At 40.1% G+C, this 72,089-nt stretch overlaps 1 protein-coding gene and 1 pseudogene across 1 annotated transcript; both read right to left on the bottom strand.

Annotated features, from left to right (window-relative positions):
• Positions 1-21,973: 21,973 nt before the first annotated feature.
• LOC125688124 (hyaluronidase-4-like) lies at positions 21,974-26,463 on the bottom strand (annotated as a pseudogene).
• Positions 26,464-35,192: 8,729 nt separating this feature from the next.
• On the bottom strand, positions 35,193-55,701 carry LOC125691565 (hyaluronidase-1-like). The gene is made up of 4 exons (XM_048941054.1): positions 55,550-55,701; positions 44,544-45,494; positions 38,478-38,567; positions 35,193-37,713 (listed from the first exon to the last, which is right to left on the bottom strand). The coding sequence occupies exons 2-4, from the start codon at positions 45,456-45,458 to the stop codon at positions 37,285-37,287; spliced, it is 1,434 nt and encodes a 477-aa protein (XP_048797011.1). The 5' UTR covers positions 45,459-45,494; positions 55,550-55,701; the 3' UTR covers positions 35,193-37,284.
• Positions 55,702-72,089: the final 16,388 nt, after the last annotated feature.

Raw genomic sequence — 72,089 nt, forward strand, 5'->3', positions numbered from 1 at the left:
TCTCCATTGGCTGCAGATGAGGCCTAATGAGAATGGGCCTCTAATTAGTGCAGGAGAGGTTAAATATGTAGATAAATTCAAACCAAAACAGTCAATTATTCATAGAGAAAATGAAATTTAGAGAAAATGTAATTTCTCTCCCTTAGAGATGGAAGCACTTTCTGCACTACATTACAGTGCTCTGGATGTAATAAAGGACGCTGTGAATATCATCATAAAAAAGTTACTCAATTTGAGAATTAGTGCATGGTCTGAAGGTGTTCTAGGGACCCACTGTGGCAGAACTGTGAATTTTAAAAGCTCACCAACATTTTTTCTTATACAGCGTGACTGAATACTTGATGTGTAGCCTAAATTTCATTAAAATTCTATAAATTCTAATAATTACTCCCTTAGGAAGGGAAAAGCTACAAGAAGGAAAATAACCATGGATACTAATTACTTTTCCAAAATACAGACAGCATTAGACAGTTTAATCAAAGCACTGCCTGTACCAGGTTAGTTCTAAGGATGCCTACTGTATAAGCAATTATTATCAACTTGCTGCAGTAATACACTGCATGAGGTAATTCAGTTAAGAATACATGTGAGGTGTAGCCATCATTGTTGGGATCTGAGCAACAGCCACAGCAATTTCAGTAAGGAGTGACTCAGATAATTAATGCAGACACCTTTAGCTTCAGGAGTTCACACATACATAGAATCATAGAATCATAGAATTGCTCAGGTTGGAAAAGAGCTTAAAGATCATCAAGTCGAACCACAACCTAACCACGCTGCCCTAACTCTAACAACCCTCAGCTAAATCATGTCCCTGAGCACCACATCCAAATGGTTTTTATACACATTCAGGGATGGTGACTCAACCACCTCCCTGGGGAGCCTATTCCAGTGCTTAACCACCCTTTCTATAGAGAAGTTTTTCCTGATATCCAGCCTAAACCTCCCCTGCCACAACTTGAGGCAACATGTAAGCCCCTCAGTTTTATTAGCTGCAGCAGTGGAACTAGAAATATTCAAGAAAATCAGGAAGGCTCAGGAGTCCTGAGTGCTCATGAGTGCCATTCCCAAGCACTTGTTCACTGCCTCATACCACAGAGTAATGGAACAGCTGAAAACTAGTTCACATTACAGACAGATTACCTAAAGACAGTCCTAAAATATTTTGCAAGCAAAGGAACCGCCCTCTCAAATTAAGTTGCTTTCAAAAACAAATGTCAAAGCAAACCAAAGTAAAGGAGCCTCTCAGCAGAAACCCAGCAGCAGGTATCACCCTTGTCCATTTGGATGGCTTCCAGATGCCTGGCTGTGAGATGTGAATGAGCACACATGAGGACAACGCCTCATAATACAGGAGGAACAGGAAGGGAACCAGGAATTCTTCTGTCCTTGCTCTGTACCACCGCCGATAGAAGTGTGTCTGGGAGAAATCACCTTGGTCTATTACCTACGCCTTCTCAGCAGCGTAGAGACAAACATACATTTACTGTACTGTTATACACTGTTGTATATCACAGTGAAAGAATGTATCTACAAAACACTGAGAAAAAATATCCTGATTTTTTTATTGTTCAGCTAAGCTATAAGTTGTCATCTGAAGTCAGACTCACAAAATGTAGGAAAGAGGGTAGTGACAGCAGGCAAGCTCAGGAAGAAAAAATGCTTGCACTGTCCCCAGTGCTCCTAGACTGGGTGCTGGGTCCCAGCAAGGTGCAATCTGTCTGGGAGCTGTTGGAGCACACACCACTCTGACAGCAAATTCTTCCTTTAAAAATTAACTCTCTACCCTGGGTTAACAGCTGGCACTTAGTAAACAGTGTGTATGCTCTACTGATTTTAAGTCCCTTGTAGCTTTCTCTGTGACTGCCCTTGAGTTAATGGTTACATCATGCATTAGTGGGATAGCGCCAGTCATTCATTTCCCAACACAGCGAAAGCTGTCACGTGCTGGATAGTAAGCAGGTCTAAGCCAGCCTAAGTCCTGTGTAATTAACTTTGGCCCAGCACATGGAAGTGTGTTTGACAATGCACATCATTCTCCCATCAGTTCTGCAGCAGGAGGATGGGAGAATTCAGATGGATGACACAAAACAAAACTGGCATCTTTGTGCAGATAATAGAACCACAGCTGCAAGGGAATGTCTGCATCACACTGCAGGGATCAGAAAATTGCAGAATGAATTGTGATGGCCTAAAATGCATCAGTTCTTTTCCTATGCATCCAAAATAATTCAAGCAATGACAATTTACATATTAAACAAAATATTACGCATTTTACTTTTACAGGAACAAGGTCAACCTCTGTTACTCAGAGTATCAACAGTCTTGAGGCTAAGGAAATAACAACATATGTATATCCCCTACTTGCCATATTCTTTACAAATAATTCTCATAGAGCAAACTACAGCTTATAACTTTCTCTTTAGCCTACAATTCATCAGACATTCTCTCCTTTCTTAGTGTTTTGCATTGTTGGCTTTTTTAACAACCTTTGACTCCATACAACATGGATCCTCCCTTTCCTTGCATCTACAAGGGTTTTTTTAGCAGTCTGGGATTTTGTCCTTTCTTGCCAGTAGTCGTTGTGTAATCAGTCATTCTTATCTTTTTTTTTTTTTAATGTAAACTGTGATCCCTTCAATTCCTGTTCTTTTCCCCTAAACTGATCATAATGCTTAACACATTTTTGAGGGAGAGTCCTGCTCAGAACAGTGGGCAATATTACAGGTGCTGGGATGCCGCTTCCTGAGGTCACACTGCTACATAAATATCAGATTTTTTTCTTTGTGCGTGTAGATAAAGCCTCTATTTTGTCATCCACTTATATTTGTTATTCTTTTTTAAATATTTTCTTCTTTAAATATGACTCCTTCACTGAGCCACTGCTGTATATTATTTTCCTTCAACCATCTTTCGTTTATTGGGGGAGAAAGATTTTTTTCTTCTGCGATTGTTACCACTAAGTTTACCTTCTTATGCCCATTGGCCTATGAAACTTAAGCAATTTACTACAAGAAATCCCTGAGAGCAGCTACTAACTCTGAAAATGCACTCCTGTGCCCAGTGAATACATTTTACTTAATTCAATGGCTCTTACTGTCTCCAAGGGGAAATCAAGCAGAGAGAGAGCTTTTCTTGGTTAATTTGTGAATAACTCTGACTTTATTCTTGCAGTGGAAATTTAAATACTGAAGAACAGAAACATAGGCTAAAAAGAACCAGCACTGTCTGATTCCTCTGATTTTCTGATACAACATATTTCTTAAATAAAGGGGAAGAGGAAGAGATCATGGCTTTACATGAGATAATTCGAGGAACGATTCAGAAATAGGATGGAGGGTAAAAAGAGACAGCCAAATGGTGAAAAATACAAGTTGATAACAGAAAGGAACAAACACAGGAGAATAAATTTCTGTTGACTGCTTGATCTTGTGCCATCAAAACTAATGTACTTTTTTTTCACTGAGCTTAATATGAGTAGGACCAGGCTTTATAGCTACACAAAGCATTAGGATCTAGAGAATTCAGTGGGCTGGGACTGCCCAGGTGGCTGTGAGCTGGGCAGGAGGATCGCTTTGTGCATGGATGACAGGAACAGTGATGCAGTGATGCCTTTCTGTGGTGAAACTTGGAGTGAAAATATTTTCAGGAGCCACAGGAAGGCAGTGTGTAACAACTTGATCGAGTTGCATGTCCCACGTCTGAGGAAAGGATGGGTGGCATCTACCAGCTGTTCTACCTGAGCTCATTTTAAGAGCTGATGAGTTGTTTTTCAGTAGCACATTATTTTCAAGCAGAAAATGCTGACTTGTGACTTTTTGCTGAATTCCGACCTTCTCCTTTTGATTGCTACAATGTAAATGACTGATTCAATGTACATTTGCATGTAAATACTCACAGCAGTGTTTGACATTTATTACATTTCTATCATCAAAGCAAAGTCAGCCTGCTGTGAATGCCCTGAAGGAACTGCAAAAATGTGAATTTAGGTCAGTAGAAGATGAGATGCATCAGGCAGCAAAATGCCTGAAGCCACAAATGGGAGCATCCCTCTCGCAGCCACACTGCCTGCCTGCCCCTGGGTGGGGGGAAAAGGATGTTTGCTCTTTGAACTTTCCTTTGCACAACCAGGAGCTGCCAAGGACCACGTCTGCCAGCTTCAGGCACAGCTAACATGGGCAGAGGGCAGTAAGAGTAGGATATTTTGGAATGAACCACTCCAAAGCTGCTTGAACTCCTCCTTTCTGGTTTTGCCCTTTCTGAGTCCTCTAATTTTGTCATTATCTCACCTTTGTCCTCATGGACAAGCACCCATGGCAGCTATTACTCCACTGATAAGCAGTGTGTAATTTATGTTTATGGAGGAAAGCAGCATGGCACTCGTGTTAAGGCCCCCCAGTAGAGGTACTGAGGCTGGCAGGTGTCTGGAGCAGGGATCAAAGCTGTTGTCCTGTCCCGCCCATCATCAGTGCTTGCTCTGTGCATCATCCATCTTTAGAAACCTCCCCCTTCCAGCATTTGCTCCTTAGTGAGCTGAATTCTCTCCACAACTGATAGCCGCAGCTCTGATGTATTTGAATGCAAATTAGTAACATAAAAGTTGCTGCATAAAGAATTCACAATACTACTGGATCCTTTGAAAAAGTTTCCTGATATTTGACCTGTGTTTTTCTTTTGAATCACAGAATTTCTTTACAAAAAATGCAATTTTTTTCCTCCAACTTGGGCCCAATAATCATCTGCTTTTGGCAATAGTTATATGAATTTCTATGTATTATACTATTTCCAAAGGGATTAATGCATTTTTTCAAGTTAATTAGTCAACATCAGAACATTTTTTTCATTATGCAGGCAAGCTTACAAACCCATTAGCTATTGTGACTCTAGTTTGTATTCTTAATGGGCTTAGTCCTGCAAAAAAGACTCACTCAAAGTTTTCACCACAAGAAAGAAAATTGTATTTTACTGCTCACCTCACAGAATGTATCCCAGCCAAGCAGACTGTGTTTGCCAGTGGGTGAATGTCTATCTCTGAACTCAGCTGGATGTAACCTCTGGCTAGGGAATATGGAGAATTCTTGTAGAAGTAAAGCAGATGATAGAGAGGAAAGAAGAGTTCTACTGAAGTAGTGGGGCATGCCAATGTTTTCAGCTTATATGTCATAGAAAGGAACAGCTGGCTTGTGACCCTTACAGAAGTACTTTGAGGTTTTGCTCTTCTACAATGTGGAAAACTAACAGCATTGAAGCCCCAAAGGGAAAAACCTTCAATTCTGCCCAGAGCTGGTAAACACAATTTTTGTTTTTGTGACCTTTTAACAAGATAGACTTACCATGTTGCCTGAATTTGTGCTTAAACAATGATTTAGTTATTTATATACATACATAGCATATTAGAAGATATATATAAATAAAAATATCTAAAAATAATGTTTTCATGAATAAAAGAAAATTCAGAGACCTAATATTCAGGTTTGTTCAACTTGCAAACAGCTATCTAACAGTAAACTGAAACTCACTGAAGTTTCCTGAACCTTTCCTAGGTGAGGTTTTGTACTGCAACTTCCAGTAATTTCTGTTTGTGAGGTTAGTAACATCATCAGATGAAGGCTATTTTATGTTATTTGTCATTACTTCTATTTCTAATTTAGAAGTGAAATTATTGTGAGGTGCATTAACTATGATGGGCTGAAACTCTGCTTTTTTCCAAGAGTTCATATTTAGAGTTCTTTAGGTTTTGGGCGAGGATCACTAAAAAGCACAGGTTGCTGTTAATGAACCAGCTTCTCAAGTTCCTTCATTCAGGTATTTTCCTTTCTATTTTTAGTGCTGTAACCCCTGAATTATTATTATCAACATAGAATGAAGGGAGTAAGGTTTAGGTTTCCTGAACCACTTAAGCATGTAGGCTGAAAGCATTCCAAAGTATGAGCTCTGTTTAAATCACAGAATCACAGAATCACACAATTGTATCAGTTGGAGCTGCTTGGTAAAACACATTATTTACCACATCCACAGTGTAAATGTTAGGAAAAATAGGACCACTACATGTTTATTTGCATGTTTAAACATCTCTGGCTTTGAGATGTTAAACACTCTCTGCACAAATGGAAATGAGCAGATGTTATGTAGCATTCTGCATAATACGTCTAATATATGCTTTAAAGAGTAGTTTGATTTCAGTATTTAAGGTGTGAGAGGTAGAGCTGCTAGAAAAGCTGCCTTGCATTATAAAAGCACTACTTTTAATCAAATATAGCTTTAAGATGTATGAAATGATTTACTTTTTTCCCAATGTAAAATTTAAAGCTTGAAACAGTCTGGAAAAAAAGTTTATCATCTGAAATGACTTTTCATTTTCATGTTGATATTGTGTTTAGTTAGAAGTTAAAAAGCTGAAGGCAAAATCATTTGTTGAAGTGAAACAGCTTTAAAGGGATTTTTTCATTTCCTGGCTGAAAAAAAAAAACCAACACACTTTGGAGTCTCTAAGGTGATAGCCAGAAAAACATCTGGGTTACATTATCCAAATCCCTTGGAAATAAGAGGACATAACTGCTGGAAAATGCAGTTGAAAATTAAGATCTCTCTCAATTGTTCCTAACCTTTTTTTATTCCCTCCTCCAGCTCCCTGCTGCCCAGGTCTTGCCTGTTGCTTGTGGGTTTCTTTCAGCCCTGGGGCTGCCCAGGCTCTAAAAACCGAACTGGCCAGCGGCAGTGAGATCTCCCCAGGCAGAAGCAGACCTGGCTTCTCCATCTGGGTTCTCCTCTGCAGCTGGTGGCTGCTCACAGTCACCCCATGGCTGGATCGCTTCCCTTCAGACCTTAGTCTGGGGAAAAAAACAATTGAAATCCTAACCCATAGGTTTCTACTCTGCCTGTTCTTCCTACTCCACTTGTTAGGAAAAAGAGGAGGTGTATTTCAACATGTGAAATTTTATTTATGATTTAATCCAAAAAATATCTTGCATTCTCACTTCCAAAGTCATGTTTTCCTGACTGGTTCCAACTTAGAATTACAGATTCATTTTAGAATTGGTTTGAGTTGGAAAAAACCTTAAAAGACCATCTAGTTCCAACCTCCTGCCATGTGCAGAGTCACCTTCCACTACATCAGGCCACCCATGGCACTGTCCAACCTGGCCTCAAGCACTTCCAGGGAAGGGACATCCACAACTTCTCTTGGAAGCATCTCACCCATCCTCTAAGTAAAGAATTTCTTCCTAGCATCTAATCTAAATCTATATTATTTTAGTTAAAACCATCATCCCTTGTCCTATTACTGCTTATGGGCAGCTTTATTCTGCTTACATGTTGAACTAATAGTAAAAAGTTTACCAGAACCAGTGGCCCCCCAACAGAATGATGAACAGGAATACAATAGGCCTTACTCTGGCACTGTAAGATGTTTTTTCTATTTTAAAAACAGGTGTAAAAGCAGCAGAAAAATGATTCTATTTTGTATAAACATCATTTTCTTCTCTTTATTTTACATATTTTCAAGACAGAGCACTTTATTTATTGCCATTGGCATGTGCAAATACAATGAACTAGGGAAGATTAATTGGCTCTAACATGTTGTACCAATCAACTTTGTCTACTTGCCAGCATCACATTCTTTCCCTAACTAAAGAAGAATATGACTTTTTGGAGTCTTGCTACCATTATATTGTCATGAATATAGTGGCTAGACAACATCTTGAGTATGTGTCAATTCTGAGAGTTATTTTTACAACTGTATCAGCCACTTATGTCTGTTGAGTAGCTATTTTACCACATATACTGCCAAACCACTGGCAATTAATGTACACAATAAAATTCAGACACAGTCTTATCTGCACTAGCTCAGTAAAGACCAGTAATCAATGCTATAGTGTTTATAGAAGGCCTGTCTGAGTAAGTGTAAATAAATTGACAGATAGAATGATATATTTGTGAAACGATGCTCAGTAATCTCCAGAACAGCTTTTAGTAGGCACTTCTCACAGCGTTCAACTATTTCTTCCAGAAGGGAGCAATGTATTTTCTGAGTTACTTGCTGTATTTGTGCATAAAGCTTTTTGGTTTATTTATTGAGTCTAGCTAGAATATTTGAAGCTTTGTGAAAAAAAGTGAAGAAAAAAAAATAATCAGAAGACTGTGCATAAGAAAATGGAATTTCCTAGCTTTAGATTTGAGTGATTTGAAAGTTTTCTAAGCCTATCAGTGGAGATTCTGTGTGCTATTTGTTTGCCATATTTATCTCATTACTAAAGGAGGTTCCTTCAAATCTGTTTTCATTTTCCTTGTATTTTTCTTTCTCTTCATTCCTGATCTTTCTCTATTCAATTTTAAAATGAAATGATGCTGACAGTGCTTTTGTAAACATGTAAATTACAGTCAGACAAAGAAATTTTTTTAGGAGTAATTGGTCCTTGTGTTTCTACAACAGATCTCATAAAGATGATGAATTAAGCAATTCTTTGAAAGTGAAAAACAGTCACAGAATTTCATATAACCACAAAATATTTTAAGGAGAGAAGCAAGAGCAGATCCAAGAGATCATAATCCAGCACTTCAGCCGTATTGTTAAATGTGTCAGTGTGGTGCAAAAACACCAGCACTTCTATGTAAGATTCACCTATCCTGGAGAAATGCTCAGAGACAAGTTAGTATTCATTGATTTAATGCAGTAGCATCACCAGTAGTGGCTGGCAGGTAAAGTGTCCACCAAGTCCTTACTACCAGCTCTGAAGTCCAACAGAACGTCCACAGCACCCTGCAGAGCAGGGGCCATGTGTATATCATTCATATAAGGAAGGTACAACTACAGAGCAACTTCCCATAGACGAGTTACAACTGAGGGTAGGAGAGCAGGCCAGGGCTGCCTGCCCGCGTTCCCAAGCTCCCACACTCCCTTATTATGTGCTAGTTGCAAGTTCAGGCCATGATCTGTATTTTTCCACACAGTCAGCTGTAGGTTTCAAAAAAACTCTTGATCTGCCTTTCTCAAAATAAAAATCCAGCTAGGGAACATTAGTGGGAGTTTAGAGAACCTGAGTCTACTTCCTACTTCCAACACCAAGATTTTAGGACTGATACATATGCCACAACTTCCAGAGCTTCTTTTGGCATTGCTCATCTCATGTCTGCAGACCTTATTTTTTATGTCTTAGTGACTGTTCCACAAAAGAGGGTCAAACATTTCTCTGTCACAGCCCTGATGGCACTGATGGACTTTCTGTCCTTTTCTACCCTCATCTGGGACATCTCTCCATTCCTGCCTATGGCCTAAGACCCCAATTCTGCTCTTGCCAGGGCTGTCAGCTCTTAATTCAGCAATATTACAGGAGTGTCCACTTCTCCAGTCCTGTACCTGTCTCCTGGACAGATCGCTTGGGCTCACACGGTCATCACATCTCTGGCTCCACCTGTTGCTGCTTGAACAGCCCCTGGACTTAGCTCATAATTTGCCTCATCTGGGGCTGTTGATGAAATTGGTTACCAGCACCCATGTCTTCTTCCCACTATGTTCAGCCTCTATGGGACTGCATCCTTCAGTGAGGGCACAGCCCATGCTGGGGTCACCACAGCTTCTATCTATCTAGTTGTCATGGAGCTGCTGGGCCTTGCAGCTCCCTGACGCTCTCATCTTGGGCTTTCTATTCTAAGCAACATCACGATTTTTCCCATCCCAAACATACAGTGGGCCTAGGTTTAGGTCTTTGTTCCCAGGCAAGATCAGCAAATTGAACTTTCAGATAAATCGCCTGCAATACGAAGCTACTGAATAAAATGAGATACATGAGATACTTGATGTTCATCAGGATTAGCTGACTCTTCCTCAGATGTCCAGGAAGTATAATCTAAGGACACAGAAAATCATTATCTGCAGGTCAGACCGAAGAGAATTCTAGAGAACCCCACCAATTACTGAGTGTGAAATAGGCTTCCAAGTAACCAGGCAGCAAGAGGAGACAGGTTTTGATAAGAAGTTATCAGGAAACATTGAAGCGCAGAAGGAATGTAGTGGCCTAGAGCTAGGAGATACTTCAGCAGAGGATTTTAGTAGTTAGGTAACATCTGCATGCTAGATATAAGCACCTTATCTCATTATGGTTGCTAGCACTGCACTAATTAATGAACCTAGCAAAGCAAACCATCTTTATGAATGTTGCAACCCATTAGAACACAGCAATTTTTTGACTAAACATAAATTTATGCAGACTGGGCCCCAAAAACCAACCAACTAAAAACTGTCAACAGTGGAAACAGTTTAAAAAAAACAACAACAACAACAACAAAAAACCCTCTGAAGATCCAGTTGTATATTTACAGACATACAGGTATTGCCCAGTTCTATCCCAGGTATCCCATGTAGTTGGCAGGTATGACGCAGGATGTACAGGAGTCCCACCTCCCTCTGGTGCAGCACCCTTTGTTTAGGAATTACCCAGCTCAAACCGTAGCAGGCTAAAACCAAAACAGGCAAATTTATGCAGAGATTTTACCTGGTTCTGATGAGATCTGCTGCTAACAAGGCTGTGCAGGTAAGAGCTACCAGAACTACCTGTTCCCAAGTTACCTTTATACTGTCTGGCTGAAATCCAGTTCTCCCCGTCCTTCCCTGAGTGGCACAGAGTGAAGTTTGTGGCACACCACTTATGCCCACATTCACTTACAGTTACAGCATGTACTCTTCAGCAGGACAAACAAAGCAGTCGCAGCCTCCCCCGAGCATTTGCAGTCAGGAGTAGGTGAGAGCCCTTAATAGGCAGAAGAAGCACTCAGCAGTTTGTAGAAACTAAACTTAGAAACTTGCAGGGATGTAAGGAAAATGAGAACTAGAATACTCTGCGAGCTTTTGAAATGTAGGTGTGAATATGAAGTCTGAAGGACAGCCTGAGGCTTGGTGTAAGTCTGTTTATACTTTTTACAGGACTCTTCTTGAACTGGGGCAAAGCTGCTAAGGACCTGTGGAAGAGCCGATCCTCAAGTGAGAAGCAGATGAACACCTCTGTTATTGTGGGTGGGCTGTGTTTCTGATCCCCTCTCCCCAAATTGCAAGCTAATTGCTCAGATGAGTTCAATGTGTGAGCCCAGTTGGTGTGCTGTATGGTACCACCACAGTCACCTAGCTCCATCTCACCAGCTTCCAGAGCTGGGAAGGAGCTCAGAGCCAACCAAAAAGCCAAGCACTGGAAGCCAGCAAGGAAGAGTCAATGTTACTAAGGCAAATACTGTTGGGAAAAACAAACAAACAAACATTTTTTGAAAGTTTTGAACTGCATAACATGAAAATCTACTGAAAAGTAGTCTGGAATAAGGAAAGGCAATGTCACCCTTCTTTTTTCTTTCAGTTACCAGAACGATTTACTTTATTTTGAAGTGGTCCTTTCTCAGGAGATACTATTCTCAAAAAATAGTAAAAGTCACAGCTTCCATTATCTTTGGTCATTTCTGTACTATCAAAGCTTTTGCTGAACAAAGAAAAGATCAGAAATGTTATCTGCCCGTGTTCTCCAATGCAATGAATTGATCAGTGCTAAAAAAATCTGTTTGAGAAATTAGGTGATCAAATTCCTCTAGGCAGATTTCAATAAATATGTGTTTCTGTTCATGACCCTTTTTTCTCTGTTTCCAATTAATATTTTAATGAGCACAATTTCTTCAAAGAGCCTCTTGAGAAAACAGCAAATTTTATTTCAGTTGATAGAAAATCTCTAAAAAGTAAATTTTATATTTTTCCATTAACACTTGCCTTGAAGCTCGGTTAAAAGAATTTGAATGATCTGGTCAGAGAGATCAAGTCACTCAGAAAACCTAATAAAATTGTGGATATTATTCATTAACCTATCCTGAAAAAGGGCAGAATATAGGAATGTAATGATTTTGACATAAAATTCAGGTGCTGCATTACATTCAACAAGTAGGCAAGCAATGTAAATAAAGCTTATTTGGTACAGGTAAAGCAGATTTCAATTACCATTACAATTTCATAGTTCAGTAAAGAACTATCTTCTCATAGGCATAATTCCTTTATGCTGATTTCTGTGTATGCAGTATCATTTTCAGCAAGGAGACAGTACTCACATTGCTTATGTGCCTATAGCTCAAGTTTTCAAACAGTGAACCAAATAAACATTTACCAGGCATCACATGAGAGGTTCACAGCTCTTCTCCCAGTGTTGTCATATGCCCAAAGGCATCTGTCTATTATCTATAGATTTGATCCCACTGCTGAGGACTGGGCTATACAAGAGCAGCACTGGTGACTGCGAGCAGGCTGTGAAACTTGAGTCAAGTCACCGATTCTGGTCACTTTACAAAGTGTTGGGAGGTGTTTTTTTAATCTGTTCCCTACTTTCTTTCTAGATCTTGAGCCCAAGGATCGTGTTTTGAGGCTTGCTTTCCACAGGCTCAGAAGTTAGTAATTCAGGAGTTTCCTATTCAGAAGATTGAACTGGGAACAGACTGATGAGGAGAACCAGAAATGCTGCTTTAGGCCAGCTAAAATGACTGGGAGGGGAGTGAACAAGGTAAAAAGGGTGCTGACAGTCCTGAGGCGTGCAGCACTGCTCACCTCATCAGCACTGCTCACCACTGCCCTTACTGCTCTGCATTCAAATCCCACCAGAGCGTACAGTGCCACCTCTACTAAGCTGAGCTGTAAATGCGTTCCTCCAAAACTCTGGCATCTGCCAGGATTGCGCAAAAATGGTCACACTGCTTGTTCATTATAAAGCTCTAATATGTATTTGATGAGAACATTTTTTCTGCAATGTCCATTGGTGTTTTAATAGCCTTAATAATAGCACATAGTAACGGCATTACTACTTGCTTGTGTAACACTCACCTTCAGTGCACTAAGCCAGCAATAACTAATGAATGCACATTTCAGGAAATTCATCCACCTAGGTATTACTTCTCAGAGTAGGGTTTTAACGTCAGGGAGAAGAAATGTGAGTTCAGGGTAGGTAAGAAAGAGAAATTTGATGCTCTTTTGGAGTTATATACAGCTTTCAGATTGTGCTGATGCAGAAAGCAGCTTAAAAATATATAGCTCCACCTGGGCTATTCCTGCTGCTCCAGACTCAGCCAACAACAGAAGACTCACTGCACAAGCCAAGCTGCCAAGAGGTTGGAATCCAAGATATGGAGATACCAGAGTGATATCTCTCAAATGGTCTTTTCTATCCATCCTGCAAATGTCTGTAAAAGTGATTAGCAAGAACAGATGAACAATATTACTGTGTCACTATAGCACTTTTGGAATGTCTAATGAAAGCAGCTTGCCAGCAGCCTCATATATTCAAGCACTAGGAAGAAGTTGGAAACCAGGCCTAAGATTATTTTAAGTCCTATGTTTTGCCTTCAGTCATCTGCTTTACTCAAAATACATAGGCCTAATCAATCAAGTTGGCAAGATAAAACTGTAGGACAACAGACAGCAAAAAGAAGATGAAAGCCAAATTCTACATCTTCCTACTGAGGTTAGCCCTGACCCTTGTACAGATGCTATAAGCAACAATGCTACTGCTCAGAAGATAGCCATCAGCACATCTGATAGGAGCTCATATTCCAGTACTCCTTGATTCAGGTTCAGCCTTAGTTTTCTGTCTACTTGAACCATAGAACATTCAGCCTGGCCTTGGACACCTCCAGGGACAGGGCATCTACTGTATCTCTGGGCATACTGTTCCAGTGCCTCATCACCATCTAAGCGAAAAATTTCTTCCTAACATCTAACTGAAATCTCCTCTCCTTTAGTTTAAAGCCATTCTCCCTTGTTCTATCACTATTAAACCATGTAAAAAGTTGGTCGCCCTCTTGCCTACACGCTCCCTTCAAGTACCGTGAGACTGTAACAAGGTCTCCCTGGAGCTTTCTCCAAGCTGAACAACACCAACTCCCTCAACCTTTCTTCATAGGAGAGGTGCTCCAGCCCTCTGATCATCTTCATAGCTCTCCTCTGGACCCCCTCCAACAGCTCCATATCTTTATTATGCTAGGATCCCTAGCCTGTACCTCTGGTGGGGTCTCAGGAGGGCAGAGCAGAGGGAGATAATCATCTCTCTCTTCCTTCTGGTGACCCTTTTTTTCATGCAGCCCAGCATACTGTTGGCTTTCTGGGCTTAAGAGCACACTGTTGGCTCATGTCTAGCTTTTCACCCACCAGGACCCCCAAGTCCATTTCCACAGGGCTGTTCTCAAGGAGTTGTTCTCGCAGTCTGTATACATATCTAGCATTCCCCCAATCTGAGTACAACACCTTGCACTGGGCCTCATGAGAACCTTGTTAGGTTCTCATGAGCCCATATTTCAAGCCTCTCCAGCTCTCTCTGGATGGTGTCCCTTCCTTCTATTGTGTCAACTGTACCACTCAGCTTGGTGCCAAACTTGCTGAGGGTATTTGCTACATGCTTGGTCCACACATTGAGCATCAATGCCAGTACATCCTACGTAGATCATCTTTCACTGTCACCACGCTTCTTCTTGTTTAGAAGTCTGGTTTAAGTTAGAGAGCTAGCATTAGTTTTAGGCATTCCGTTGAGATCTACCTCAACTTACAGCAACTCCAGTCATCCTGGCCTCTTTGACTCTATATTGATTGTTAATCCTTTGTCCTTCCCTACTCATCTGCTGAGAGAAATGATCCCAGCACATAAATTTCATATGGCTATATTTATTTTTCCCCTTTTCATGTTTTTGCCCTGGTTCCTTCTCCCCTGTCCCAAAGTGTATGTTGAGGCCACAGCAGGTGCTTTCAGCAGAACCTGTAACCATTGCCTTGGCAGCCACTAAAACCATTGAGGCGATTTTCTTGGCAAAATTTCCTCTGTAAAAGCCAAGGATTGAACTGGCAGCCAAATATTATTTTTCACATACCAATTGAAAGTTTTTCCTCTTGATTGGCAATTAGCCTGTTCTGAAACAGTAACGGTCAAATTCCTAGCTAGTGTAAATCAAAGAAGTCCCACTGAAGTCTCTGATTTATTTTCCAGATGGTTTAAAAACTCAGCAGGAGCTTTAAAATGCCAATGTTATACATCAAATAACTGGCTAAAACTCATAAATACAGTATAACTTCTATAATGCTGTTTGACACTAAGTGTTCCGTATGGACCTGACAAATACAAGTGCTAAAGGGAGGACATTCTGATTTTTTTCAAAAAAATTATAAAAGAAAAAGAGAAAAAGAGAAAAAAAAAAAAAGAGAAAGAAAAAGAGGGAGATCTGATCAACATAAGTTTTGAAGATAAGAGTCAAAACGTGGAACCAAATTTTACATTTCGAGCCTTTTCTATCTTTTGTAGAAGTATGTTAGTTACCATAATGAATCAAATTTCAGTTTCAAGAGTCCTGTACTTTTCTTACGTGAAAGTTTGACACTGCTGTCGTGGTGACTGGAAGGATTTTGCCAGCTTTTAGTGGGAGTGGACTGCATCCATTGTGAAGCTCAGTTCCCCAGCAGGTGCAGATATTGTGTATGTGCAAGCTGCATGATACTACTCCATTTCTCTTCTTAAAACATTCAGCACGTTGCCATCCCAGACAAGAATTTGGGTGGTGAATGAAGGCAAGGGAAGCTCCATATTCTGCATTTTCTCTGGTAGCAGACAAAGACATTATCTTATGAAATAAATGATCATTACATGCAATTATTTCATAACTTCCAAGAAATCTTATGTTAGACTTACCTCTGAAGTCTACTTGCTTTAGGAAACATGTAATAATAATAATAGTGTAATAGTAAAAACATGTAAATCATGTAATTCTGACTACAGTTTTTCATGTTTCCTTAGTTGCCTATCTAAGCAGAACTGGTTCAGGGCTGTACTTCAGAGTACACATCCCATTTCTGAACGTTACTACAGCCATACTAATTTTCTACCTGCTCCACCTTGTTGTGGAAGTGAGTCACTGCTACCAAAGTCTATATCAGATCAAGATAAGAACATGATCTATGTGATTTGAAGAGATAATTTTTCATCTTACCAGCCAGAACCTTTCATAGGACTCATGTGGAACTCATGAGAGATGTCCCGCCCTTGCAGTGGGGCGGTGGACAACATGATTGTTAGAGTTACCTTCCAACCTCAACCACTTTGTGATGCTGTGAGGGCATGAGCAGGCTGTGAATGGCACTTGGCTTTGATAAAAGAAAACATGAGCAACATGTTTTCTTTTATCTTCCACTTACTTAAAATACAACAAAAACATATATTTTTTTTTTAACTTTTTTTAAAATCCTGTCTTCTAAACTAAAGACTTTTCCTTCATTGCTGAGCAGCCATTCTTCCTCTCACTCCCTGGGGATAAACAATCTATTTCTCTTCACACAGACTGTTCTGACAGTTATAGCAACAACTAGGAAAGTCTTCACCTTCCATACTGCGATCATTTCCATGGCCTACGCCTGAAGATCTGGAAAAAGGTTAGGCTTTTATTTTCTGGATAGCTCTGTAAGACTTACCTCAGATTGCCCATGCAGTAGGAAAATACAGAACAGCTCCAGTCCTAAACAAATCTAAAGAGAACTGATGCTCAAGCCTTCAGCAGCCACATGCAGAGAGGGTTAAAGAAAGAGCTACGTTTTCCACAGTCACACTGAAAGTGCAACTGCTGCCATTCCTGTCAGATTTCACTGTAATTTTGTCTATCTGCCGAGAGAAAATTCATTAAAAAAACCATAGATTTCAGGAAGAATTAATAAGTTTTGTGTTTTCAAGATCTGCTATTTATCCAAAATCCTAGCAGAACTTAGATTTAATGAAATCACTAACACATGGATTTTTGATATCCTTGGAATAGCAGAGCCTTGACTTTCTGTCCAAGAGGCTTAACTTAACAACAGAACTTGTTTTTGTTGTTCAGGATGAAGGATCAGAAAAATGGTGTTTTGATGAGATGGTTGTGGAGCACCTCTATCCACCTAGTCCTAAGGAAAGAACTTGAATCTCAATCTTCTGACATGTGTTAATAAGTGATTACCAGCTGGTTCATATTATATTTTTCCTTTCACACCCTCTCGAAACAGCCACAGAAATTCTCAAAAATCAGAACAGAAGTCTATGATAATAGTTAATAAGTCACTTCAAAACACTGAGGAATTCACATATAGCTGAGACTTTGTTTTATGCAAGGAGACTGTATTGTGTACTATGTGAAAACTCATCAGAGAAAGCAATCCCATTGATTAAGTTCACATAGCAAAGGAAGGCCACAGTACTTCTGAATCTGCTACAGCTTTGAATCCTTTTTCTTTTTCTTTTTCTTTTTCTTTTTCTTTTTTTTTTAATTATTATTATAACTGGGCCTGTTTTAGAGTGGGAACTCAATAGAGCATTCTACTAAGGAAATGGCAGGTTGGGGCAAAAGGTGAGCTAGGATTAAAATGTAACTCCGTAGTTTTCTTAAAATGATATTATTTAGATGATTATTATTATTATTATTTCCAGCAGTCAAGAACAAAGTGGAAGTATATGCTGAAAGATAAAGCATGTCTGTAGTTTGCTTCCCTTATTCTCAAGAAAATAACTGTGGTGATTAAATTATTCAATATAATCATAAAATAATCTGTCATAAATGAAAGTACTGAGGCTCAGGTAGGTAGGTAAGCTTTAATCCTCTCTACATTAAAGTAATAATAGAAACATCTAACTGATTAAATGTTTTAGGAATTCTATTCCCATCAGTTTCAATACAAAATACAATTAAAAATGAATTTGTATTGCAATCTGTACAGTGCTTAAAATGTTGTATTTAATCATTTTATTGCTATAACTATAACTATCATTTCTGGGAGCAAAGAACCTGAATTATGCCAGGGCAAATCTATTTTGCACTTGACTTTCAATTTGATATGCAGCAAGGCCCCAGCCTGGGATTCAGATCAACATCCAGGCATCTGGAACAGGTTGAAAGATTAAAAAAAAAATCCCTATCTGTAAGATCAAGCAGCATAAATGGGCAAGAAGGTGCAGCATTACCCTTCAGCTGCCTCCAGGCTAATAGGAGGAAAATAGCTTAGTACTGAATAAATTAGTGTGGTTGGCATAATGGCTGTCTACACCACATCAAAATTTCTGATTAAATTTGAAACATTAACTTAAACTTGATGTTGTTTGGATCTTTTCCTTCAGATCAGAATTTCAGATGTAATTTGAAATGCCTACTTAACCTTGCTGTTACTTGAATCTGTTCCTCATAACTGGCTACACATGCAGATGGGGTTTGCCTGATTGGATCTAGATGAAGGAACAAGATCATGAATTTTACAGCCTCTTCACCGTATGACTGTAATCAGGTGCCAGCTTCAAACATCTGTTCTTTTCCAAGACAACACCAAATGGGAGCAAAAAGAGAAGATATCTTTATTGGCATAAAGCCGGCGGGAAATGTGGTACAGTTTTTAATACTAGACATTACTACAAATGGAGCTTCCAAATTACCTGAAATTCAGAATCAGCACCAGATTTCCCATTTCACAGTGATGCATGGAACAGCCTAGGAGGGTCATCAGCAGCTGATAATGTCAAAGCAGTACGTCCTGTTCTCATTCACAATTACATAATCATTTCAATGAAGGCAGTTGCCTCTGCTAAAAGATAAGATGTACTGAAAATTGTGCACTGTTTCAATTGTTAGTGAGACACATGCAGATTTTAGCTGACTGTTAAATGGTTGTTAATCTTTTGGTTAGTTGAAAGAACATGTTATTCTCATACCTTATACCAACAAATACTTAAATGTAAAGTCACAGAGAGTATTTTCTAGTTATCTTAAATACTTAGTCTACCAAAATCTTTAACAAGTTAGATAATTAAGAAGTTATTTTAGATGCTTCTTAGATATTTTTTGCATTTAGCTATGTCTACAGGGACATATTTAAAATTTGGGTTTTTTTGTAATTATCATCTATTTAATTTACTATATAGACATTTCAACATGGAAGAGGCACCCATCAAAGTCTCAAGATTCTTGCAGTGTAATTCTCTGGTAGACACCCAGATCAGTGTGAGGCTATAGCCTCGAACCAAAGGAAGTTTAATGTTGACTTCATATAGCTTTGGCTCCGACTATCAGCTTTCCTCTGATTTTAATTCTTTATATTAACATTTTATAATTCTTTATATTTTCATGTGCTACTACTAAGAGATTTTTAACATCAGAAAACATGAAAGAATCACAAATCGTACTGTAATAAGGGAAAGCATATTTGTTATACTTAAAAGCATCCATTCTCGTGAATATACAGAGATTAGTAAATTTTGTCACTATTATTTTATGAGTAAAATAACTTAAATTGATCTCTAATTATCTCCAGAGAAAAAGCCTACAGCTAGAATAGTTTGAGTTTTGTTACCAGGATATGTTCTACATATCATGCATAATGGTTTTAACTAGGCAGCTGATGAGAACCAAGGCACAGATTCTCAGGGCAATGTAGGTGCCTCATTTCTGCTACAATCTATGAAGTAATGCAGTCACTACAGCTCTCAGTTTTGGTGTGCCTAAACCTGAAGAGTATTGACACCAGAGTGGAATTCACAATCTGAAGCTTAAGTAATTTCACTTTCTATTGGATGCTCTATGATGGTTAAGTCCCTGGGCAGAAAATTGCAAGTACTGCACAGTGCACTGGAGCACTGTGATACAAAGGCATAGGAAACACAAAGAAAAAAAATGTAGAAATCCAAGGAGTTATAAAACTGAAACCATAAATATGTCTTACAGGAGGACAGAAGAGGGATGGTCTGATCTTAGAGAAGCAGATGATAGGAATTGATACCAGTTCTCACATAACCCGAATCTCAGAAGGATTGTAAACTGGTTCAGTTATTCCAATGAGAACGGATTCAGCATGTATGTAGGGTAACCTGCTCTGGTTTGGAAAGTACCTCATCATTGTACCATCCTGCAGGTGACATGTGATCACACACACATCTCTGATAGTTTGTGCTCACATAATCGTCTGTGCTTCCTACAGGCTTTATGCAAAGAAAGAGAAATCAGAACTTGATGGATACTTCTCAAACAGCTGAAAGCCTGACTTTGCTGTACTGCTCTGTGCTTTGCTGTTTGCCTTCCAGGGCTCAGGGAAACGTGGATTTTCAGGTCTTCCTCTTGCTGTTGGAAAACAAAACAAAACAAAACAAAAACCATGCATATATATCTCAATCATAGAATCATAGAATGGCTTGTGTCAGAAGGGTCATTAAAGATCACCTAGTTTCAGTGTCTCTCCATGGGCAGGTAACTGCTTAAAGAGGAAATAGGGTTGACCACCTTCCCAGTGAAGAAGTTTTTCCTGATCCCCCAGTTGACTCTCTGCTGACACAGCTCCATGCCGTTCCCTCAGTCCCTGTCCCTCAAAAATTCCACAACAATCAGCACTTTAACAAACTGCATTTGTCTGAAAATGTCATTCCATCAAAAAAAGTCAATCAGAATATTTCTACTTTTCTTCACTATCAGAAAAGTGCTTTTGAAAACATTTATTTGCTGAAAGATAAAGTCTGAATTTCATTTATGTTTTTCTTCTTTTAAAGAACAATCATTCTAAACTCAATTTATTTCTCATTGATTGGTTCTGTTCTAGTCACTATCCTCCTTAATTTAAAAGGAATTTGAAGTATTTCATTCTGCAGAGGTATTCTGTCAAAAAAAGAAAGTTTTTCTCACTTGCCTTCAAATGCTCTCTTAACATAGCATTTGTTCACCTTACAATCATTTGTTTGAAATAGCTATTATGACAATAACTCACCGAGGTTAGATATAAGGATAGCAGCATATGTTTGAAGAATTAAAAGCTGCTAGGAGTTTCAAAACCTTCCACACAGCATACAAATGTATCTGCCTTTATTTCCACATCATCATTTGATCTTTTTCTTTTCACAATGAATCCTTGGTCCTTTGAGGCATCTATCTCTTAGGATTCAAATATAGATATTCTGGAATCATAGAATCCTTTGAGCTGGAGGAGACCCTTAAAGGTCATCTAGTTCAAGTTCCTTGCAATGAACAGGGATGCCTACAGCTAGATCAGGTTGCTCAGAGCCTGGTCCAGCCTGGCCTTGAACGTCTCCAAAGACAGGGCATCCACCACCTCTCTGAGCAGCCTGTTCCAGTGCTTCACCACCCTTATTGTAACTTCCTTATATCCAATTTAAATCTCTCCTCTTTTAGTTTGAAACCATTTCCTCATCCTGTCACAGCAGACCCTGCTAACGAGCCTGTCCCCTTATTTCTTGCAGCCACCCATTAGATACTGAAAGGTCGCTCTCAGGTCTCCCAGAGCCTTCTCTTCTCCAGGCTGAACAGCCCAAGCTCTCTCAGCCTGTCCTGGTAGGAGAGGTGTTCCATCCCTTGGATCATTTTTGTGGCCCTGCTCTAGACATGCTCCAGCAGGTCTGTGTCTCTCCTGTACTGAGAACTCCACATCCAGACGCAGTACTCCAGGTGAGGCCTCACCATGCAGAGTAGAGGGGCAGGATCGCTGATCACCTCCCTCACCCTGCTGGCCGCACTTTTGATGCAGTCCAGGATGCAGTTGGCTTTCTGGGCACATTTCTGGCTCATGCCCAGTTTGCAATCCACCAGTACCCCCAGGGCCTTTTTGGCAGGGCTGCGCTCCATCCTTACATCCCTCAGTTTGTACTGACAGCGGGGGTTGTCAGGACCCAGGTGCAGACTTTGCACCTGGATTTGTTGAACCTCATATTCTTCTCATAGGCCCATTGTTTCAGACCGTTTAGATCACTCTGGATGGCATCCCATCCCCCGGCCATTTCAGCTGCACCCCACCATTTGGTGTCATCCACAAACTTGCTGAGAGTGTGCTCAATCCCACTGTCAATGTAATTGATGAAGATGTTAAAGAGCACTGTTTCCAGTACAGACCCATCTGGGACGCCACTTGTCACTAACCTCTGTCTGCACAGTTAGCCATTAACCCCTCTCTGGGTACATACTTGCAACTACTTCCTCATTATGGCTCTCCAGATTCTCTGAACACTTCATACATTGCCTGAGACCTGTTGCACACCTCATCTGCTGCTGTGGTATTGGTAACATAGGACCCAACTTCAGAATCCATGATTTTTTGTACTTTTTTGCAGTTGCTCTGTAGAAGGTAAAAGTAATTTTTTTTTTTTCCTGAGATGAAACTAAACGGTCTTTCTTTTTTATTTATTTTTTTTTTCCCATATTCAGTCTGAAAAATACACAATATGTAAGGAGCCCACATTACTGGACTCATTCAAGATAACTTACATGTGTCTGATTTAAAGAACTGCTAGATTTAACACAGAAAATATAGCCTAGTGGAGGTGCAGAGTGCTGCAAAGGGCTTTATCAATTTGGATCTCCAGAAAACAACCCAGCCTGTAGGACTAGAAAGAAACCATGATATATGCTAGAAATGAAGGTGATTGCTGCCAGGCTATTTGGCAAGAGCCTGGGGGTCTGGAGATGATTAAGATGCTCCAGGGGCTTGCCTACATTATTTGACCCAGCTGGAAAGAAGTTCAGTCCTATTTACATTGAGGTTGACAGAACTCAGGCTGAATATTCACAAGGGCTGGGCAGAGCAATTGGATTTGCTGAGGATAACTGAACTCTTACCTTCAGCCATCCATTCTGATGCTGGCTGGGTTTTCTTTACTATCTGCCAACAGAAAATTGGCCCGGAACATCTACTTCACACAGCTGTAAGGACATATTCTTTTTTCCAGACAAAATCTGATATTTGATTGTCTGAAAGCTCCAGGACAGGTTGGCACCTCAGACATCAATCTCTAAGTTTACTGTGGCTAGGTCTGTTATCATCTAATACAAAGCATCTCCACCTAATCTCAGCAGCTTTCTTCATTTCAGTTGCCCACACCAACACAAACAGAATTCCATAATCAGACACCTTGCTGGGCACTGCTGTTATACTTAACTGATGGGCTAGTCAGGCTCCAGCTGATTTTCTGATGTTTTCTCCAACTGGAAAGGATTCTGACCAAGATGATAATACTGTCTTACTGATTGCCTATTATTAGCTGCTGGCTCCTTTTCTTACCATGATTGCTTGGTTTTGCTACACACAGCTATGCTGGTCAGGAAGAACTGCATGTTTCATGGCCATCCTTACTGGGAGACAACAAAGACATATTAAGCAGTCAGTTCTGCTGGTACTGAACTGATGCACTTAGTGTCTATTTAATAGGATAAAATGAGGATCTTACACACTGCATTTAAATCAGGCACAGGCTTACCTTACAAAGTTAAATTCATCTCTCTCCAAATAACAATACCTGCAGCTCCCAAGGCAGCACTTTCTCCAATAGTGTTAATAAGATCTTGCTACAGTGTAAAGAGATCACTGTCAGGCTAACTCAGCATTTCACAGCCTTTCTGAAGCAATCCAGTGGCAATTTATGTATCAGTCCACTGTACTGCGTTTTCTTTTCATACTGGTTCTCACAAACTATTTTTTATTGTGGCTCAAGACTTGCTGTCTAGAGTACAAAGACTATTAAATATAAGTTGATTCTTGCAAACAGATACAGCCTAAGATGTTGGTAATAAGCAAGTGAATAAACACTGGGAAAAGAGTACATTTTAATTCACTTTCATGCAAAATGTAACTGTAATTATTTGACACCTCGTTATTACTAGAAACAACTAAAATCTTTTAATTAAAGTGGGATTCCTAGCACGAGAATTCCCAGAAGCATTCCATCGATTCTGTTTTTGCTGATAAGGATAAGGAGGGAGCCATTCTGCTATGTCAATCAGTTGTTTTCCAGTCCCGTTCCAGTTTTAAAGCTGTGATTCCAAAGGCATGCACTGTTCATAGCACTTTCCCTAGAAGCTCACAGCTTCTTATAAAAAATCGTAGAAAATGGTACTCTAAATAGGCATACCCTGCAGGAGAGGGAACGCTGGCACTGTGCAACATTAAATGAAAGACGAAATGCAGCACTTGGAAAATCTTCATAATTTCAGGGTGAGTTTTCATGTTCTGTATGTGTTTGTTTCAAAAAGATTTCTTTTACTGTGCTTTTTACTTGAATTGCAGGCTCTAAGAGAAGAGCATGTGGTGCATGGATCTTTATCTCCAATCTGATCAGTAACTAAGGATCAGCAACAAGTAAAACACTGTGCCACAAGCACTGAAGATGAAAGACAATTGATAGGCAAGTGAATTCTTCGATGCCACCACAAATTTAATGGAGACTGAGGACCATGTCACATCAAGAATCAAAGTAGAAAACTTACTTAAGGGAAAAAAAAATGACAGAAACTGGGCATAAATGAGTTAAATACAGCCTGCTGCTGTTCTTGACACCCTTCTATCTTCTTGCAAAGCTAATGAAGGGTGAGCTGTATGAAACCACCAAAGCAAGCGTCTTGATCCTTCAAGTCTAGCTAGGAATCAGATGACCAAGTAAATCTTCAGCTTTGCAACACACCTCATCCTGAGCAATCCACATCCATTAGAGTTAGGTCAAGAAAGTAGATAGGTGCTAGGAAACTCCCTAACTCAAAAGAATTGCTCAAAGAAAAGACAGCAGAGACAGCCAGGGGTACAAAATAGTATTTTCCATCATCACTCTGTTTTGTCCGGATGTGAATTGCATTGTTTCCATAGTCTGCCACTAGATTCAGCTGTTGTACTCAGTAAATCAATAATGAAGCCTGTGGATGACCACAGAATGTATATTAATGGCAGGTTTTGCTCCTCCCCCTCCCCCCCCCCCCCAAAGCCCTATTCAGATAATGCTCTACGTTTGTTTTGAGATCTCCCTTCCCATTTCTCCCATCCCCAACAGATAACAAGGACATTGCCTCACAACACACGAAGAGGCCCAAAGCCAGGCCTTCAAGAAGGAATGGCAAATGCATTCTAACTGTAGTGTAGCAGGTGATAGCAACGTTAGAGGAGTAGTGGGACCTAATAGAGGGAGTAAATTCTCTTTCCCAGTTTAGCTGCAATGTACTTTGGCTGAAAAGCTGAAAATGGCCTTTAAAAAGTGATTACAGCTCATTTACTAAACTCTGAAATACCCAATTTGAGACCTGCTGGAATAGCAGGAAAAGGAAGCCAGGGTTGTAACAGAAGGGTTTATGCTGCTTTTTCACAAAAAATCTGTTGTCTTCATGGAATTTCCGAGAAGATATCCACAATTAAGTAAAGAAGAACTATGTTAAGATATGGGTCTTGAAAATATTTGTGTGTGTTTCAGCTGATGTGAGCAGTCCTCATTGCTTCTGGTGCTTTCTATGCCAAGCAATGCAGAGGCTCCTGGTTTCAATATCTAACCTGAGCAATTTTCTAAGTTGTAACAGTGAACAGGTTGCTCACATCTTTTCCTCAGTTTCTTTTCTATAAAAAGGCAGCTATCTGGGGATTAGTTAGTGACTGCATACCTGAGCAGAAGAAAGTACCTGAAGATTAATGTATTAACTTCCTCCTGCATTCTACATCAGATTGGTGAAATCCTTTTAATCCATTCAAATGCATGTTTGAGTATAGCATAGTGACAAACTAAAGAAAAAAAAATGTATTTTAGGCTGCATTTTTTTCTTCAAAACATTGAGCTCTTTTAGCATGGAGACAACTAGCAAAGTTGGCTCAAGATGGAGGTTTTCCATCTCAATGTACCATCTGCAAGAATGGTTAGAACATAAATGAAGCCCACAGTGTACCAGCAAGAGCTTACAACAAATAGAAATAGTAAAGGTTTTTCTCTATAACCTAGACAACTATGCACAAATATGGAGAAGGCATAACTTTGAGATGTAATGGAGAAAATTCTTATTGATTCATCAGCTCTAAGCTGAGAAAAGTGCAGAAAGATTTTAGTGTTTCCAAGGCATTTATCAATGCCAGTGAAAGGATAAAAGGATGCATTTCTATCCCAGAGTCAGGAAAGTTTATTTTCCTCAGAACTTCACTCTCTGGGCAGGAACCAGTGCAATTCTGATCACAGAAATTGTAATTGTGATAGTAAGGGTATAAATAATACCCCCACAAGTCCTTTGTCTTGTTTTCTATTCTTAATGCAATTGTTTCCCCATAAAAGGTTTTGCCTTTCTTCAAAGGAAAGTCTGGCTAAATGTTCAACATCAGCTGCTGAAATATTCTCTTCCATTAAATTAATTTTCTGTACATTTTCCTGTAAACACCTTCCGTATCCCAGTTGCAGTCTCACAGAGGTCTCCAGTGCTCCCAGTCCATGGCTGCTGATCCATGGAAGTTCTTAGCTGGAATGTCATAGTTAATGTCACAGCTGTCTTTCTCCAGATGTTTGAAAACAGAAGGTCTGGGGTAGGCCACCATTAACACGGATTTCCTGTGATGCATACCAGGGATATAAGCCCTCTTGCTTTAGCTAATATACTCACAGTTACATGAAACATTTTCAGGTTCAGCACTAGGTCGTACCTCAGGGGGCACAAGCCTTTCAGTGTGTTCTGGGCAGCCATTAAATGTTTCTTCTCCAGAACTGGTGGTCAGACTGGTTTCACAGCAAGAGAAGTCCAGATGAGTGTTACGCACACTCATGGCAGGGGCTGAAATGTGAATAATGCTTGATAGTATCCCATTTTCAGGCAGTACTTTACGACTTAAAAGACAACATAATGCAGACCTTCTAGTTTGTAAAATGTAACAAAAGAGGCATCAATACTTACTCTGTATATAGCTGTTTTTACCATGCTAACAAACATTGAATAAACAAATTAGACACAAGCTAATTCAAACAAAGGGATAGATTTTTCAGATGTAGTACCAGATTTTCATATGTAGTACCTCAGAGTAAGTGTGTGATTCAGCTTGTCTCATCAGTTTGGATCTTACTGAAATCACTAAGGATGCTACCATTCACTCCTGTGGGCCTCAGGGAGTTTTAGTGACTGTTATAGTTGAAAAGATGGATAAAGAAATGGTTTCTTATCCTTCAAGCTCTCAAAGTAATAAAGGCAACTATAAAATCAAACCTTAGCTTCTATCACCGTCTTCATAGCTTTGTGGATGCCCCTGACCTGCCTAGTACAAGTCAGTCAGAGATACTCCAAATAGCTCTAAATAAGCATAAGTATTTCATTGTCACTGTGCAGTACCATAAAGGGATACAAGTTCAGACCCCTGACAGCAATAAAGCAGATCTATGAAAGCTTGCTCTGAGCTATTCATTAGCCTGGCTGCACTACTGCGTTGAGCTAGCGCCTTCCAGACCAGCTCTGCACGGAACTGCACTGTGCAATGTGGACTTTGGTGCCAAAACCTGAGACCACTTTCATGAGCAGAATCATTAGTCCCATGGTCACTACTTTTCATGCGTGTGTTAGTCAAGAAAGAAAACCAGGCAAAGAGCAAAATGTGTATATGTAAGAAAGATGGAGGGAAAGAGAAAGAGGGAGAACAGTGGAGACCCCAATAAACCCATCAGAAAAAAAAAAATTAAAAAAATAATCACCTGATTATTGGTATGCCTGGGCTCAGTTAGATCAGTGAGCCCGAGTTTAATACACAAGAGTATAAAAACCACAGAGAGCTTACAGTGTTCAGTATGTCTGTAGAGTAATAGATTGTTAAGCTGTAACAGTGTCTTTGCATCTATTCTCTGTGATGATTCTTTGCTTACAGAGTAAATGACTTCTGTGGTAAAGACATTTCCCAGGTACACTGAGAGACTGAGCCTCTCTGTGAGGCTAGCACTGCCACAACTTCCTCTGCTTTGCTTTCTCATCAGAACAGATGTCACTTTCTTGCTCTTATGCACTCTCCAACCCCAGGTTTCCTCTGTGTTCAAAACCCTGAGGACATCCCACAAAGCCATAAAACCAACTATCAGAGATGATGATGGGTTTGCATTTGAGTACCACCTCTTCCTCCTTCCTTGCCTATCTGTTCATTTCTTCTGGGACTGTGACTCACTGGAGGTGAGGACCATGGATTTCAAATGGGCAGCCAGATGATTACATGTACTAATGGGAACAGGAAGTGCATTCCTATCAGGTACATGTTATCTTTTCTTTGTCTCAAACCAGAAAATCAATCAGATATATCTGTGTACTTGGGGTACTTTTATGGACATCTCCACACTCCTATTTCCCTGCAATTTTAGGATAGGGCTAGCACAACTTCATTACAGGTACCTGCAAAAAAACCACATCAACACCCAAGGCAACCTAGGTACTTTTTAATATGCCATGAGTGGTTTGAGGACAGTCATCTGATGTTTTAGCTATGCCTTTTCCTTCTGTTCGTTCTGCTGAATATGCAGGCAGTCACCAGGACCAACAAGGAGCAGAATTCAGCATTTCATTAAAGAAATCCCACCTCTTAAGATTTGCTGTGCATTTAGTGAAGAGAAGGCTCAGGTGTTCAAAACAACTATTCATGTATCCACAAAAGGCATATTGGCATTAATGGGCCTTTTGGAAAATGGCTTTAATGAAAATCAGTCTAATTTGCACAGTATCTCTCTGAAAGCATATGCCATACCACAAAACCATATTCAGCACCACCATTCAGGGACTCTCAACACTAGAGATCAAACTGAATTTTCTGTCTAGAAGGATGAATGGCAAAAGCTGGGAAATTATGGGATTGTTCTAGCAACCAACAGAACTGCCAGACTTAGGGCCAGCCTTGCTGCCCTATAAAAGTGACGAGAAGGGACAAAGGACTCCTGCCAGCACAGCAGCTCTGCCCTGTACCCCAGCCTCTGTCTGGGAACAGCAAATGCTTCTGGCTTTCCAGGAGCACCTCCAGGAGGGAAGCTGCAGCAGTATTGCCCAGCGGCATTTAGTTTGCTCTGCTGTGCCTCCAAGCAGCTAGGAAAGGCAGGGAAGCCTTCAGGTCTCCGCAGTGCCCAGGTGCTGCCCTCTATGAGCAGAGAGGGCAGCTCAGCACCATCACTGAGCGCCGCGCTTGGATTTCACAGAGAATCAGAGCTGCAAGAAAATCCTGGCAGAGGGCAGCAAAACCCTACAATTGTTTTTTCATGAATCGCAGCATGCAATTTTAAACTGCCGTATTAAGTCTGCCCTGTGAGTGCTGCGTCACCTCCTGCCCTTCTGCTCCTCTCCTGTCCCTGTCTGCAGTGGGAGATGTGGGCAGCAGGGCTGGGCACAGCCTTGGGAGACGTGTCCCACGTTTCAGTGAGGCCTTCCCACACAGGGCCTCTACGTGTTGATTTTCACAGGCAAAGTCACGAGAAGCAGAAGAATCATTTGCCATGGGGGACTTTAACGGAAACATATTTGTGGCTGCTGCATTGTTAAGGAGGAAGCCATTGCCATTTCATATTCCTGTGTGAGCACATGGTTGGCTTCTGAGCCCATTCTGCTCGCAGCATTCAGCCACCACAGGCACACACACACTCCAGCAGGAACAGGAGCTCCAGTCATTGTTTTCAGCATGCAGAAAGGAAGCCCCATGCCCAGGATCTTCTCAATATTTCTTCCTTCTCCCAGGCTTTCCAGATCTGCTTTTACTTGTCCAGAATGGCATCACACACTGAAACATGCTCCTGTTTATGCTTTCATTTCTATCTGTCCTGACACTGACAAAAAGCAGGATGAGTGTACCTAGTTATACCTCTTCTGCTGATCATATTTTCTTCTGTAAAATATGCCAGTACAGAGGCAGCCTGTCCTGGTGCCCAGCTGAGTGCCCAGTGAGCAGCCAGTGAGAGCAGAAAGTGGGAGATACATGTCTTTATTGGGCAGCATGCAGCTCTCGCTAGGACTAGTGAAACTGACTTAAAACAGATGGACATACAGGGTATTAATTGAACCAAAGACTGCTGAAAATAAAGAGCTGACTTAATGATAAAGAAAAGCGTTCATCGAACTACGTAAACTCCGTATCTCTCTACCCCAGTTAATCTAGGATAGAGAGATGTGCTTTCAAACCTTGGCATTTGTCTTGTAACAGAAACGTTACAAGTGATGTTATGCTATTCATATCAAGGGATTAGGAAAAGTACAAACGATGACAAAAGACTTCTTTCTGGTTAACGTTGTTACTCAGCATGATGTTGACTCAGCACAACCTTGATGGCCTACAGCAGGCCGTCTCAACAGGCCACCAGTCACTAAACAACCTTATCAAAGACACACATAGTTTATACAAGTATTTTCATGCCCCTGAGATCCAGTTCACTCCCTGTTTTTTTACCGAATAATCCTTCTGTTGACTTTTTATCAACAAAGCTCAAGCTGATGCACTCAGAAGTTGGATGAGCTGGAACAAATTTTGCCTGCTTTAAGTCATGCTGTCAGAAGTGAGCCTTGCTTGCTGTGCCTGATCTGGATTTGGAAGCAATATGCTCAGAGATGCCCAGAGGTCAGTGATGAAGGAAATGAGGGAGATGACCCTGAAAACTCCAGAGCTTGCAGAAGCCTCAAGAAGGACAGAATGGGAGGATGCATTGCTGCCAGCTCTTCCTTCCTTAATAAGGGTGGGGGCTCATTAGACCACTGAGTGTGTCCTTTGGCTATTTGCCTAGATGAGATTTTGCAGAGTATCTCTGGTCAGCAAAGGCAGGGGAATATGCAGCATAATGATTAATATAAATGGAGCAGGATCTCATTATCTGACTGACTCAGTGGCATTGGTGACTGGTTGTAGCTGAGATTCAAACCATTTTAGCACAGTACTTCACTGATCCTGATGAAGGTGCTGAATTCTGAGCATTGTGAATAGCCATGGGATATTTTGTAGTGTTTTGAAGCCTGGACTGGGCACCTTTCAGTATGAATATTGCAGAAGAGCTATTTCCCATAGCACATTTGAGGAATAAAGCATCAAAAGCTCTAAGTCAGCATTGTAAAACACCTATGGCATATTGGAATATAGACACCTGTAGCAATTTTGCAGTAAAGTTTAATCTATTAAGAAGAAAGTTTCGGACTGTTAGACAGAGGGGAGCAGAGCTTAGCAAACAAGACACCAGCCTCTGAGTGGCTCAGAATTTGTCTGCCCTGATATCTCAGCTCATTTTGCCACCATGGTGGAACTTTGTTATTATCTACTGTGAGAGCATTTGTATTCTGGTGGTCTGCTAGACAGATGGAGTCCTGAATATCAAATACGAAGAAAACTGATCAAGTGCCCTCATGTCATTTACTTTTTGTCCACTTTGTGCTGCATAGATGTCTCTCATCTGTAGACAATTACACCTGACAGAATTCCAGCCTGGGAAATGAGGCTCATAGACCTAGCAAAGAGACAGCTGGCTTGATGGTTTGATTTAATGGCACTCTGAAACATCCATATAATCAGTCTTTATGCTTAGCTCTGTGTTCCATGATCCTCTTGATGCCAGTAACTGGATCCATTTCTGGCACATACTGAAATAATCAAAAGACTTTTCTGGCCTAGGTCCATCCTGGCTAAGCTCCCCTCTGCTTCAAGTCTAAAGGTTTTCAGTACCCTCCTTTGCCAAAGAGGGTAGCCTTTGCACTCAGAGCTATATTTTGGATGCTGATGTTATAGAATAAATATTATGGCCTGAATCCTAGAATAGCCTGAGTGGTCCGTGTTTCTATCACATCGTCTTCATGTGATAATGCATTAGAATATTATAAAGATCATACCGTGTGCAAAGCAAAGGAGTTTCACATTCTTTGAGAATACATCAGCCTCTGGATGTGAAGACTGTGGTCAGAAGGGAGCTTAAACTCTAACTCCTGGGACACCCAGGTTTCCTGCAACACTGTTCGTTTATGGACCAGATGTGGTCTTCTTGGCATGTTGTCATCTTTTTTCTCGTGTTTCTAACACTAATAGCAAATACCAAAAGATGAGTGCTAACTTGAACTGGTTCTATTATGAAATAGTTTTCCTCTCAGTCCATTTTCCTAATTCAATTGTAAAGTAAGTCATAACTGAAATACAAAAATAAATGGTGCTTAATGTTCTGATCATTCTTACAGAAATAAAACAAAAGGTTACCCTGCACAACGGGAGGGAGCTACTTTTCCTCCCACCAAGTTTCCTGCAAGCCCAGCAGAGTTTCTTTGCATTCACACTGGGGTAAGATTGGAGTCCTGGGCTTTGCAGAACAGCCTGCACACACAGCAGTGATTCCAGCTTGCACCCAGCACCCGCAGGTCCAGGCGACATTCCTTTCTTCCCACTCCTACAGAATAACTGTAATGCAACAGCAAGAATTTAAAAAGGCGTTTGATTCATTCCCAGCCCCCCCAGCTGAGTATTTCGTTAGAACTAAATGTTATTGTTGGAGGAAACACAACAATTCAGTGTTGCCAGTGCAAGGCATTATTGCAATTATTTGAAAACAGGAGTCGTGTAAACCTTGGTAAGCCTCATGTAGGGGTTGGATTCGAACAGGGGACTTTGAACAAATCTAATGAGCCTCATTCTGTGGTGACGCCCCAGTGCAGCCTATTCATCATCTGCAGCCATATGACCTGCTGCTTTTTAGAGTATTTTAAGATACTTGCTATTTTAAGGAATTACTGCAGACCATCCTTCTAGCAGCTGGTGGGTGCTAGGAACAAATGGGCCAGTGCCAGCCTGAAAGGAAAAATCTGATGATGCACAAAGCATGCATGAATATTTCATGTCTGATTTTCAGCTACTGCAAATCAATGATCATACACCATCTTAAATCAGATGGGGTTGTGTCCCTGTAGAAGCACAAGATAAATAGGATATTGCATTTTGGAAAATCACAGATCAAGTACTTGCAATCAAAAGCAGGGTAATGACCACTCCAGTTAGCACCTTCACTACGATCAGGTCAATTTAATATCAGGATTTGAACCAACCATTTGAACCAACTCAAAGCTGAGTATTGCTGCTCGGGTATGAATGCAGCAACATGTAAGTTCCTTCCAGACCAAGATATATCAGTACCTGAATTGCTACAGTGGCCCAGAAAGAGTTGGACTTATTTCTCCCTCCTTCTAGGTTAAAAACAACTGTAAATTCTCTAAATTCTGCAAAATTTCTGTGCAGATACTTAAGAAGAGATGTCTGTGGAGTTTTCACAGGCCTTCAGTTCGTGCTTGTACAAATTAAACCCAATGTGGCCATCATCATTGGCTCAGTGACTCTGTGGGACCTTTGTGCATTGCTCAGTTCCAAGCTTGGAGGCATGTGTGACAGAGCAGTAAGGTGGCACATGCTGGCTCTGAATCCATACCAGCTTGTACCTGGCTCCCAGTGCAGCCTGGTAACGGTGAAAGAGGCAGGAAGAAGGTCAGAGGTAACTGTTTTACCATGTCCTGCAGGAACCCTGGGCAGAAAAGAAATGCTGGACTCCCCCAGCATCCACAAATCTTTTACAGTTCATTCTACATGGTGAGATATACACAGCAATATAAGGTGTGGGAGTAGGGGGAAGGGGAAACAGATTAGGAGCAGAACTAGGTGGCAAATGTCAGTATGGAAAAATGAGCTGCCCTCCTTGTACATCACTGCCCCTACTTCAGTCAGGGACTGACATTTTGGTTCCATAGGGTTTCCATAGCATAACACTCCCCTACCTGAGGGAAATATTGGGCAAATGAACCCACAGACAAAGTAAGGAGCAACTTCATTAAGGTCTAAAGAAAACGTTCTTTTTTTTTTTTTTTTTTTTCTGTCTCAGAGCCCAGCATTTGAAGGAGCAATGTAAAAAATGCTCTGAATAATCTGCTGTCTAATCTACTGGGAAGTTTATTACTATCATGCAAACAAATGTCATTTTTCCACAAGCTGCCCAAAAATGTCAGACTGCTTGGCTGTCTGTGGAGAAAAAGCAGAACCAATACTCTGGGCTGCTTTGCTTCTCACAGACAGAAGACATTGCCTTAAATAAAAACCAGAAGAATCTATGCTGTAATGGAAAAATGAGAAAGGAGTTCTGCCTCTCTCGGAGAAAACAGGCTGCTAATGTGATAAAATATCATCCTAAACTAAAAACTGAAGGTCTAAAAAGGCCGTTTTTGTTGTTGAAAGCGAAAGCTGCTGTATGTGAGAAGTGTAAGATATTGTCCCTTGAAATTACAGAGGTCTGCTTATTTTTAGCTTTTTGGATGCTGTCAGCTTCCTGTATAAACGTGGTTACATAATGGACATAATCTGCACCTCAGCGGGGCCATACGTGCCAAGCTATAAGGTTACGCAACAGCCTCCAGCTCCTTCCCACGAGACAGAACACAAAGCCTCGTGCCTCCCCTCACTGCTCTGCTCCTTCTTCTGGGGCAAAGTCAGACGTACAGACACGGACAGACACGTGTCACAGCAGGCACACGCAGATGTTCATTCAAACACTCACACGTGTGTATATGAACACACACATACCCCTTGCTTTCTTGTTACCTGTTCAAAGGTATATTCACAGAATCATAGAAATGCTGCATTGGAACTCTTCTGGCAACCCTAACGGGGGATATACAGGTGTGCTGCAGCTATTAAAAGCAGCAGAGTTAAATCCCAAACTCATGCTGACTTTCTGAAGCTCCCAAAAAGTTTCCCCTTTCCTAATCTGACCTCCAAATGCTCCTTATTGTTGCATGCAGTGGTATGTGGAGAACGTGCGGTGCCACTGCTGAGCGAGAACAAGCTCATGGTTTTAAGCTCATTAAGCAGTGTGTGACATTGTTTTGCCGTGATTATTTTTTAAGACAGGATTTTCATCTTTGAGAAGCTGTATGGTTCCCGGGCTGTATCATTCTTCGAAGAGTACAAAACTACATCACTTCCAACTTATTTTTAGAGTAACCTGTGTTTGCAAATGCTCCCACTCTGGCACAGATTGACGGGAAATTACTTTTCCTGAAATGTAAACACAGGAGGAGCTGTGCCTGCCACAGTGCCGTAAAGTGTATCAAGGTTTCATGGGCAAAATCTTTTCGTACATTTTCTTATTGCACACGATGCGCAATTTTAGTTCGCTACTCGCACTAACTTCCTCCAGTGCCAAACTGAAGCAATTTTTAAGTTGTTTTTTGTTTTCTTTTTTAACTTTGTTTTAAGAAGGAGATTTTAACACAGAAAAAAAATACACATACACCTTTATTCAGGCACAGCTTTCCAAAACTGAGATTTTATTCTGTCACCTTTATCTGTGAGGGCCTTTAATATTTTTTCCTCTAGCATTATTCTTCCTGCGTTTATAGATCCTGTCTGAGTCCAGCAGAGTGTTGCATTAGGAAAAAGCCAATGAAACACAGAAATGCTGGGGTGGTTACATTCAGCCAGCAAGACTTTCTCTTCTATTTTCATCTTAAAGACTAAGTGGCAAAATGGGACTTCAGAAAGCATAAATTAGATTAAAATTATTAATATTTTTAAATGTAACATTCACATTCTCTGAAGTTCCCTGTTCCAGGTGAGGTTTATGCCCTGACTTTCAGATCAGGTGAGGCACCCACATCTGGGCTGGTCATAGGGATTCAGCTGTTCTGTGAGCCCAGCAGGTGCCCCAGCTGCCCAGTGCACCTTCCTTGGGCCATGTGCCACCCCGTGTCCCACACAGAGTGCCTGAGCTGCTCCAGGAGCTAACAATGTGATACAGACCTCCACGAGATGGGCTGGGTGAGCCACAACTGACGCTGCCGCCTTCCTACCAGGGGTAATTACTCATGGTATATTGTCTTAATTGGCAATACTCTATTTGCAGCATTACTACCACTTCCCTATGGGTTTTACCCACTTCCTTAGCCTGGGCTCAGTCACGATTTGAGTCAGACTGAGGAATTAACCCAGCTTTAAGAACATGCACTGTGCGCCTATCTATATTTTTCAGTTTTTGATCTGGATGGCTTCCCATCCCAAACCACTGGAGACACCCAAACAGAAGTAAGGAGAGAACACACAGTGATACAAACATGAGAGGGAAAGAAAAGGTTGGGTGTGGGAAGAAGATGTCAGTGGCACATACAGCTGATATTGAAGTCAAACTGAGATTGCAGCCCCACTCATCAGCCCATCAAAATAGAGCAGAACAAAATGAGTCCCAACATTTTCTTCAGTTGCTCAGAACATACAGCCACATTTTATAGGCTATAATACCCAGCTGAAGTAGCTCTATTTCTTTCTTGTTATATGGCTTTCCTACTGATCATTTAAGCTTTGTAATTCAGAGGTTGGTTTTTGTTGTTTTGTTTTGTTTTGTTTTGTTTTGCATTTCCAGACATGGAAAAGAGATAGTATACAAAAATGGAAAGCTCTTACAGGTGACCATATATGTGACCTAAGGCTTATTCACCCAGCTGGCTTAAGGTAAAATGCATCCTAGCTTTTTTTCTTCTAAACTTTAATCCACCTTCTCTCAAACTAAAACAAGGAAGATTTTACCTTCATTTTTCTGTTATCCACTGAACTTGCTGAAAATCAAAAGCTCTGTGGCACACCTCTCCTGCAGCATCTTAGCAGAAGTCATTACAGAGCAACCCAAACACTCTAGCTATCTCGAAGGCCTACATCAACAGTAGAACAGGAAGCAGCCCAGGGGAGCAGTGACACTAAGCAGCAAGGCAGAGAAGGTGTGAAGCTGCCTGTTTCCCAAGGGCTCAGTGGAAAGTTCTGCCTTTGTAGGAATGCTGCAGTGTGCCAGCATCTCTCCATGCTCAGCAACCCAGCAACCCCTGACCTAAAGACGTGTATGTACTGATGGCTGTCTGGTGCTATGGGAAATGACCATTTGACCCAATGACTGTTAATCGCACAGATTTTAAGTCAAACAGTACCTTTGTAACTGAGGGCACAAAACTACCACTAGGAATACTGATATTTCTCAAAGTAACAAGATGCAAATCAGACCTTAAAACACCAAAATACACATTCTGTGCAGAAATATTGGGATCAGTAAGTTGTGATGGATGGGAATCTGGGCACTGTGATGCTGCTCATGCAAAATACCATTTGACTTCAGCAAGAACTGCAGAGCATGGCTTGGGCTCCTTGGTCTACATGAGAACTCTTCCTTGTCAAACTATACTAAATCATCCAACCCCAGAGCAAAGAGGTTCTGGGTCCTTTAAGTTTCTACACGGATGAATCCTGGTACCATGTTATTCAACAGTTTCACTCAAGTAAAATTTCCACTGTAGCAGCAAAAAGTTTACCTGCTTAAAAGGAAAGTAAATGAACTGATCAAAAAGAAGGGGCTACTCAAAAAATGTTTGATGCCTGGAGCTCTTTTAGAAGGACTGGGACATGAGCAAGACCGAATAAAGCAATTTAATCAACAACACCTTTCCTCTTTGTAATAAAGACTTGCTAAAACTTTTAAGTCCAAGTGGCAGCATTTCTGATTTCTTTTCTAAACTCAGAAGAGTTTAATATGCTGTATAAAGGAGAAGAAGCTGCATGGCTCCTAAGAGGAAGACATAAAGCTTCTGTTTTCTTGATCTGCTGAACACAATGTGAACCCAATGCTCCATTACACTTTGGTCAGGCAATTCACAAAATATTCCTGTCCATCCTTGATAACATTGGCACATGAACCTCTGCCTCATGACTTCTATGTTCTCCAGGCTGAGTTCACCAGTCACCTGCAATCGTGGGCCCCTTCCTGAGCGATGGGCTTGAATCTTAAAATCACTGGATGGCAGATGTAGGTATGCAGAAGAGTCACTGTTCTTGCGTATGCATCTTCCATTCTTCTTACACAAGACTTTGCTACAGAGTTTGGCTGCTGAGGTCACATTAATGACATAATGTCCTAAGGGTCCATCAATGTATCTCTTCACAGTGGAACAGCTCTCCTGCAGGAAGTAAAAGACATCACACATTACTCAGTAACTAGCATTGGGTCTAAATTTCTTGTGTTTCAGAAGATACTAGATCAAAACTGTACTCAGCTGAAATATCTGTTGAGATAAACACGTTGGATTTGCATGCCTCCATTGGTAACATCTGGAAGTAACCTTTACCACATCCTCATTTTGGGAGCTTGGTAGCAGTATACAGGATTAGACTGGGAATGAGTCCTAGCAAACAGAAAGAGAGCTTACATCCTTACCTGAGACTCACTAGTTCATTAAGTAAAGATTTCTGGTAACTGCTGACAAGGACCAGTGTATGTAACTAATAGGTTTTAAAGCAGTTATTGAGCTACTGCTTTGGTCCTGATTTCTCCAACTCCTTCAGCTTACTGGGAACTACATCATTCTCAGAAACCAGCACAGAAGTTGCAACTAGCAATTTCTATATGGATCCCTTATTTCCCTGCTGAAGTCAGTGGTGCTTTGCCAGAGGCTTCAGGAAGAAGAGAGTAGATTATGTGAAAGGGAGAGAACCAGAGCCCAGCCCAGATTCACAGTCAATATTACAAGCTGATACAAATAACTTGTTTGAATCAGTGTGCTCTCAACAACAGGACTTCTCAGCATAACTGAAGTATAGAACTAAGAGTTGAAAGTTATCCTGAACCACCATCAATAAAGATAGTCAAGTGCTATGATGGGTGTGGTGGCACAGAAGAGGTATTGAGGTGATTTCTAAATAGTAATAGATCAACAGAATCTACCTTTGAGCTGGCATATTGCATACTGCCCCAGAGAACAACTCCAGCTGCTCCCAAAGCTGCGCTTTCACCAATGGTATTAACCAGATCAATCTGAAAGAAGACCAAAGCAGACATCAGAAAACCAAAGATATATAACTAAAACTAAAAAAGTACTAGGATATTGGCATCACTTTTTTCCCCCTTACAGGAAATCAGGCTGAACATTAAAAAATACTTCTCCAAAAGAGTGGTCAGGCTCTGGAATGCGCTGCCCAGAAAGGTGGTGGAGTCACCATCCCTGGAGGTGTTCAAGAAACATTTAGATGTTGTACTGAGGGACATGGTTTAGTGGGAAATACTGGCAATAGGTGGATGGTTGGACTGGATGATCGTAGAGGTCTTTTCCAACCTTGGTAATTTATGATTCTGTGATCACAGTTCGTATTAGAAAGATTTTATTTGTACCTCCGAAGGCATGCACAGGGTTTTATTCACAGGAGGGAATAAGAAATAATAAAATCATTACAGTTTATTCCCAAGGAGTCCTATAACCAAGCTGGTGGGGTAGGAATTAAAAGCTATGCTTTATCTACCAGTCTTTGAATGATTAGCATAGATAAATAGGCAGTGTACTTAGTACATGATGTTAAGTACGATCATGTGATTGGATGCCCCCATGGAATCTTGCTGCATTTGATAGGCTTTAGGCAGGTGCCTAACTTGTGCTGCTTTAGCCATATCAATATACTCACAGAGCTGCTGTTCCTAGCAGCATGAATGCCATTATGCTGGGAAACATACCACTGAAACACAAGCCTCTCCCTGTTCTTCATAATGCCAACCTAGGGAAAGCATACTTGTATATACTGACTTAGCCATGTCCATTATTAAACTCGCACCAATACACAATCAAGTTGTAGTAATTACCAGTAATGTAGCTGTACCAGAACACACTGTGTGCAGAACAGGAGTCACTTTCCAACAACATAGCAATGTATTTTCTATATATTTTAAATGAATTCCCTGAGACTGTGAATAGTATGTCTAGAGAAATGCAACTGCACCTTACAAATTAGGGAGTAAGGTCCTTCTTCCATTGCTACATTTCAAGGAATGACCAATCACATCTGAAACTACTCTTTCTTGATTTGGAAGAAACAGTAGAAAAAAATAAACAGTGGATTCCATTTTAAAAGTTACGGATGTTCTTTAATGCAGTCTTTTAATCTCTTCCTGGGAAAAAAACAATTTAAGAGACCAGACATATTATCACAGCATGGTGGTGTATTAGAAACGCAAACTCAGAGAATGGAAGAACTGTGTTATTATTGTAAATTGCTGCTAAACAATTTATTTTTCTCAGTAAGTGGGCATGTTGATTTACCAGTGCGTGGCGCGGAGCTCTCATTCCTGAAACTTGTAAGCTTAAGAGACATAAAAGAAGGCATAATAAATGCATTGAAAACAGGAGATTCTGCTGAAATGCTGAAGATTGCTACAGGGTCAGAGTAAGTGATTTTGACCATTAACTGGAGATCAGACAGTACAGGGAAACCTGCAAAAGTTTGAAAGAGCAGAGTTAGCCTGCTGGCTCTTAATGCAGGGTTAAAAAATGATACAGAGTATAATTAATCTTGTCAGAGGATCATGATGCTGATGATCATGCAAGCTGTCTCTTAGAGAATAATACTCGTAAAAGATTATAGTCCAGTTCTAGCTATATAAAAGGAGGGTGGTGAGTGCTGCAGGTGTTATTTTTAAGTGGGAAATTGTGATTTTCTTCTTCTTTCCTCTTCTGGTGTTTGTGTGAATTTAAAAAGCGAGATATCACATGTAAAAACAATATAAAATATAGCCTGAACTCTTGGCAATGATGATTTGTAAGCTGTTCTCATCTTGAAAGCATTTTATGAAGATTACCCAGTGCAAAGGCTAGATGTTTGCCAGATGGTTATTCAGTGATTTAGCAGCGGCAGGGTTCAGATCTCATGAACAAATCAATGAAACCTTTAAGATCAGTCAAAATAAGTGATCAATAGATAGCTAGCATTGCTGGATGGACTAAAACTTGAGAAAAACCCAAAATAACGACTTTAACTGGTACACCTTGGGATTAGGGTGCTTCACCTCAAGTCAGTAAATCCAGTCTTTACTCCCTCGTGTTTCACAGCTTTCTTTGTTATTTGTAGAATTTTTTTAGATTTAGAACCACAAAAATATTTCAGCACTTCATGTATGATCCATACGAATACAAAATAATTAAATCCAAAAGCACGAACTCCACTGCCACTTGTAATTTCAGGAATGAAACTCCTGAAGCAACTTCATCCTTTCACCTGTAGTTCACACCTAGAATCAACACTTTGCCAGTGCTGAGAAACTTAGCACTTTTTTCAGGTTAAGGTCAAGATTTGTCATTTGATTGGAAGGTACGCTCGCCTAGAGATGCTTGAAGGACAGTCACAGCACCTGCATAGTTATTAGATTTTTCCTGGGGAAAAAAAAAGAAAAAATCCACACCACGTGGGATTTTATTTAAGCAAATATTTCCTTGTATTTCCTTCCTCTTCTTGTTTGCTTTAAAACAAAGGTCAAGTGGTAAAAGTCCTCCCCTGGGGGAGAGAGAATTAGGAAAATGTAAGCTAAACTTTCCTATCTTCTTCATGCTTAAAAAATGTGTCATCTCCAGCTCTGTGGGGATTATCTTCACTGGGGAGTTAAAGACAGAAGGAAGTATTTCTCTTTCTGATGCCATTCTATTTTGCACCAATTAAATAAAGGCTCAAAGGAGAACAAGAGAGACAAGTGTGAGCCTGACTACAGCTTATGATTAATTCAGAGTAATAATTACATAGACTTGCCCACAAGGAAGGAAATAAAGTTTCTGTCTGTCATTTCTAGGCATAGCCACATCTCTTGCTGAAAGACTGATTCATATGAAGAATTTCAAAAGCCTTCAGCAGAGAATGGCTTTTCTTTGAATAATCTATCAACACAAGGTGACATTATCTATTTCCCTTTCTCTTCTTTACGCTTGTTCTTTTTGGTCTTTCCTGGTGTCTGACATAGACTGAGAGTGTTCTGGATCCAATCTAGTAGGCTGGGAAGAGACCTGAACTGAGAGCTCCTGCCTCACAGGTAGGTAGGTACTCTGACCCCTGGTCAGCTACAGCATCACCACCTTCCACTACTGCACAGCTGGTCAGAAAATAAAACTCTTATTTCTCATTTGGATATTGTGGAGAAAAAATGGAATCATAACTGACTCTCATAATTGCTGACAGTGGCAAATTGGAAGCATGATCAGGAGGTTCCTCCCCAGAGCACTGTGCGAGGCCCACACATTCCAAGAGGTCCCAGAAGCACAGTTCGTATCAAGGATTCTCCACATTTTGATCAGGCAAGTCGCTGCCCTGCATGCTAAAAAAGTTGGAGATGAGTTGTTTCACTTTGCAGCCTGAGAAGAAGCAGGACAGTTTTCTTAGCTACATGCTGAGAAAAGGAAAATAAGTATATCTGTAATCTTTCTTCACAACTGTGAATGGTCTCGGTTCAGACATGCTTTTTCTGTATTCAGAAATAGCAGTGCAAGCCTTGAGTGGTTGTGGGCAATGGTATCTGCGCACTGACACACAACTTGGCTTCAGAGACTGTCATTAAAATTACCTGCATGTGGATGAGAGAAGTTGTCCATTTTTCATCATTTTTTGGTAGTCATCCTCCTTTATTCATGACTTTAGTCTTCTGGTCAGACACACAGATGCCACTGTGTAACTCCTCTCTCCCACACACACTAATAGCAAATTGTCATGCATGCATGCATTGTATGCATTTGTAGCAGATAGAGAAGCTTTTCATAACGACTGGGATCTCAAATCATAATTTATACACTGATTTGATGAAGAAAATCAGGATGAATTTCTCAGCTATCTTATGCATAGCTCAGCCAACTTCTGTGTACAGTTAGAGGGAAAGGTACAGCAGGCATAGCTGCAGCAGCAGTTTGGGACCTGTGCCTTTTGTCTTTCTGAAGGTCTGCTAGACCTGTGCCTCTAACCTAACTGGCTTTGACTCACAACTATAGTTTTTGCTTTCTTCCGCTGTGATGTTTATTGAATTTATCATACTGTGTACAGAGAGCCTTATGCCCAAGCCTTAAATGTGTCACCAGTTCTTTCTGTTGATCTCTTGCTTGGCTTAATGGGACAGGATGGTGGTTGTCTCGGCCCAGACTTGTCAGAGCTCAGGTGTCTGTAAACCTGCTGCCCCATTTTTCCACTGTACAACATAGTTTCCATTTGTAGTTATATTCTCACCCACCATTACTGGAACTCAGGAGTTGCTTGGTTTATGAGCTTCACGTAGGGGCATGCCATGGGTCACATGGCAAGCTCCAACCTAAGCTAAAATACGAACACAAATAAACATACTTAAAATGCCTTAGTGGCTTCAGTGCCAAGGAAAACAAGTTTATTTTTTCAGTCATTCTTATTTAGAGTTTTCTTAAGTGCAACCCTGCACAGGTTTCAGGCAGTCCCCAAGCTGTTCTCTGCAGACAACGTTTACTATTTGGGGATACTGCAAGCCCTGTCCCCTGCCTGCAGAGCTGGGTGCTATCCTTGTTAGAAGGTATGGAGTAGAACACAACCCAAAGATGTTTTTCTGTCTGTGCATAAATCATCAATGGCTGCTGATTTGTAAAATGATCTTTCAAGCATCCAGCAGGAAATGCCCATATGGATTTGAAAAACTGAGTTAAAGAGTACAACATACCAGGAATATTGCAGTATCACTGTGCTGTTCAGAAAAGTGCAAGGTAAAACAATATAGCTTTATAGCACCACGGATTTTGAACTTGTGTATAATTGCTAACAGCATGATAGTTTTCATAGCTTTCAGTAACATTCCTGGCATTTTTATATCTGTCAAAAGGATGGTTTGTATTATAAAAATGTATTGTTACAGTCTGCATTTGCAGAATGCTCATCTATTTCATGGCCTGTTTTGAGTTCTTCAGCAAAGGCATTTGGGGTGAAAGCCTTCCTGTGCTGACCTCAGTAGCTCATTGCCTTCAGTGCAATCTGGCTTCATGTGCCTGTACATGATTTCTGAGACAGTTAGGACCTGCATCTTCCACATCACACAGAAAACAGTTGCTAAAAACAAGGCAAACCAAATTCACAATTGCTCCTATGAGCCGTTTGCTTTTGTAGAAGCACCCTGAAACACCTCTCAGGCTGCTGGGGCTTTTCCACCTTCCCACTGCCAGGCTAAAGTCATGTGCATCTCACAGCCTGCTGGGCTGACTGCTGCTTTTTTAACTTGTCCCTTCTTGTGGTGGCATCTATATACTTATTGCCCTTTGTCATTGGTTGAAGGAACATTGCTTGACTCAAAAACTTGGTTTCTTTATTGGAAAGACATTAAACATTAAGTGTTGGATCATGAAGACCAGTGAATGTGTTGTACATCTGAAAAATGTGTGCTCATCAGACAGGAGTTAAGAACTCCATGCCAGATCAGTTTATTTGACTACTTTATTTCTCGACTAAATGAATTTCCACTTGGATAAGGAAACAAAAAAGCCCTGAGGTTCCTTTCTCATGTAAGTTGGTCTTTCCATTATACAAATTAGTTTTAAACTTCACAAAAATTGTCAAGCTAATTTTACAAGCTGTCCTGAAGAATTAAAATATCAGGATGAATTATTTCCTTAAGGAAATGATTTTTTTTTGTACTTTCATTCTAAATTACCCTCATTGAAAATATACAATGTTATCCTCCAGAAATATACCAGAACACTGCAGGATTAACTATGGAAAGGTACAGTCTTTTATACTGTGAGTATAGCAGTAGCCTACTCTGGGTAGAGGAGTAGCTGAAGAGTACTAGAATGGCTTGGATTGGAAGGGACCTTAAAGATAATCTAGTTCCAATCCACTACTGTGGGCAGGGCTATCCCTCACCAGCTCAGGCTCCCAAGGCCTCATCCAATTGAAAAATATGCATAAATGCTTTTATGTAAGTACTTTTTTTCTAAGAGGTTGTTTCTAATCTCTACATTTCTAAAGACATCTGTGTGCTTACCTCTGTTAAAACATGAAAAGTGTAGGCGTAAAATGGTCTGGAGTAAACAAAAACAGGCAAAACGTAGTCTTTTCTAGCAATCGAGGCAACACGTATTGCCTCTTTAACCCGATAGTGAACAAACTTTAGTGCATTGGGACTTGACTTCAGTATATAATCCAGATATATTGAAGGGTAGAGAGCCGTACTTTCCTTCCACAGCCAAAGAAGGAGATCATTGCGAGAAGATTCAATGGCTGGGCATTTTCCCGTGTATGTTTGCCAGTGCTCTTTGTAATCGTAATTGTAGCAGTCTGGGTAAAGATAGTAACCCCACAAACCATTTGGCCTCATGTGTTCAGCCAGAAGGATAGTGTTGTTCATAAAACTCTTGCCAGCGTTTTCAAATTCCTCTTTAGCTACTTTCCTAATTTTATCCTCCGACCACTGTGGATGCCGTTGCCTAACCATCTCAAGAGATTTATTTCTATAAATGCTTTTATTGCCCCAGTTCCTATCCCACTGGGGTCTCCAGTTTTCCCAGTCAATGACTGCAAGTCCGTGAAATTTCTTCATGGGTATGCAATAGTCAATGTCAGACTTTGCTTTATTAAGGTGCTTGATAAGACTTTCATTTTGAGGCACTCCTCCATTCACGGGGTTGCCATTATCTGAGTAGTAGGGATAATATCCCAAATGAGTGTGATAGAATATTGTCACATTGGATCCACTCAGAGTCTCGTTGGTGTTTGATGCGATGTCAAAGATGCTGAGATCCAAGTCCACCTTGTACCGCAGCCGGCATTGCTCAGTGGGTGCATTCCAAACCACGACAAAGGGCTTGTGCAGAAGCAGGGGAGCCTGTGCCTGCTTTGGAAGCTGCGCATCACACGTAAGCAGCACTGTGACTGCCAGCCACCTGATCCAAAGATCCATGATGTGTTGTTTACTGGGAAATTGTTGTGGTGTGTCCTTGAATACAAAAATTAGAGATGGCATTTTACAATGTCTGACAGATAGGATGACAAAGGGATATCTTTAGGCTCCATTTTCTTTTGTTAATGTAATAATTTTTGCAAAAAGAAGAAGCCACAAAAACTGATCTTGGAAAAAATAAATCTAATTTCAAATGTTCAGAAAGACTTTTTACAGCCTTTCCCTTTTGGAAGCACGGTCTGATGTTCAGTTTATCCTGCTTTCCTCTTCACCCAGAAACCTCATACACTTGATTCAGACCTTAGCACTTATTTTCTCCTTCATGTCTACAACAAATGAGTTAAAAACAGAATAATTTTAAAAAACAGTATAGAAAGGGTTACGCTACTCCTTTCAAATGTCAGCTTGGAAGCAAGTTCTGCTACAACCATTCCAACTTGCTTAGAACTTCATTATAATGGGCTAAGGACATCTCTATTATTTGTATACTCTAGTGCTCACATTAAGGGTAGTATAAACAAAAAGCGGACACATCCGTGTCGAAAGGATTAATCAGAAGAACTTAGAAATGGCAATTTTCAGCAGAACTGAAAAAAAAGCTTTGTTATATACCCCTAAGTTAACTCTCACTTTCTAAATGAGTGGTTGCAAGAGTGATAATCTATCTGCAGTCTGGAAGGGTGATACTGTTAATGGCTTAATGATTTAGTAGTCATTATACTGGAAGTAAATTAAATATCAATACGTGAAAGAAATAATTATATCAAGCAAATCTGAACCAGACAGAAAGCATGACATTTCTTGGATAAAAAGGGAACTAACCTAAAGATAGGGGGGCATATCAGTGTTATTGTTTTCCTTTCTAGGTCTGCTGTTTCCCCTGGCTGGTAAGTACTCTGGCTTACAGACTAAGTTCTCTGGGGCTGCTGTTGCCCATGGCACCCACATCCATGCTTGGCATTGCATGGTGCAGATGTTCACCTGCTGCCTGCTCCAGAACCTATCCGCGCTCCTGGCTCTTCTTCAAGAGGCACAGCTCTGCTGTGTGCAGGATTTGTGATCCAGTGCCTTTGCTGGGCAGTACAGTACCTATTTGTCCAAACACTTCACAGAAGGGTCATACAATCAGACAATAGTAGAATGACTTAGCTTGGAGGGGATTTTAAAGATCATCTAATTCCAACTCTCCTGCCCTTGGCAGGGTTGCCTACCACTCGATCAGGCTGCCCAGGATCCCATCTAACCTGGACTCAAATGCTTCCAGAGATGGGGCATCCTCTCTGGTCAACTTGTTCCACCACCTCAACACCCTCTGAATAAAAGATTTCTTCCAAACATCTAACCAAAATCTGTGCTCTTTTAGTTTAAAGCCATTCCCTCTTGTCCTATCATTATCAGGCCGTGAAAAATGGCAGTTCCCCCCTCCTGCTTGTAAGTTCCCTTCAAGTACTGGAAGGCTCCACTGAGGTCTTTCTGGAGCCTTCTCCAAACTGAACAAGCCCAACTACCTCAACCTTTAAGAGAAATTATATGAATCTGAATATTTCCCTATTTTTACATTCATTTTTAATGATTCTTTTCCTTCACTGTGAAGTCAGACCCAAGTTATCCTACCTTAATTAGACTAGCTTCACTTGCCCCTAGTACTTGTTCATTCAGGTGTAATCAGTTAATCACTTATCTCCTAGAAAATGGAATCTCTTCACACCTTCCCATCTATTAATAAATCATTTGCTCACAGCTGAGATATCTAGATTTCTTGCTTTCCAAATTTTCAAATGCACCACTCTAAGTGTCAGATGTGGTAGTACTCCTTGGATACTCCTTGGATTTAATCTGTGATGGAATAACAAAGCAAAAAGAGGGGCTTCAAGTATTCCTGTCCAAGTACACCAGAAGACTTATTAGAGACAAAACTTCTTCCACTGTTTGAAAAAGTGCTGGCTTTCAGAAGTGATGTAATACAGGATTTTAGTATTATATATTATGTGGTAGTATATAGTGTCCCTGCCATTTCTCCTTCCTTCCCCAGTCCTTCTGTCCTTTGTGTCTGATACTTCTTTTTTCTATCTGCCACTGCTCTCCTGATATTCTCTGCCTTTCTCTTGGGTCTCTATTTTGTCCTTTTATTTCCTACATTGCAATCTTTCTCTCCTCTATCCCTAACCTTGAATTTATCCATCCTTATTTCCTGAAAAGGGTTGAGTCATTCTGTCCATTGGTCAAGAGCTATTCCTAAAGAGGTGGAAGAAGGCAGTTTGCACTGTGATAGCTAGAAGTAGTGCACAAAAAGCTGCACTGCAAAAAAGCCACAGTGCCGGAATTCCCAGGAGCAAACTCTCATTAGCAAGCTAGATATTTATTCTCACTTTATTTCCTCACTTGGTCTCCAGATGATGGCTTTGCATGCTCAAGTATAGATTTAGCACCCAAATTTTAAAACTATGTTCACAGTCCTTTAGGTCCTATTAACAACGTCCTTGAGTGAACTTGGCCATTGCTATAGACCACCAGGCTGGCACTAAGTACATGTGTGCATACTGGGAAAGGATGCTAGGTTGTTTTCACTCCACTCTTTTCCTGGAAGGCACTCTTACGTTTGCACTCTTTTGATGCAGCAAAATGACACAGTACTCTTAGGTGCCTTTTCATGACTGGGACTGCCCATAATATAAGCAAGGTTTTTCTTGAGAAGCAATACTTTACATGAAGTAGGAAGAGCAACATGAGTGAATTTCTGTGGAAAAAAAGGTACAGGAAAAAGTTCCAGATGCTTTATCCCACAATCCCAATGCTAGCATTGTTTAATCTTGTGTTGTTATGTATGTATAACTGGGCATTTCATAGTTTTTGTCTATATATGACACTAGACACTGAGCCCAGTAGAAAATCCAGGAAATGTTTAATATTGCAAGATAAATTCAAGTTAATTTTTAATTCTATGCTACTCTGTGTCATTGTCCTTGACACGGCTTTAAATCTCAGAACCACAGAATCATGGAAACTAGAAAGGATCTTTGGAGGTGACCTGGTGCAACCTGCCCTGCTCTAGCAAGGTCACTAAGAGTGGGTTGCCCAGGGCCATATGACTACAGGTAACAGAACAAATCTGCTCATCTCAGGATGTGTTGAATAATTCCCAAGGGTCTGTTGACTGCACTGATGGAATGTTCAATGAAGTTGTGGAGGAGCCTGGATGCTTTGCTCAAATGCAGATGTGCAGGTATCTGCATCTACAACCTGAATCCCTAGATAAAGTAGGGAGGGGGAATCTGTGTGATCCTGCTGAAGCTTTTTAGAAGTCAGGAATCTGTTTAAGAACAGTAATTCAGGCTCCTCAAGTGAATAACAAACACCTCCCATGATTACTATGAATTCTTTATTTAGAGCTGTGTGCAATTAGTCACCCAGTTTGCTATCTCTGTTAGCCTAGAAAGAGAGTTGATAACTACCGTGATAACATGCCTGCCTTTTAGATGGCTAAAACTGGAAAGCATCTCAGTTTTCCTGCTACTCTTAATTACACACAACCCTGTATACGCAATTCCTTAAAGGGGAGATGATTCCTAAAAAACAGACCCAGTGAAAAAATTCCAATCCAGTTGCATTAATCTGCAATTAATTCAGATATTACTGACACGAGGGAATTTAACTACAGATGCTTTTTTTTTTTTTTTCATCAAAAAGTCATTTGAAACCAAGTGAGGCAATTTTTCAAAGGAACATGTAGGCCTTTAATTCTGAAAAAGCACGGGGAAATAAATTATCTCTTGTTTCACAGAAAAGAACCTCTAAATAACAGCAAAATATCTTTTTATTGCAATTTCCATTGCTATTTTTTGGACTATGACCTTTTTATTCTCAAGCAAGGCCACTAATTGGACTGTTTTAATCCCTAATTTTTTAATGAGTGCAGACACTAACGATTCCTTCTTGAAGCTCATTATAAACCTTGATTCAAATCCTCCCATTTTTCTGATTCAATGACATATTGTTATGGTTAATTTAACTTCCCAAAGATGCACACAGCTTTCTGAGGCACTGTAATATTTTCAGAGCAGAATCTGTTCCCAACTTTTCTGCTCTATATTCTAAAAACAAAAATGAATTCCTCACAAATGAAAGAATTGAGAGTCTGACTAGAAATCCATTGAAGCTGATGAGATTTTTTACTGCAGTAATGTTTAGATCATGCTCTCACTGCTCTTTATAACATGGACTTTTCTATTTGCATCATCTTCCTCTATGCAGTTCAGTACGCAGCAGATTATGGCTGATTTTCAGTATATCCTCTAATAGGTGCCTTGAAATTTACTGTTTCATAAAACAAGTGAGTACTTTTCTGCATACATCTTTCCACATTCCCTTGAAAAGAAACAAAAAAAAATTGCTTTTTCCAAGCAAATTTTCTTAATGTAGCCCAACTTTTATTATCGCTATGATTATTGGCCAGAATTCCAGTACATTTCCATTTCCTCATATCTGACTGCTGCTGAGCCAAAAATCTTAATTGTACCCTTTGATTTCAAAATATACAGCTTGAAATTTATAAAGATGTAGATCTGCACCCTGAAGAAACCTATCTGCACAACACAGGTTACAATACAGTGCAATGGTGCTATCCGGATGGCAAGTTCTTCTTTTCTAACGTGTATTAATTATGACAGGGTTCTTTGCACCATAACACACATTACCACTTGTGTTTTGTATTATGATTCACATGTTGGCCATATGATAGCCAGCCAACATGACTTTGTAATAGCTGGCAAGCACATCCTCTCACTATACTTCTCCATATGATGAAATTTCAAGGCAGCATAAACCATATATTTGTAGACTCATAGAATTAAAGAATCACAAGGTTGGAAAGGACCTACAGGATCATCTAGTCCAACTGTCCTCCCATCACCATTTCTAGCAGAAGCTACTAACCCATATCTTGTAGCTCCTCATCCAGACGCTCTTGAACACTGCCAGGGACAGTGACTCCACCACCTCCCTTTGCAGGCCATTCCAGTGTCTGCCCACTCTCTGAGTGAAAAATTTACGTTCTGTAGATTGCATTTTGTCATCTTCCTTCACTTTTAAGGTAAGAAACTACTGATTTATGTCAGTTTTTGTACTCTTACTGAAGAAATAGACATAATTTCTCCAGAGCTATAATGACAAAAAATAGCGTAAGTGGAAAGAAGTTTCAAGCAGAAGTTGCAGTGAAGCAGAGATCTTATGTAGATTTAGACATATTTCAGATAAGATTTAAAGGTGTTATAGTTGACATTTCAAGACTCAGTAATGCATGTGAGAGTCTAAAAGGAAGCTCTGTGAAACACTGCAAATATAGTTTAAGCCATATAACTCCTGTTAAAAGTTGGAAAAATCACCTTTCCTTCATGGTTTAACTATACATCTTTAATAAATATACTGGCTTTTAAATTATATTAGCCAGGTGCAAGTTAATGAGGAAATCTGAAGTGGCTTTTACTGTAGTAACCTTAACATTTTTCCTCTTTTTTTTTTTTTTCTAAACTGTGTACGCATATACACTGATGGATATGCACACAGTGTGCATTTACAGAATATCACGTATTCATCTATACATTTATGCTTAATTCACTGTGTTTTACTGTCCTCGTCTTGCTCCCTCTCTACTGCTGTTCTTCTGATCCAAACTGTCAGAAGTCTTGCTTGGTGCTGTGGGAAAATTTCTTGTTGATGAAGTGGTAAGGTAGACACAGACTGCAAACTTATAGGGATATGTTTATGGTTCAAAAGTGTAAACGTGTATTGTCTACATGTCTTAAATATGCACTGGCATCATTTTTTAGAAATGATGAGTGTTGACTGTATCCTCTCACACACCAGTTTTCAGTCTGTTGACTCACATCATCCTACTTTTACAGCTTTCTTTCTCAGGTAAGATATAAAGTTGAAACGTTAACAGAAAAACAGTTAACACTACAATTTTTGCAGTCTTCCTTATAGAGTAATAGAATTACCTAAAGGAACATATCTTTTTCTTTGTAATTTGTGTTAAAGTTCACTTCTCATAGGTGAACAGAGGGCTGAGGCTACAAGGTGTGAAGGAGCATCCTTCGATTTTTGTGCAAAATGTGTGAAAAGAAATTCAAAGAGCAAGGAGATGGGGACTCAGACCTTTGCTATCCTTGTTATAACTGCTGACCTTTTGTAAACGGTGATTTATTCGTATCAAGGCAAATGGAAAACTCCAGAAGACATTCTTTCGTGCATATCAGAGTTTTACAGACAGTCAGATTTAGACCAAAGATCTGCTTAGGCATTTCCTGTTTAGCTTTATTGTTTCTGTTATTTGCCGCTCGTGTCATGCCTTCAGTTGAGAGAAAAGACTGTATGGAAACATGGGACTGAAAGCTAAAATAACTGGTATTTAAGAGATTTTCTTCCCCTGGAACCCATCATTCTTTTCATAGAATTGTAGAATTGTAGAATCATAGGACCATAGAATGGCTTGGGTTGGAAGGAACCTCAAGGATCAAGAAGTTCCAACCCCCCTGCCACATGCAGGGCCACCAACCTCCCCATGTAATACTAGTCCAGGCTGCCAGGGCCCCATCCAAGCTGGCCTTTAACACCTCCAGGGACGGGGCATCCACAAACTCTCTGGGCAGCCTGTTCCAGCACCTCACCACTCTCTCTGTAAAGAACTTCTCCCTGACATCCAACCTAAATCTTTCCTCCCTCAACTTAAAGCCATTTCCCCTTGTCCTGCCATTATCTACCTTCATTAGAGGCAGACACACATCTTTACTCACATCTTATCATCTGCAAAGTCATTGCATTAGTACCAAAACTGCCTGAGGGCTGCTTGCATTGCTAGATGCTGTCATCACTGTAGCCTTCATTGTGGGACACATTTCATAGAACTACGTATCATTCCTTAAACTGCTTTCACACCACAATATACCTCACTGTAACCAGGTGAACTTTTCATTTCTGATTGTAATTTTTGGAATGTAGAATAACTGCAGTTTAATCATGTTTAGAAGCAAGAAACAACAGCATAGGTTAGCAAAATGCAGAAAAATCAGGGTTTCCTTGTTCCCCAGTATCTGTACCAAGCCCTTTGTGCACCTCCACAAATTCCTTTAGGTTTTGCCATTAAGAGTGTTCTTTTGGCTTTGAAATTAAGGCTCGGGCTCCTGGCCTGCACAGAGGAAGGCAGAATTAGGTCTCTGACCTGAGAGCTGCAGCTGCAGTCTCCACAGGTGTGCCTCTCCAAAGGAGGGAGCCTTGAGCAGCACAGGACCAAGTGTCTGCGAGAACATTGTGGCCCCTCTGGCTCCTCACCTCTGAATGTTCTCTTCAGTCTCATTTTAACATGAAGCTGTGATGGGGATAGGCCACGCAGTCAGGCCTGGGTGCTATAAGGCCACTGTGGTCACCTCCAGACCTTACAGGCACTGAAGGAAGTATCTGCATCTGTGTGCTGTCACCAAAGCCTCACTGGTAAATGTCCACCTGTTTATGGAGACCAAGCATTGGATGTGAGCACAGTGAGGTGGTGGGCGGTGTGTTTCAGCAGTGGTGACAGTGATGTGAAAGACAAGCCATGGTCCGAATGGCCATGCAGATTATTACAAGCACAGCAAGCAGGCTCTTGTTCATTGCTGGCAGAAATGCACAGCTACTGGTGGTGACTGTGTTGAAAAAAACAGTGTTTTGTAGCTGAGAGTTTGCTCTATCAAACAGTGTCACTGTGCTCTTTCTAGCTGTTGAGTGTCCATGGAAATAAATAGAGGTATTACTTTCAGAGTAACCTGCACAGTGCTGCCAAATCAGCCCTTTGTAAAAGTCCCAAATGACTTCTGATCACATTTTTGGAGCCAGTATCTTTTTTTTTTTTTTTTTTAACCACATGGACTTCAAATTGTGTTCACTTCCTCCTGAAGAGGAAAACAACTTGTATCTGAATGCTCACGTAAAAAACTTCTAAGTGATTTAGTAGCAAGTCATTTGGTGAAGGAAAAATAATATGCAGATCGTGGTTACTGGCTCTGTGTTTTAGTTAAAAAACTCCCTGTCATCTTAAATCATCAGAGATTATAGATGACAATTTGAATATCAAGTAAAGACAAATTAATATGTTTTCAATCTGTCCATGCTGTAGAGGGAGATTAAACATATATGCACTACAAACAATTTTTCAATTGCTTAAAGATTGAGTAAAGCAAAGATTATTTTTAAAGTGGATGACACTAGATAAAACAGAGTACTGTTTTATCTTATTATTTTACGTATCTGATACGTGAAATTATCTATTATTTAATGTATGAAGCACTGATCAAATCTTTGTTTTAAGAAAAAGCTTGACATACTGTCTTTGTTATTTTCCACCTGCTTCCATTGCATTACAAACTGGACACAAACATATCTTAGAAAGAAAGAATTCTCAGTATTTAAAATTGGCAAGTTGCAAATGTTGTATTAAATGTTATATTAAATGTTGTATTAAAAGCCTAAGTTTTCATAAGCTACTTCAGGATATTTTTTTCCTCTCCTATGAAATATCTTGCAAAGGATAAAAGGGAAAAAAAAGCAATTGTACTTTTTTTGCCTTACTAAGAAGCTATATTGATTGTAGGAGCTGTTAAAGTTTTAATCCCCTGAATAATTAAGACTAATGTCCTCAGCATTGCTCAGTAGGTTGTGGCCTTTGCTGGGTGAAAACAAAAGTGCCTGGCAACAGTATTTTGAATGAAAGTTCTTAATGGTTTATAGATTTTCCTTTAAATTTATTACTGAGACTTTTAGCTGGAGATCGTGAGCATTATTTGGCTCTAACAGAATACACTCTACCTTCTGGAACATGATGATAGTAGCTCAAAAGAATTTATGAATGTACATTAAATAATAGATGAGTTTACATTGTTGTGAAGCATTTAAAATAGTTTTACTTCCTTCTCACAGTCTGCTTACACATTCACTTTTTGAAGGTTTTGTTGTTATTAGAGTCACTGATAAAAGAGAAAATTAAGTCAAATTGATAACATGGGGAATTCCTACAATAAGGCTTTGGCTTAATCCTGAGAAAATGCTGTAAACTAAATTAACTTTTGCTCTATCAGAGATAAATTCCGCTCTCAGATGGTGTAATTGAAGAAAATTCAATTGAAAATAATTGAGGGGTGTAAATCTGGAAATGTTCCAGTTGAATTAATGGAGTTTTAAGCATTTATAGTCTTGTGAGTGGAAAAATGTATTCTTCAATCATCTAAAAATTACTAATGTGTTGACAAATGCTTAAAATATTTGTATATTCCACTGTAAATTTCTGCTTGCAATAAGTAAGTCCTATTCTTTGGACAACACAAAATGAAATATTACACTTTGCCAAACAGAAACTCGGGGCAATTTGAAAATATAAGTGAAGTACTTGAGGTAGCATTAAATTCAGACTTTAATTGCATGCGGGTACTCAGCTCATCTGGGGAAAAGCATCTCTCTCTCTGCTAATACCCAGCATATCTTAACACAAACCATTAATGGACAGAAGTCATTGTCATGCAACTAACAGCATCCTCTTTGGGACTGCTTTTGCGCTTAGTTGAAAACACACTGGTTGTTGTGATAGAATGCCTTAATGCAAAGCTGTGACTTATTTTGAAAAAATTAAACTTTATATTTTGTTTCTAATGAAAATGGCATATTTTTATTTTTTCATATGGAATTCAATACATGGCCAACATATAATTAGCTGCCTTCTTGGTCTGTAGTGTTCTATGCGTAACGTAGTGCACCACTTTACATATTAAAATAGTTAATCATATGCTAAAATGCCTTTAAAGTCCAAGCATTTCTCCTGCTTTTCAAATGTGAATTTTATTCACAGACAGCTTTTCAACATCAGTTTTCTCATCTAAAATAGCTGTTATACATTGCGGAGTATAAATCACCAAGAAGCTATTTAACAAGAGTAAACAGAAAGAAAATATAGTTCAGAAGTGATGTGCTACAGAAGATAACTCAGAAAGTCTCCATAAGTGGTAGGCTATAACCAGAAGAGAAAACTTTTCTTTACAGAGTATTAATTGAGTAAATAACATGGCACTTACCTCTGTGAAACCAGTGAACAGCAGTAAACTTTGGCAGAACAAATTACAACAGCTGATGTGTTTGTCTGGGGAATTTGCTCATCCTAATGAGTGGGTTTTTAACTAATGAGAAACTGAGAGGGTCTGAAGATATGTGTAGATTTTTATTTAAACACTCGCCATGTCATTGCAAAGTAAGTAAATAAGTGCACAAAAAAAAGTTGGAAGTAATACTTGTAAGCAGCCTGGCTCTTGTCATAATAATTTTGTTTGTCCAACTTTTATGGCCTGAGAAGGGAGTGACCCGATTAATGTTTGCAAAGAATGAATTTTTTCGAGAGCCGCACGCTCACTAGTGACAAGCACTGACAGCAGTGACTGTGGGGCAGGGGAGAGCAAGGCTGCTTGCAAAACAGAGCCAACAAAACAATTCAGGAAGAGCCTTTTTTTATAGAGACTGTTTGGCATCAACCTCCATCGACTGTTCAGTCTTCACCATTCTATGACCGTGACATCTGCTACCAAGGAGCACTGGTGTGAGCACCAATCGGCACAGGGCAGGAAATAGCAGCACCCCACAGCACCCGTGTGTGCTCCTCGGAGATGCTTTACAGTGGATCAGCCTTGCAATGGCTCACTGATGGACCAGTTAAAAAGCTACTGGATGTGTAGAGTTGTACAGAGGGAGTCCCTACATACAGTGTGATTCTCAAAGTTATTAGGGTATTCTAACATTGTGAAGAGGGAGCTCAGAGAGGTCCACATCCCCACGTGAGAACTGTGAACTGTAAAAGAAGGAAACTCCGCATTTCCTAATCTTGTCAAGCATGACTGTTGCCATTTGAGTATTAAATGTGCAATAAATACAGGAAACAAGTACAAAGAACTATTGGAACAACTACAGAGGTTATTGTTGTTGCCATACCTGGTCCTGACTTTTCACAACTAGTTTTATTAATCAGGAAACAAGTAGCTCCCTGAGCCCTGGAAATAATAAAGGGAAGCTTCCCATGGACCCATGTCTCATCACTGACTGTGACGCCAGTTTAAATTTTTCCAAGGTTAAGTCATTTACAGAACCTTGCTGCACTGGCTCACAGGGTGACCACTGTGCACCTCAGCCTTTGGGTTGCTCTTTCGTATTTAATCAGCAGGCTATTTCCATCACTGTTAGATATGTGATGACCTTTGAGATCTGAGCCCTTCTTGTGTGCCTGGCTGATATTTTCTTTGAGGAAGAACAGATAATTACACTGACAGGAAGACAGACAGGCAGAAGGATGATGCAAATGATTCACTTTGTTCAATCAGTTCAAATGTATCATGTGAAGAATAACTTTCAATTAAATATTATTACATAAGTTGTTATGTCAGAGCCAAATGTATACATGCTGTGCACATATACTTGGGCTATGGAGATAAAATCATAGAATCATAGAATCATTTGAGTTGATTTTAAAGGTCATCTGCTCCAATTCCCCTGCGATTAACAGGGACACCACGGCTAGATCAGGTTGCCCAGAGCCTTGTCCAGCCTTGACTTGAATGTCTTCACAGATGGAGCTTCCACCATCTCTCTGGGCAACCTTTTCCAGTGCCTCACAACTCTTACTGTAAAAAACTTTTTCCTTACATCCAATCTAAATCTCCCCTCTTTTAGTTTGAGTCCATTTCCCTTTGTCCTATCAAATGATAAATACATCAAATCTTTGGAATAGATGAAAAATAGACATAAGCTCATTTAAAATAGAGTGGCCGTGTGGGAAAAAAAAAACAACAACAGATTAATAACTAAAAACTATCTCATTTCTTTGTTTATTACTGTGGGAAAGAACAACAAATTTCATATAAATGGTTGGCAGTCTACCAAAGTACCACCCACTCCAGGGTTTTCCTCAGAAGTGCACACAAAAATGAATCCTGAAGGATAAACAGGAGACAGAGAGAACCGAAAAACTTCTTTGGGGCATCATAATTCTCATGGGCAGTGCTCTGAACTGCTGGAGTAAGAGAAGCCCCTCTAACCATTGAGGGAAGGCTGGCAAAGAGCTACAGGTGTGTCTGCAGAGCAATGCATATCCTAGAATAACAGAAGTAAATTTGGTAATAATTAATTTCTGTTTCATAGTACTACTTGAGAGGAATACTGATACTTAATAAAAATCAATAATAAATCCCACAAAGGTTTCAGATCTTTTACTTTTCTTTCTACCTCCACTTGTGTGGGCACTAACAACTCAACCCTAACAAACTTTCTTTGCTGCTGTTATTTTTACTTGATATTACAGTTACCTTTGATATTTGAGGAATGGAGATCATGAGAGAGCTGTAAAAATCTCTGTGAGTCAGCAGTTATTGATTCCTGTAATTTGACAAAGGGAGATGTGAGTGTATATACATATATAGATCTAATTCTGGCAGAGAATGATGCTAGGATTTGCAGCCTAGCTCCTGCCAGCCTCCCTCTGCACTATACAAAGCCTTTACTAAGCCTGAAAGCCTGGATTAGCTTGAGACACTTATTTGGGCAATGCCTTACTCTCGCATGGTCATCCCAAATACAGGTGCTGGGAGTCACAGTGGGATCCACCACAAGCTCTGCTTCTCGCTGGTGACAGATGGACCTCAGTCCCTGCTGTGCTGTGGAAGAGACAGAATGTGTTCCCTGGGACAGAAGGAAGGATGGTCGGACCAGGAGGCAGAAAAATGTAGGGACAGACTGCTGGGGGAGTAATTCAGAGAAGAGAGTCTGATTCTTTGCTGTTATTTGAATTACAAATGAAACCAAGACCTTTAACAGATGAAATTAGAGGAAGAATTCTGTGCTTTATGAAGAGGTATTTGTTTAGAGCTTAGCTGTTCCCAGGCTATTATTATATGTCTAAAAATAATGACATTCTTATTCTAAATATCTTCTATATATCCTATATATCCTATAAATATAATCCAGCTTCATATGAATCAAGAAGTGCCTTGGGAAATCACAGTATGAACATGCATTGTCACTTGAATAAAATTGCTGTCTACTTTTAAATGCAAGACTTGGATTGTTGGTTCTTATTTTTTGCAGGTAACTAGCAGAATAATTAAAATGTATGCTGCCTCATTAATTATATAGTTATTGATTTTAGTGTTTAAAGACTACAAGAAAAATATGAAGTCCTGCTGTGCATTGTAAACTAGGTTCTATTCCATGTCACAAATGCATTATAAACAATAAATGCTTCTAAAACACTCACAGGTTATTAAATAATTGGAATAACATAGTAATTCTATGAATAACATGCACTTAATATCAAAATTTATTTGAAGAGTTTCCAACAAATTCAACACGACACTCCCCAAAGATGTAACAGGCACCTACTGGCTTTGCCAAAAGCTGTTACACTGATTGGTCTCATAGGACTAAGTGCTCAAATCTGCAAACTTAAGTGCTTAATTCTTGTTTATTACTGATTTCAGTGCAATCAGACATCTAAGTATCTTTGGGCATTTGGACATTGAACCAGCTTTGTTACTTTTGAAATTGCAATTATTACTTATTTATCTGCCTTTTGATTCAATGTATAATTTTATAAATCCTTCAAGTACTAGAGGTTAAAGGATTAGGTCTCTCTCTTGCATCTTTGTATGCATTTCTTCATAAATACCAGGCCTTTGATTTTATTGCTAGATAAACTAAAGGTAAAGCACTAGATAACTGTGAGACAGAATAAACTGTCTCTCTCAGGACTAGTTGGCATTAGGATGCCTGTCATAGAATCATAGAATCATAGCATCAAAGAATCATAGAATCATAGAATCAGAGAATGGTTTGGATTGGAAAGAACCTTCTAGTTCCAACCCCTGCCTATAGACAGGGACACCTCCCTCTAGACCACGTTGCTCAAAGCCTCATTCAGCCTGGCCTCAAATACTTCAAGGGAGGGGACATCTACAGCCTCACTGAGCAACCTGTTCCAATGTCTCACCACTCTCACAGTAAAGAATTTCTACCTAATATCTAGTCTAAATCTACCCTCTTACAGTTTAAAGCCATTTCCCCTCCTCCTGCTGCTTCCTCCCCTTCTGAGTCCCTCTCCAGCTTTCCTGTAGGCCCCTTTAGGTACTGGAAGGCTGCTATAAGGTCTCCTTGGAGCCTTCTTTTCTCCAGGCTGAAGAACCCCAGCTCTCTCATCCTGTCCTCATAGCAGAGGTGCTCTCTTCTGTTTTTTGTTAGTACTCATCCTTGATTGGTTTTTGTAACAACCACCCTGTTACAGAGTTGTAGTGAAAATATGAAAGCTTTGTCTCTTCCTGTACTGGCTGCTAATACCACACTCTCATCTCACCTGGAGGATACCAGATTGTCTGCTGTTGCACTGCCCGCCTGTGATTGCCAAACTGTATAAAAACTCTTTCAGGTAGGATTATCTATGATGACGCATCTACAACCTGTGTGTGAACAGCAATTCTGGAATGGACAGCTAATGCACACAGCCTTAGGGCAGAATGAAGCCCAGGCCTGTGAATATCACAGAATCACAGAATCACAGAATCACCGAGGTTGGAAAAGACCTTCAAGATCATCAGTCCAACCATCCATCTATCAACAGTAGTACTCACTAAAAGGCAACTGCATATCAGTAAACACCAAACAAAACTTGGGCTATTTAGCTGATTTTGTCTGGAGAACAATCAAGATTTAACAGTACAACGAGGCAATTTTGTATCCAAGGAACACTAAATGTTCTCTCTTAGCCCAATACAGAATATAAGGAAATAAAGCTAAAAAGATTTTACATTTCATTATGTTTTCTAAAGAGCCTAAAAATCCATTTTAGAAACCTCAATTTCTAACAAAGCCTCAGAATTTCTGTAAATATTTAATTCTGTGGATGCAAAAATTACACACTTCACTAACATTCTTGGAATGTATCTAGTGGCTTGGTTGAACTTAAGTTTTAGGTAGTATTGCAAGAAGCTCCTGACAACGCACTATGCATTGAGATGCAGAGATCTTGCTCTGCTGGTGGGTATGTTTACAATATGGAGATGGGAAGTATGTTTAAAGCTCAAAATCTGCAAACGTTTGTAAGCTTGTCATACTCAGAACATAATTTTGTAGAGAGAAGCTCTTTTGTAGCCACTCTTACAAATTCAGGTCTGCGGCTCCCCAGCTCTCTGTACCTCTGTCAAATACAGGCAAGTCGGGCTGGCTCGCTGAGTACATGTCTCCAGGTCTGAGAAGCTTTACTCAAAGACCTTTTTCTACTTTTCCTGTGATACTGTCATAATTGCAGCACTCCTTCTGAAAAAAATGTGGTGCCTTCACTATTTTTCTGAACTTAGATGAGTTTTTGTTGGCATATCAGAGGAGGCTGGTAATCTCATCACATGAGAAGAGAATAACTAACAGACCTAGATGAACAGGGCAATGAAGTTATATCTAAAGTGTAAGGAGGAAGAAATGGAATTTATTGTTCAGCTGCATGCAGGGAGGGTGCTGACTCACAGGCCTGGCTGGCTGATGGTACTTTCAAACAACAGCAGGAGATAAATGAATAAAGAGAAAATAATGTCAGTCTATGCTTACTAAAGAGAAAGCTTAAGAATTGCCATGACTTCCCACATACTTCTGCAGAGCAGCTCTCTTCTGTTTCTAGTGTAAGAAAGAAGATGCTGGGTCTTGTGGATAATTGTATCTCCATGATTTCTGTAGGTGTTCTATCACCATCTGACAAAAGGAGGACTTTAGGAAACTCGTGAGATCAAGTTGTAACTGCCTGATGAAAAAGAATATTTTTCACTTCCACGATAAAAATTCATTTTCTGGAGGCTAAATGAAAATTCGGCAACCCCTGAGAAAACACTTTTTGTGAGAAATAAATCTTTGCTTATCTAAAAGCTATCTTGCCAAACGTAGAACTCATAGTCAGAAACCTACTGCTCACAAAAGCTCTGTCATATGCTACAATCATTATGTGAAGTTAGTGCTGTAAAACAGATTTTGGGTAAGAGAGAAGGCTATCAGTAAGCTACTGATAAAACCAGGAGATTTCTTTTCGTTTTGTTCTGTTTTGTTTTGTTTTCCTGAAATCTTTCATCCCTTTTCCTCATCAATACTGATTCACAAAGTTTTGCCCAGAAATTGTTGACATAACCTGCAGAACAGAGTCACTTTCAAACCCAGAAGTCATGATGCCGCACTGAAGCACGCAGCAAGCTCTAAAACACAGAGCAAACACCGAAACAGAACAAACCAGCACTGTTTGGAGCTCACAGTCCCTTAAGGTGCTGTGCTGCAGGGCATGCTGTGCTCAGCAGCGCTGGGAGCTGCCAGCAGTGGTGGTGGGGCAGCCATCTCACACCTCTGACACAAGCCATTCCTAATAACTATCCTTCTGATGCACAAACTTCCCCTACACCTTCTTTCCCCTCCACATTACTTGTTCTCAATCATTTCTGTCTTCTGTCTGTGTAAGAACCCATCTTAGCAAGGCAGACTGCCTTCACCCTGCTATATGCTTGGTTCAACTCAGCAAGCTGAAAACTGGTCCCACACACTGTCATATCTAGCTCTAAAAAAAAGTTTTCCATGAATTGTAGAGAGGAAAATAAGAGCAAAAAGGCAAATGTTTTTCCTGGCCTGAAGAGCACAGCCAGGATCATGTGCTCCAAAAGCTACCCAGATACAGAAGCTATATTTTCCTGCTTTTGCTATTCCTTCCTCCTTCCCCTTCCTACCAGAGTGCTTTGTTTTTCTTTACAAGGAAATATGATTCAGTTTTAACTTTGAAACACAAAAGCCTCTGAAATCAGCACCTTTTTTCTCAGAAGAGTTATTATGACTTTAAAGACTATGAGAGCATTTGGGAGAAAAATGAAAGATTTTTTTCCTCTAAAAATGTCTATGGTTGAATGTAGGGGGAACAATTTAGAAATGTGATGCATTGAAGTTGCTAATAAATATAACTCAACTAATATGATCTTCTTTGAAAATATTACCCTAATTTTGAAGATTTAGTTTCCCTTCTCTCTATTCTTCTTCCTTTCTTTTGGCACTCCAAAAGAATGAAATATAACTTTCCTTCTTATACAGCCAGTAAAAACCGAGGGCCTTGAAACATAACTTCAAATACAGATTTTTGTGCCAATCTAGGAATCATTTTCCACAAGAGTTTGTGTCTGATGTCTAAATTAATTTTTCTTTTTCAACAACAGGCAGCACATGCACATGGGCAACTCTCATAGAAACTGGATTACTCAGGCATTTGAGAAACACACTGTGTAACTCGGGCTGGGTGACACTGTTTGGCCTATAGCTAACCTGAAAAAACAGGTACAGAGCTGTCATAACTCCATGAGTCACACAAGATCTCATGCTTACGCAATATGAAGCTGTAACACCCAGGATGGTAACATGTTTCGGCTGTTTTATCTGGAGTTAGAGGTTACCATGTGGATGACAATGTTACCAGGGCCAGAAGACACCAGGATGTTGAGAGGGGGAATTACCCTGAGACAATGACTGGCTCCATGGCTTGGAGGTGTATACGTGTTTTGCTGTCAGCTGCTTATATTGAGGTTTCTACACTTCAGAAGAATTAATTGGGCAATAAAAAGACTGAAACCACGTTAGTCATTTGCACTGCTGTCCCAACCACGTGAATGGAACCAGCTTTGGGCTGTACTCTCAAATAAAACTCTTAAGACTGTATGAGAGATGTAGGACCTCCTGTAGTTGTGTTTTGCCTTTCAGCAAGTCATCTGAATAAAAGGCTGACTTTTCTTCCTCTTGGTCTCGGTACAGATAAGGATTGCCAGCATAAAACACAAAAGCTCTCCTCTATACTTACTGAAATACATTCCCACCACGTGTTGTCATAGGAGTGATGCACATAGTCTAGGCTGCCCAATGTTTTCCATCATGAGACACAATTTTAGGGGTATTTAAAACTCAAATAAATGCATGTAGCCCCTCTACATGGTTTTACTCCCCTTCACTTCTCTGGGTGCCCCACAGAGAAAGCAGTTCCTAAATGAGCAGACCTGGAGGAGAGCTACTGCAGTGCGGGTAGGAGGGCGGCCAGAGGGACTGGGGGGACACCCAAAGGGGAACTGAGTGAGGAGACACAGAGCTGCCAAGAAAGTGCCTCCCTGCCTCCTTTACCATCCTCTATCCTTTCAGTATTTGATTTGAAGATACTTTTACAGATGAATTTTTGTATAAAATCCCACATTTGTTTCTCAATCTTTTAGGTTTTCAGCTTTCATCAGGTGACAATAATATTAAGCAGCAGTTGTCATCCCAAAAGATCTTCTAACTGGTTGTGAGTGTTCTACTTCTTTTATTCTTTTTATGCATTTCGTTTAAAAGAAAAAAGTGTGTGTTTTCTTTTTTTTTCTTTCCTAATTGCCAGCTTGACAAATGAGACAGCAACCTAAAGGAAAGCTGGTAGCTTTCCACTCAATTAATCATCCCCAGCAATGAACACTCTCAGATGTGTCTCAGCCACACATTGGCAACCCCATTCTTTTCACATTGTACACTCAGATCTGTGCAAATTGCCCATCTTTGGTACATTTCCTTAGGTATAATGCTTTTAAATTTGGTAAACGTTTATTTTCAGGATGCACAGAAAGAAACAAAAACCCACTCAGAGTGAGCTGCTTGGCTCTGAAGAACTAGCAGGGACAATATGCTCTAGAAGGTTATTTCTGTCACTCAGATTGGCAAACACATCCCCGAACAGGATATAATTTGTGCAGAGGGCCAGCGTAAGGACCATATGTGATTGAAATTCCAGTGAAATCCCATTTTAAAGGCACTGGTAGGACTATCTCACTCCATCACATTTTTCACGGGGATTAATTTCATAAATATAATTTTTTAATGTCGTTTTTAAGGGAAAATTGGGCTTTAGATTGAGGAAGTGGCACCATCTTGTGGGTTGAAATGAAAATGTTTTTCTCTGGTAAATGTAATGGGCTTTTTCACTTTTCTCTCATTTATTTTTCTTTTTTGTTCCCATAACTCTGCAGAGAAGCCCCTTGAGTCCAGAAAATAACCATTTTGGATATCTGACTGTAGAGCAGAGGCCTGCTAATTTATGCTACAAGAGCACAATATTTTAATAACTTACCATGCTGCACAGATTTCTGAGACATCAGGTAATATCTATGAACGACTTCTGAAAATCCATGTTAAGGTTGGCCCCAAAATTTCCAGAAATAAAAATCATGAAATCCTTTATTAAAAAAAACCTGAAGTATAGCTGTCAAAGAAATAATGGCTATGTTTGCTGTTGCAATGTCTTTCTCCCAAAAGTAACTCAAAATTATTCAAGTCCATATACATAGAGCATTTCAGTTGGCTAAACTGAACAATGGAGTGGAGTGCCTTCTGAGAATATCAAGATCTGGCATGCCATGTGGTCTTCTGTAGATTGGAATGGTGGGCAGGACCAAAACTCAGAGAGAAGAACATGGCCCTTGTGTTGTATCCACATGGAAAGAACAAGCAGAGCTCACAGGTGGAAATTCTGAGTCAGACCCAAGTCTCCTGCCCTGGCCCCAGGCAGGACAATCCCAGTGTGGAAGCAGCTCCAGCCATTTTGTGTTCTCATTTTACCCCTTCCCTTCCCTTCCCTTCCCTTCCCTTCCCTTCCCTTCCCTTCCCTTCCCTTCCCTTCCCTTCCCTTTTCACTTCCCTTAACTTCCCTATCCTTTCCCTACCCTTTCCTTTTCTTTTCAATACCTTGAGTTCTTCCACTTTTAAAGGACTGATCAAACTTGTTAGAAACTTACTGAGGAGGTAAAAAAAAGAAAAGATTACGAAGGTTGATGATTGAGTATTGTAGGCTGCCTGTATGGATTTAGTATGCAGATAGCTGTAGGGCTAATAGTAAATGTGTATTGCTTGGGCTCACTGACTTAAAGGCATGCCCATTATCACAATCATTTATCTCAATGGGATTATCACTCTACAGTACCACCAGTGGAGATGTCTGAACTGGTCACTAAGGCTGTTTTTCAGTGCCTGAGGAGAAATAGTTGCCTTTAGGGTGCAGTTCATAAAATACCAAATATCTGAAATAGATCAGTTGACTCATACCCTTGAAGTGCTTATTTCTCTTTGGTTATAAAGAGAACACGATGTGATTAGAGTAGATGCAGATAGCTCCTGGAGCAATTTGCATACAGTCAAATGAGTCCCACCCCTTGTGTCTAATTATCAAGATTTTTTGAGACCTGTGGATGATATTTAACTTAGTACTCCAAATGACTTAATAAAAAATATCTTAAATATGGATTTCAAGAATCGGTTCTAAAGATTAAGACTAAATAAAGAGTAATTGAAATGGCTTAATATAGGACTATGCATGCTGCATCAAGAGGTTGGCATGATCCTTTGTGGTGAGCCTGTGAGAGGAACTGTATATTATAGCACTAGTTGGTTTTCATTCAGAGACTTTTTTATTTCTTGCCTTTGGTAAGTGTATGTACGAAGTGACATTAACTGTGTGCAAAGTAACAATAACTGCTCTATTTAATCACTGAAATAGTAGTTAACTCTTAGATATTTGTTGTTAATTGCAACTTCAATTTAAGTCCCAGAATAGAAGCTAGGCTGTAAAGCAAAACCTACCATGACAGCTTTTTTCTTCCAAAATCAGACAGTTCTACAAAGAATTGGTGTTTTCCTGTGTGAGAAAGGCTCAGAGACTGTTTCCTCATCAGTGAGCAGAAGGATGAATTTCTCAGTGCCCGTGGGACTCATCTCTTCCTTCTGACTCTGCCACAGGACTCAGAGGCCTAAGACCCCTTCTGTCGTCACAGGCTCTGCTTCTTTCCTGATGGAGACAGGAGTCTGGCTGGATGCAGTTGGCACCTCATGTTTCTGGACACAACTCTTGGATTTCCCCATTCTTGAAGGTTAAACTGCTAGGGACGTTATTCATACAGGTTATACTGCTAGGGGAATTGTTCATCTGGGCTTTATGCAGCTTTATGCTGCACTTCACCTTCATGGAGATAAGGTCTCCATTTCAGAAATGTTGACTCAAGAAATATCTGCAGGGATTTTTGATGAGGTCTGTTTTCTTGAAGGTCTGCTTCCCATTATCTTCTCTTCAGAGGGGCCACTACAAGGCACTGAATGGATGCACGTTGTAAAATAACGGCAGCATCTGATCAAGAACAAATAGAAAGACATACCAAAAATTGAAATATATAAAAAGTTGTGAGAGCCAGATATTAACAAGCGGCTCCTCAAAATGTTACTTAGCAAGGTAGTAATTAGCCACCTGTGAGTTTCATGAGATTAAGCAAGTCATAGTAAATGTGCATATTGAGAGCAACCCAGTTATTCAGACTCAGTGTGGAAAGACACCAGATTTTATGCAATAAATTCAGAACATCAGTGAGAATCATAGTATAATTTGGGTAAGATGCACTGTCTAGAAGTTAAACGTCCAGTGTGCAAGGAAAGAACAATCCCTTCTCCAACACAAAGCTCTTGGTAAATATAGGACTTTGCCTAGGCTCCCTGGCTCTGCATTTGTAGGAAACATTTGAACAGACCAAAATAATTACAGAAATACTGCCTTAGGCAAAGCAGGAATCTGGCTGACCCTTTGGCCTGTTCTTCAGTCTGTCTCATTCAGGTGCTAGCCACACCATCCAGCTTTCCATCTCCTGCTGAGTTTCTGAGTAGAAAACAACACAGAGAGCAGAAGCTATTCCTGTGGCTCCCCAGGCCCAACAGCAAGCATGGTGCAATTGGAACCTCTCCTTGTGCCAGCTGCAGCCTGTGGTTGCAACTTCCAGAGAGCACAGAAAATCATTTCAACTTTAAAATTTGAAGACAATTCAGAGTGAGACTGAAATGAGAGGTACTGTTGAGCGCTGAACCATAACATAGCTATTTGGGCATGCAAAACTATTCCCATACCACTCATTAGTAAAAATACAATATGAAGATAACACTGCAGATAAGATTACATACTGGAGAACCAGTCAGGTACTCAACGCATTTCAATTATCATAGGTCTACTGAATTCACCTTGCACCCACTACAGATCTATTTGATGTATTGTAAATGTTTACCATGGGAGGAGATTATATGCCGACTGCACTTTAGCAGCAGGATGTTTTTTCCACATGATTTTAGATTCAAATCATCTTGCATGACTAGCAGCAACTTCAGAAATTCATGTGAGAAAGCAAAGTTATTCAAAACTTTCTAAGAAAAAGCCATACCTCTTGGAAGTCCTATCTGTCCTCAGGCAATAATAGCAGACCCAGAGAGTACAGCCTCATTAAAAGTCCAGTTGGAGTCTTAGTTCTGTAGAGGTTATCATGGCTGAATAACTTTAAGGTCTGTGTTGGCTATGGGCAGATTCTGTTTCCAAATATTTTAAATCTCTCATTGCTTGCTCAGAAGCACGTGTTGAAATGCAATTCACTTATGTAGAACATTTATTGCTTTTTGACTGTTTGCTTGTCGTAACTTTTGGCATAATTTTAGCTAGGCAGTTTCACTCAGTGCAGAGGAAGTTCAGCAAAGCACAAACTTTGTGCTTTTCTTACTGACTGTGCCTTTGAGGTAGAAGGGAAAGTCAGAGCAGCCAACAACACACAGCAAGCAACCAGTGCTCTAAACTAACAGAGAAGGAATCACATGCAGAAATGGAAACTGTGAACAGAGTCGTTGTTGACTGTCAATATTAGAAAGTGTTCAATTAGGATACAGAATTCCAACAGCAGTATTTTCTAATGGTGGTAGAGCCTCAGTTAACTTTTCTTCCTGCTCTCCTCTCTCCTACTAGGTGCCACTCCAAACTGTATAGGTTTTGTGCCCACAAGTACAGCTCACAGTCACCTTGAGATGCCCTCCCCCAGGCAGCTAACAATAGTGCCCCATCTGAAGCAATCTAGAGGTCATGATAATGGAAGGGTGAAAACAGAAAATGACTTCTTGTTCATGGGCAGCCATGGGCAGAAGGATTACACCAGGAGGGGAGCTTCATGATCACATAGCTGAATGCCTTGAGAGCTGCACTGAGAGTTGCCCACCACCGAGGTGTTCAGACAGCTCACCAAGAGTCGAGCCCACACAGTGCCCAGGGCACATATACAGCACAGCAGAGCATCAGGACTTGGCTGCTCCCAGATGGCTGGTGCTCAGCTCTCCGCTGCTCCAGCACCCTGTCTATCGCCTCCACGTCCCCCATTTTTTCAGCATTCCTCCTTTGAATCGTTACAACATCATCTGTGATCTCCCTAATTTTCCCCTCTGTGAGTTTGCTGAGTTGGATGGCTGGCCATTACATATGCCAAACTATTATTTCTAATATTGGAAAAAGCATTTTCCAATATATGTGCCTTATTTTTTTGTGACAAGACGGGTGTCTGCATTTTTAAATCATTTTTAGTACATTTGCATTTTTCACTTATAAGTTAGCCAGAGGTTATAAGGGTATATATGGCCAAATTCTGCAGTTACGTGAGAGTAAACTCAGCATAAATCCAAATTTATAGCTACAGGAGATACAGCAAATGTTAATGAATCCACGAAGTTAATTTAGAGGAAATGGTTTTTCTAACTTTTGTATGTTTAAAATCAACACCAGGCGGTATTGTGATAGATATATTAGCATTTTACTGATATTCTTATTTCAAATGAAGCTTGCAAGAAAAGTATCTTGCTCAAATGGGATATCAAAAAAAAAACAAACACCAGTTTTTTACTGATGTAACAGTTGCTCTATTCCCATGGGCAAACACCATGCAGATAATTGCTGCTGGCTGGTGGGTTCTGTACCATTAGATATCCTGTCTTTCTGATGAGATGCTGGAAGTCCTAGCCTAGCAATCCCTAGCCTTATTCCATTTGCACAGCTACATGGATTCTCTACCAGCTGTCCTCTGAGATACTGCAGCTTACTGCCCCCACAGCCAGTGAAAGAAATCTGCCCTTCAGCATTTACAGAAGTGTATTGTTTAATAGGATTACATTTAAATTTCTATAAAGGTTGTCAATCCAACGCTTATGACTCACAGTGGAAAATTCCTCTGAGAAAGACTTCATTTAACCATTGACCTGCAGATTCAGAGTGTGAGCAGAGCACTAAAGAGAGGTTATAATTTTTTCAAGCTAACCTGGCTGCAACAGTCTTCTTTACCTTTTACGAAATGCAGTAGAGATTGTCTGTTATTGGAAAGTGCTAAATAGAATGAAAAAACTTTTTGTCAAGTACTGTTACATGTATTTTGTCATCCTTTTTCTATTCAGAGCAGTTTTACCACTGCAGACTAAACAAAGACTTAAATTAATATTGGGCAGACTTGTTTAGTAGCTACTGTCCACTGCTCTCCAACAGACACCGAATCATTTATTACTTTTATACAACTTAAGTTGGGGGATTGTGAATTCATCCAGTGACTGCTTTTATTATTACTTCTTAGATGCCTGCAAAACTCATAAGAACAGAAAATGTAAAGAGATTTTCTGAATTACTGAGTCCCATCCTACGGTGTTAAAGGCAACTCTATAGAATCCCTTTGATTAATGTCTCGAGCTCCAGGTAAAAGGTGGTTTCCTTCTTTTGCACCCACTTAACCCTGCTGGAGAAATGGTACAGACTGTCCTCACAATTAGGAATCTATACATTTTTGTCTACATGTTTTCAGTATTAATTTCTAAACATTTTCATTTGAACCAATGCTGCCTTTTCTTTCAAGAAGGCATTTCTTCCCTGAGATATTTCTCATAAAGTCTCTCATCTAATATACAAGGATGCAGTCAGTGTGCATCATTTAATAATTACATGTATCCATAGGATAGATACATGAGTATATCACTCCAAAAGTAATGCCTCCTATTTATATCCATGGAAACTACAACAGCTACAAAGAGTATGATAAGACTATTTGATAGAGCACATTCTCAGCTACAAAATTCATCTTCTTGAAAACGGGCAGACAGAATCATATGCATTATTTCCAGTCAGGTACATTAAGGCCTTTACAAGTGTAATAACACCTGCCTGGTTTTAGCAGCAATCTCTCCCCTTGAAGTCCACACGGCTTGCATTTGCCTACCCAAGTCTCCATGCTGATAGTTCTGCACCATGCTTGCTTTCCTCAGCTGAGACACTTAACCACAGCACTTCTTCCTACCAAATTTCATCTCGCTCCTATAACTCATCCTCAAAGCCAAGGTGTTCTTTCTGTCTGATGTTCAGATTATCCTCATACATGAAGACAATAAATAAAGATAGCTCATGTTGCAAAATTAAACAGGCTTCAGGTTATGGATTGCAGCACTTCTGAAATAAAACACAGGTGATTATAGAGATTTTGGCAAACATTCTATATATTCAAGAACAATACTAAAAACTGAATGTATCATCATTTTGTCAGAAACATTTTTCAGTGTAAGTATGAATTGATTTTGTCTTTTCTTTTGAAGGTTTACAGTTCATGCATTTATTCCAGTCAGTCTACTTTATACCTTAGGCAACTAGCTAACAAGGGATTAGCATGAAAGACACCTCCATAAACAGATCTGTGCAATGCACTCTTTCAACCCTGACCTTGCATGCAAATGTAGCCGGAGAAGGAAGCACAGACACAGTGCAGCAGCCAAACACACACCTGCTTTGGACACTGCGATTCAGGAATACTTGGTTAGACATTATGGGTGATAGAGCACCACAAAACTGACCCAACTGAGTTATGCTGTAGTTGTAACCACAAACCTAGAAAAGAAAGTGTTCTTATTTCTTATGATTATACACTGGAATCCACCTGGCATTCACAAGCAGGAAAATGTAGTGACTAAAGGCTGCCTTCTTCTCTCACACTTAGGGTAAGATTTCTCATATTTTCTAGTTTTGAGACAATTTAGAAATGACCACTGTAGCTAACAGAAATCAAAACAAAAGCCAACTGCGATGTGGTATTATTAAAAATGATACTGACTTATTCCTTCTAATTTGAACAAATGACTTTTTACCACAGTTAAAAAGAACTTAGTTGCTAGCAAGTTGAGAGCAAAATTAAAGCCCTCTGAAACAAACACTGTGCAGGCTATGCTTATGGAAAATCATTCTCACAGTAATCAGCTGTACATGCTGACACACTTGTTCTTTTCTGGTTGCCTAGTTGTCTACCAACCTCCCCTGGCTCCATGCCATGACCTCTGTGAAAGAGCTGCTACAGCAGTAGCAAGTATTTTCCCAGAAAGCCTCATTAACTGCACTGTGGCTTCTAGCTCTCAAATAGTTCTTGGCCTTATTGCAATTATTGTGAAAGTGTTTTAAATGAACATACTTGGTTGCATTTTTAAATTGATACAAGAGAATTTGAGGCCAAGAAACTGACTGGACAGAACAGGTCAGTATTGCATGTTATGCAGTTTGAACAAACACTGAAAAGTAAGTCCAAAGTTACAACTTCTAACACATGCAGTTCCAGCCTTCTTAAAATCCACAAGAAATATCTCATCAGATGAAAAATTACAGGTCTGAAACAGACAGATATTTTTTTAACAAAATTAAAGGTTGGCTTGAAG

This window comes from Lagopus muta, chromosome 1, assembly GCF_023343835.1.
Source record: "Lagopus muta isolate bLagMut1 chromosome 1, bLagMut1 primary, whole genome shotgun sequence".
Taxonomy (NCBI): Eukaryota; Metazoa; Chordata; class Aves; order Galliformes; family Phasianidae; genus Lagopus; species Lagopus muta.

Excerpts from the sequence above, each read along its gene's own strand:
- LOC125691565 (XM_048941054.1), bottom strand. The coding sequence starts at position 45,458 with ATGGATCTTTGGATCAGGTGGCTGGCAGTCACAGTGCTGCTTACGTGT. Across the intron at positions 38,568-44,543 it reads CTTTTCATGTTTTAACAGAG|ATTGATCTGGTTAATACCAT; the intron begins GTAAGCACACAG and ends GTCTTCTTTCAG. Across the intron at positions 37,714-38,477 it reads TGCAATATGCCAGCTCAAAG|GAGAGCTGTTCCACTGTGAA; the intron begins GTAGATTCTGTT and ends TACTTCCTGCAG.